The 72089-nt window shown below is 42.0% G+C and overlaps 1 protein-coding gene across 1 annotated transcript; it reads right to left on the bottom strand.

Moving 5' to 3' along the window:
• Window positions 1-13493: 13493 nt before the first annotated feature.
• On the bottom strand, window positions 13494-42874 carry TRIM42 (tripartite motif containing 42). Its single transcript, XM_060149163.1, has 5 exons — window positions 42537-42874; window positions 36796-37493; window positions 31586-32409; window positions 28295-28519; window positions 13494-13580 (listed from the first exon to the last, which is right to left on the bottom strand). Exons 1-5 carry the CDS (start codon window positions 42872-42874, stop codon window positions 13494-13496), a joined length of 2172 nt encoding a protein of 723 aa, XP_060005146.1.
• Window positions 42875-72089: the final 29215 nt, after the last annotated feature.

A 72089-nucleotide genomic window follows, 5' to 3' on the forward strand; every position in this document is an offset into this window, starting at 1 on the left:
GCACACGGATGTATTCACTAGCCCGGAAGCTCCTAGAACCTGTACTTTTGGGATTTTTATGGGGCGTCATCATGAAGGCACGATTGATTGTTAACTCCATTTCCAGACCCTCTCCCCTCTCTGGAGGATGGAAGGTGTGGTGCTGAAAAATTGCAAGCTTCCAGTCATGGTTTGGCCTTTCTGGTGACCAACCCCCATCCAAGAGCCACGTAGGAGCCCACCCAGAGTCACCTCAATAGAACAGAAGATGCTCTCATCCCTTAGGAAATTACAAGGGTTTTAGGAGCTCTGCATCAGAAACTGGGGTCAAAGGCTAAATGTTAGAACAAAAGATTCTCCTAGAGCCCCTATTTACAAGGGTTTTAGAAGTTCTGTATCAGGAACTGAGGGCAGAGACTAATGTATATATTTCTTTTTGTTTTACACTCTTGCATTTGACACACGAGTCCAGCTTCTACCTCCTTCTTTGTGCTGTTCTGCTGCCTACTTCTCGTTTCTCTGCTCCTTTAATTCCCTTCAACTTCTGTGACCCCAGCGATGTTGCGTGCCTTCCATGAAACTTGGTCTGGACACAGAGCCCAGTAGGGGTGGCCTTGACTTTCTCCCACTGCTTCAGCTGTGGAAGCCCATGGAGGGCAGAGCCTGCTCTGTCTGCTCCTCTATTTGGCTGGTGCAGTACTTGGTCAATTTTTATGGAGTGAATTTGTGGTCTACTTTGGTGTTCAGAAAGAAACTTCCTAGGCCTGGTTTTATTAAGATGAAAGACTCCCTTTATCTTGATTTTCTTGGAAGGCAAAAAAAAAAAAAAAAAAAAAAAAATCAAAGAAATAAACCCTGAAACATCTACAGTTTTATATAAAAGGCATTATTTCTGAGCTAAATGATTTTTTTCCTAAAGGAAAATTTAGAAATTGTAGCTCCTGGTGGAATTAAAGGAATGAAAATGTAGTCATGCATAGATTCACAGCAGCTGAAGAACTCTGTTTGGGACTCTATTTTGCTACTTTGTACACTTTGGTAAAAAATTCAAGCTTCTGGGCTCGGTTCAGCTTTGCAGTAGCCCGTGTCCCTTGGGCTTCTCCCCAAATTGCATCTCTTCCTAGATTCAGTCAATTATTTGCCTTGGAGTGCATTAGTTTTTCTGAGAACTTCTACACAAGCTGACTCTTCCGGTTGTTCACTGGCAAAGAAATCCTTTGATTTCAAACCAGAATGTCCTCACAGATCATTTGGAACCCAGGGTGACAGGGAAATGTCCCACCTTATCCCTTCCATCACGTCAGCCCTTGCTTTCCTCCCTGTTCCTTTCCTGTCACAGAGCTGTGCCTCTTTATTTTTTATTGGAGTAGAGTTGATTTACAATGTTGTGTTGGTTTCAGGTGTACAGCAAAATGATTCAGTTCTATGTGTATATATTCTTTTTTCAGATTCTTTTCATTATAGGTTACCACAAGATATTGAATACTGTTCCCTGTGCTATACAGTAGGTCCTTGTTGTTTATCTATTTTATATACAGTAGTGTATATCTGCTAATCCCAAACTCCTAATTTATCCTCACCCCTCGCCAACTTTCCCCTTTGGTCACCATAAATTTGTTTTCTATGTCTGTGAGTCTGTTTGTTTTGTAAATAAGTTCATTTGTATCATTTAAAAAAATACTGTGAATTTAATTTATTTTTTTATACAGCAGGTCCTTATTAGTCATCAATTTTATACACATCAGTGTAAACATGTCAATCCCAATCGCCGAATTATCACACCCCCACCCCCACCACCCCCTCGCCGCTCTCCCTCCTTGGTGTCCATATGTTTGTTCTCTACATCTGTGTCTCAATTTCTGCCCTGCAAACCAGTTCATCTGTACCATTTTTCTAGGTTCCACATATATGTGTTAATATATAATATTTGTTTTTCTCTTTCTGACTTACTTCACTCTGTATGACAGTCTCTACATCCATCCACGTCTCAACAAATGAACCAATTTCGTTCCTTTTTATGGCTGAGTAGTATTCCATGGTATATATGTACCATACCTTTATCCATTCTTCTGTTGATGGGCATGTATGTGGCTTTCATGACCTGGATATTGTAAATAGTGCTGCAATGAATATTGGGGTGCATGTGTCTTTTTGAATTATGGTTTTCTCTGGGTATATGGCCAGTAGTGGGATTGCTGGGTCATATGGTAATTCAATTTTTAGTTTTTTAAGGAACCTCCATACTGTTCTCCATAATGGTTGTATCCATTTACATTCCCACCAACAGTGCAGGAGGGCTCCCTTTTCTCCACACCCTCTCCAGCATTTGTTGTTTGTAGATTTTCTGATGATGCCCATTCTAACTGGTGTGAGGTGATACCTCATTGTAGTTTTGATTTGCATTTCTCTAATAATTAGTGAGGTTGAGCAGCTTTTCATGTGCTTCTTGGCCATCTGTATGTCTTCTTTGGAGAAATGTCTATGTAGGTCTTCTGCCCATTTTTGGATTGCGTTGTTTGTTTTTTTGTTATTGAGCTGCATGAGCTGCTTGTAAATTTTGGAGATTAATCCTTTGTCAGTTGCTTCATTTGCAAATATTTTCTCCCATTCTGAGGGTTGTCTTTTTGTCCTGTTTATGGTTTCCTTTGCTGTGCAAAAGCTTTGAAGTTTCATTAGGTCTCATTTGCTTATTTTTGTTTTTATTTCCATTACTCTAGGAGGTGGATCAAAAAAGATCTTGCTGTGATTTATGTCAAAGCATGTTCTTCTTATGTTTTCCTCTAAGAGTTTTATAGTTTCCAGTCTTACATTTAGGTCTCTAATCCATTTTGAGTTTATTTTTGTGTATGGTGTTAGGCAGTGTTCTAATTTCATTCTTTTACATGCAGCTGTCCAGTTTTCCCAGCACCACTTATTGAAGAGACGGTCTTTTCTCCATTGCATATCCTTGCCTCCTTTGTCATAGATTAGTTGACCATAGGCGTGTGGGTATATCTCTGGGCTTTCTACCTTGTTCCACTGATCTATGTTTCTGTTTTTGTGCCAGTACCATATTGTCTTGATTACTGTAGCTTTGTAGTGTACTCTGAAGTCAGGGAGTCTGATTCCTCCAGCTCCATTTTATTCCCTCAAGACTGCTTTGGCTATTTGGGGTCTTTTGTGTCTCCAAACAAACTTTAAGATTTTTTGTTCTAGTTCCATAAAAAATGCCATTGGTAATTTGATAGGGATTGCACTGAGTTTGTAGATTGCTTTGGATAGTAGAGTCATTTTCACAATATTGATTCTTCCAATCCAAGAACATGGTATACCTCTCCATCTGTTGGTATCATGTTTAATTTCTTTCATCAGTGTCTTATAGTTTTCTGAATACAGGTCTTTTGTCTCCCTAGGTAGGTTTATTCCTAGGTATTTTATTCTTTTTGTTGCAATGGTAAGTGGGAGTGTTTCCTTAATCTCTCTTTCAGATTTTTCATCATTAGTGTATAGGAATGCAAGAGATTTCTGTGCATTAATTTTGTATCCTGCAACTTTACCAAATTCATTGATTAGCTCTAATAGTTTTCTGGTGACATCTTTAGGATTCTCTATGTATAGTATCATGTCATCTGCAAACAGTGACAGTGTTACTTCTTCTTTTCCAATTTGTATTCCTTTTATTTCTTCTTCTTTCCTGATTTCCATGGCTAGGACTTCCAAAACTATGTTGAATAATAGTGGTGAGAGTGGACAACGTTGTCTTTTTCTTGATCTTAGAGAAAATGCTTTCCGTTTTTCACCATTGATAATGATGCTTGCTGTGGGTTTGTTGTATATGGCCTTTATTATGTTGAGGTAGATTCCCTCTATGCCCACTTTCTGGAGAGTTTTTATCATAAATAGGTGTTGAATTTTGTCAAAAGATTTTTCTGCATCTATTGAGCTGATCATATGGCTTTTATTCTTCAATTCGTTAATATGGTGTATCACATTGATTGATTTACGTATATTGAAGAATCCTTGAATCCCTGGGATAAATCCCACTTGATCATGGTGTATGAGCCTTTTAATGTGTTGTTGGATTCTGTTTGCTAGTATTCTGTTGAGGATTTTTGCGTCTATATTCATCAGTGATATTGGTCTGTAATTTTCTTTTTTTGTAGTATCTTTGTCTGGTTTTGGTATCAGGGTGATGGTGGCCTCATAGAATGAGTTTAGGAGTGTTCCTTCCTCTGCAAATTTTTGGAAGCGTTTGAGAAGGATGGGTGTTAGTTCTTCTCTAAATGTTTGATAGAATTCACCTGTGAAGCCATCTGGTCCTGGAATTTTGTTTGTTGGAAGATTTTTAATCACAGTTTCAATTTCATTACTTGTGATTGGTCTGTTCATATTTTCTATTTCCTCCTGGTTCAGTCTTGGAAGGTTATACCTTTCTAAGAATTTGTCCATTTCTTCCAGGTTGTCCATTTTATTGGTGTAGAGTTGCTTGTAGCAGTCTCTTAGGATGCTTTGTATTTCTGTGGTGTCTGTTGTAACTTCTCCTTTTTCATTTCTAATTTTATTGATTTGAGTCCTCTCCCTTTTTTTCTTGATGAGTCTGGATAATGGTTTATCAATTTTGTTTATCTTCTCAAAGAACCAGCTTTTAGTTTTATTGATCCTTGCTATTGTTTTCTTTGTTTCTATTTCATTTATTTCTGCTCTGATCTTTATGATTTCTTTCCTTCTGCTAACTTTGGGTTTTGTTTGTTCTTCTTTCTCTAGTTCCTTTAGGTGTAAGGTTAGATTGTTTATTTGAGATTTTTCTTGTTTCTTGAGGTAGACTTGTATAGCTATAAACTTCCCTCTTAGAACTGCTTTTGCTGCATCCCATAGGTTTTGGATCGTCATTTTTTCATTGTCATGTGTCTGTAGGTATTTTTTGATTTCCTCTTTTATTTCTTCAGTGATCTCTTGGTTATTTAGTAACATATTATTTAGCCTCCATGTGTTTGTGTTTTTTATGTTTTTTCCCTATAATTCATTTCTAGTCTCATGGCCTTGTGGTCATAAATGATGTTTGATATGATTTCAATTTTCTTAAATTTACTGTGGCTTGATTTGTTACCCAAGATGTGATCTATCCTGGAGAATGTTCCATGTGCACTTGAGAAGAAAGTGTAATCTGCTGTTTCTGGATAGAATGTCCTATAAATATCAATTAAATCTATCTGGTCTATTGTGCCATTTAAAGCTTCTTTTTCCTTAAATATTTTCATTTTGGATTATCTGTCTATTGGTGTGAGGTGTTAAAGTCCCCCACTATTACTGTGTTACTGTCAATTTCCTCTTTTATAACTGTTAGCAGTTGCCTTATGTATTGAGGTGCTCCTATGTTGGGTGCATATATATTTATAATTGTTATATCTTCTTCTTGGGTTGATCCCTTGATCATTATGTAGTGTCCTTCTTGTGTCTTGTAACATTCTTTATTTTAAAGTCATTTTATCTGATACAAGTATTGCTATTCCAGCTTTCTTTTGATTTCCATTTGCATGGAATATCTTTTTCCATCCCCTCACTTTCAGTCTGTATGTGTCCCTAGTTCTGAAGTGGGTCTCTTGTAGATAGCATATAGATGGGTGTTGTTTTTGTATCCATTCAGCAAGCCTGTGTCTTTTGACTGGAGCATTTAATCCATTCACGTTTAAGGTAATTATTGATTTGTATGTTCCTATGACCATTTTCTTAATTGTTTTGGGTTTGTTTTTGTAGGTTCTTTTCTTCTCTTGTGTTTCCCACTTAGAGAAGTTCCTTTACCATTTGTTGTAGAGCTGGTTTGGTGGTGCTGAATTCTCTTAGGTTTTGCTTGTCTTTTGATTTCTCCATCGAATCTGAATGAGATCCTTGCTGGGTAGAGTAATCTTGGTTGTAGGTTCTTCCCTTTCATCACTTTAAGTATATCATGCCACTCCCTTCTGGCTTGTACATTTTCTGCTGAGAAATCAGCTGTTAACCTTATGGGAGTTCCCTTGCATGTTATTTGTCTTTTTTCCCTTGTTGCTTTCGATAATTTTTCTTTGTCTTTATTTTTTGCCAATTTGATTACTATGTGTCTCGGCATGTTTCTCCTTGCGCTTATCCTGTATGGGACTCACTGTGCTTCTTGGACTTGGGTGGCTATTTCCTTTCCCATGTTAGGGAAGTTTTTGACTATAATCTCTTCAAATATTTTCTCGGGTCCTTTCTCTCTCTCTTCTCCTTCTGGGACCCCTATAATGCGAATGTTGTTGCGTTTAATATTGTCCCAGAGGTCTCTTAGGCTGTCTTCATTTGTTTTCATTCTTTTTTCTTTATTTTATTCTGCAGCAGTGAATTGCACCATTCTGTCTTCCAGGTCACGTATCCGTTCTTCTGCCTCAATTATTCTGCTATTGATTCCCTCTAGTGTAGTTTTCATTTCAGTTATTGTATTGTTCATCTCTGTTTGTTTGTTCTTTAATTCTTCTAGGTCTTTGTTAAACATTTCTTACATCTTCTCGATCTTTGCCTCCATTCTTTTTCTGAGGTCCTCAATCATCTTCACTATCATTATTCTGAATTCTTTTTCTGGAAGGTTGCCTATCTCCACTTCATTTAGTTGTTTTTCTGGGGTTTTATCTTGTTCCTTCATCTGGTACATAGCCCACTGCCTTTTCATCTTGTCTATCTTTCTGTGAATGTGGTTTTTGTTCCACAGGCTGCAGGATTGTAGCTCTTCTTGCTTCTGCTGTCTGCCCTCTGGTGGATGAGGCTATCTAAGAGGCTTGTGTAAGTTTCCTGATGGGAGGGACTGATGGTGGGTAGAGCTGACTGTTGCTCTGGTGGCAGAGCTCAGTAAAACTTTACTCCACTTGACTGCTGATGGGCGGGGCTGGGTTCCCTCCCTGTTGGTTGTTTGGCCTGAGGCAACCCAACACTGGAGCCTACCTGGGCTCTTTGGTGGGGCTAATGACAAACTCTGGGAGGGCTCATGCCAAGGAGTACTTCCCAGAACTTCTGCTGCCAGTGTCCTTGTCCCTACTGTGAATCACAGCCACCTCCCGCCTCTGCAGGAGATCCTCCAACACTAGCAGGTAGGTCTGGTTCAGTCTCCCCTGAGGTCAATGCTCCTTCCCCTGGGTTCCAATGCACACACTGCTTTGTGTGTGCCCTCCAAGAGTGGAGTCTCTGTTTCCCACAGTCCTGTCGAAGTCCTGCAGTCAAATCCCACTAGGCTTCAAAATCTGATTGTCTAGGAATTCCTCCTCCCTTTGCCGGACCCCCAGGTTGAGAAGCCTGATGTGGGACTGAGAACCTTCACGCCAGTGGGTGGACTTCTGTGGTATAAGTGTTCTCCAGTCTGTGAGTCACCCACCCAGCAGTTATGGGATTTGATTTTACTGTGATTGCGCCCTTTGTACCGTCTCACTGTGGCTTTTCCTTTGTCTTTGGATGTGAGGTATTTTTTTGGTGAGTTCCAGTGTCTTCCTGTTGATGATTGTCCAGCAGCTAGTTGTGATTCTGGTGTTCTCACAGAAGGAGTGAGAGCATGTCCTTCTACTCCACTATTTTGGTTCCTAATCTCTCACTGATTCTTATTGAGGCCTTTCTTATATATTTTGCCACCAGGTGACTCTTAAACTGCTTGTTCCAAGTGGAAGGTAGTGTGGGACTGTCAAATGCGGGTCACGTGCATGATGCCCTGCTTTTCCAGCTTCTAGGGGATGCTCGCATTATGTGTTCTGTGACCCCCTTCCAGGCAATGGTTGTGTCACTCCAACCTCTATCTTCACATCTCCTGCTTCTCCATTTGTATCATTTTTAAAGATTTCACATATAAGTGATATCATGATATTTGTCTTTGTCTGTCTGACTTACTTCACTTAGTACAGTATGATAATCTCTAGGTCCACACTTGTTGATGCAAATGGAATTATTTTGTTCTTTTTTATGGCTGAATAATATTCCATTCCATTAATATTTGATTACATACACGCATATATAGTATATTGTGTGTGTGTGTGTGTGTGTGTGTGTGTGTGTGTGTGTGTAAAATTTCACTGACCTTGGAATGGATGACATGGTTCAGATGCAGTGAATGTGGAGCACTTGTGTGCATATATGTGTGTGCCCATATGTGTGTGCATGAGTGTGAGTATATTAGTGTATATGTGTGTGTGTGTGCATGACACAGCTGAGTGTGTGGGTCTGGGTGCTGCTGAGAGTTTGTACCAGGAAGACATGGCAGTGGGCAGAAACAGGGGTACTTGTGGGTAGCAGTGCTCCTGCCAATTTGGGGTTCATATTATCTCTCCGTTCCCTGCATATACCCCTTTATTTATCTCAGAGCAGAGCAACTGTTGAAATGATATCAATAATTTAAATGATATCAACATTTCCCCACATACCCTGTTTTTCATTATCTCTCAAAGCAAAAAGAGAGACATATAGCACAGGGTAAACTCAGAGTTTAACAACTCAAATCAATGAGCATTTTCTGAGGACCTGTGGTGCCCAGCTCCCCATTCATTCCTGTCTCCCTGCCCTTTTGCAAGCCATCCTTGTGGTGCCCTTTCCTCTGGCCTGTGCCTTGTCCAATTCCTGCCCATTCTTCAAAGGCTAGCTCTGGTCCTACTGCAGCCAGGAACCATCTTCCCACAACTCAGGCCACCATCTAGTGGGTCCCAAATGTTTGCTGGTCTGGGAGAGCGCTGCTCCTCAAGATCACCCAGAGGCTTTTAGGAAACACCAGTGCCCAGGCCCCTGTGCTATATAATCTGATCAGTGGCTCTGGGGCGGGCCCAGGGCATCTGTATTTTTAAAACACTCCATCAGTGATTCCAATGCTCACTTGGGGTGGGGGTAACTCCAGAGACCAAGCAATATGCCCAGTTGCTTTTCAGTTGGCCTTGTGGTTAGGAAGCAACCTGAAGGTGGGAACTAGCTTTATGTCTCTCTGGTCTCTCCTGAAGAGCCTAGCTGAGCTGGGGACAGTTGATGTCATTAGCATTCTAGCAAATCACAGAATCACATTCACTGATGACTCGAGTTTGTGCCCCTAGCCCAGGCCTATCTTTTGGGTCCTAGTCTTACAAAATTGTGCCAATTATTAAGCTCGTGTCTCCCAGCCCCTACCCTGCCTTTCTGGACTCAGTCTCTGATGCTGAGGGTGGGGCTCTGCAGATATAGCTTTTTTTTTTTTTTTTTTTTTTTTTTTTTTTTTGCCAACTGTCTCCTTGTGGTTCTGCTACTAGGGGACACCAGAGGAAGACTGGATGCCTTGAAGGGGGTGAAGGCAAGAGCTCCTTTCTCTCTTGCTCCCTTTTCTGGGTGGCATCACTGCCCTTCCCAGTGATGGTCCTTCCCAGCCTGTGGCAGTTTAGCTGTTACTGTCAGTTTCCAGATCTTTTCCCCACTCTCCTAGAACTGGCCTCCTGGAACTCTCCCAGAGACACCAGCACCAGTCTGGCAGTGACCCTCGCTCAGAGATCTGGGCCCCAGCTCAGCAGGGCTCCTCCTCTGAGCCTCTGGTTCTGATAACCCCATCCTCTTCCCTTCATTTCCCCAGTCCTAGGGGTGACAGTGGCTCCTAGGGGTGATAGTTACCACCTCTGTGTTATCCCAGTGTCCCTTTTCTGTCCTGGGTCCTCCAACATCTATTGAACCAATTCTCATATTCAGTTCTCTCTGTTAAACGGACTGGTGTGTTTTCTGTTTTCCAGACTGAATCAGGCTGATACAATAACCAGCTGCTGCTGTTTGATTCTGCTCACTAGTCCCTCAAGTATCTCCATCCATCCAAGGCAGAACTCTAACATTTCCCCAAACTGAAACTTGTCCATTCTCTCCTGTTTGGATCCATCACCCACCTGGTGCTCAATTCAGAATCTTCGACACCATCCTTGATTACTCTCTCCTGCTCACTCATACACACCCCACTGGTCCGAAAGGGCTCTTGATTCCACCTCGAATCTGTCCCCTCAGCCCAGGTAACCACACTTGTGCTAACAGTCCTCCTGCCTTTTCTCTTGGCTCCCTGCAACTCACTGCCCATACAAAACCAAAAGTAACACTACTGAAATATAAATAGGGTTGTGACATTGCCTGGCTTACAGCTTCCTGAGATGCATGACCTCTGTGATGGCCCACAAGTTCTGCCAAGGCCACTTACCCATCCTTCTCTCCTCCTTGTTTCTTGCAATGCAGCCTCTGGGACTGTGTTCCTGTGTTTCTTCCTGCCACAGGACCTTGGCACCTGCTGCAGCTCTATCAAAAATGCTTTTCTCCTCTGCTTGTCACATGACTGGTTCCTCTCCTTTCTTAAGGAGACAGGTTTAAATTCACCTCTTGGGAGCCCTTCACTGACAGCCTCTGTTTTAGTCCGTTTGGTTGGCTATAACAAAGTATCATAGACTGGGTGTCTTATAACAACAGAAATTTATTTCTCACAGTTTTAGGGGCTGGAAGTCCAAGATAGGGTGCCAGCATAATCAAGTTCTGGCGAGGACCCTCTTCTGGGGTGCGGATGGCTGTCTTCTCATTGTGGTGGAAAGAGAGTGAGCTAACTCTCTGGCTTCATCTTATAAAGGCACTAATCCCATTCTTAAGGGCCCCACTCTCATGGCCTAATTACCTCCCAAGGTAATTAGGAAACACCATCACTTTGGGGTTAGGGTTTCAGCACATGAATTTTGGAGAACACAACATTCAGGCCATTGCACCCTCTTTAGAATCGATACCTCCCAGTTCCATGCTCCTTTCCTCCCTAGCACTTTTCATCATTTCTAGTCATCTATATACTTATAGCTTTATCTGTCTTCCTCATTAGACTATAAAATATGTGGGGCAGGGACCATGCCTGTTGAATTTCCCACTGTGTTCCTTGCACCCAAGTCTCATTACAGGTGTGTTAAATGAATGAATGAATCTAGAGTGAATATAAAAAGAAAAAGAGAAAAAGTAAGAAGAGGAGAGGTGCCAGAAAACTACCATTTTCTTAGCTATCAACTGCACTAATATACTATAAGCTCTTTTCAAGTAGACACTGCACCTAATTATCTGTTCCTATAGCCATACACTGTTGTCTAAAGAAAGACTGATAGAGATGCTGAAATACGTAGATATACAGAGAGATTATGGCTGGACAGAGTGGTGTATATAGATGAATCTCTTTGTTATATTTGGCACATAAATATATATATATATATACACACACAAACATATATGTACTACTGTGTACATGCAGAATTACAAATCACTATATTGTATGCCTGTAACTTACATAATATTGTACATTAACTATACTTAAATTAAAAAACTTTCCTCCTTAACAGTATTTTCCACTTTGTAACATGCTTTCGTGTATATTACTCATTTGAATTTGACAACAATCCGAAGAAGCAGGGAAAGAAACATTATTCTTATTTAATTAAAGATCAGCTCTAAAATACCTAATCAAACCACATCATCATATAGACAAAGAAACTGACATCCAGGGTGAGAGAGGGACTCACTCAAGGCCATGCAACTGGTTAGTAAAGATAAAGTGCTGATATTACACCAGATCCTTGCCTCCCTTTTTATACCACAGGAAGGGTCCTGGGAGGGTACACTCTGTGTGAATCATAACCCCAGGGAACAAATGATGTGCAAGGGTTTCTGCATCATTAAAAAATTTCACCTTGTGTTTGGAAGAACAGCTCCGCTACCGCTTAAATGGGCCTCTCAGAGAATCCCACTAACTTCTTGGTTGCTGAATGCAAGTTTACACATTCTCTAGAGAGGCAAGATCAGGGTGCTGGTGCTTCTCTGATTCTGGCCATCCTACTTGGCTCTGTGAGTAGGTGTGATCATTGTAATGCAAAATTCATATCATTCTTTTTTTTTTTTTAGTTTAATTTCCTTTTAGTTTATCAGTAGTAAGATCCCTGCTGGCATGTCATTTAATTTGCTCCCCGTGCTAATGATGATTTTGAAGGCTTTTACAGAAATGATTATATGGTAATACCAAATCTGATGGTGGATCCAAGCCATCATTTATAGTAATAGGATCGTAACGAAGCTCCCGCGGGTATTCCTTCTTGTAGTGCTGTTTGGGGATGGGGCAGGAATCTGCTTGGCTTCATCTCACATTATTAAAAGATCATCACTAAGGATCCTTCACAGGGAATGGGGCTTTTCTGGCTCTGATGCTGAGTCTCCGGGCAAAATAATGGGTTGCAAAGCCATGGTCCTCCGGGTGAAGCCAGATGAGCTGGCCACACCTGCCACGGGGCAGCTCATGAAAAGGATGGGATTAGAGGAGGTGGAGACCACTGACCACCGGTCCCTTTCCATGCCCACTCCCACTTCTGTGTGTAGACCCTCATGGTGCAAACTGACCTGTCGGGGATGGGTTCACAGGAGGGTGACTCTGTGTGCCTGACTTCCAGCAGTAGTTCTTCTGTCTCTGGTATTAATGTGCAATGTGAGTTTCACTGAGCCAGCCACTGGGACAGAATGAATGAGATGCCATCTCTGTCCTAAAGACTGGGGACCAATGAGAGCTCCTGAGCATCACGGGCTGGAAGAGGTGTCTCTGTGGGGGATGGGGTGGGGGAGTAGGGCTCGGGGTTTAGTGAGAACCCAGGAGAGGAAGGAGGTATCATCCCCACTTAGACCACCTGGAAAATCAGCAAAGACTTCACACAAGTGGTTGAGCTAGGTCTTGAAAGACTGGTGGTATTTTCTAGGCAGCAGTGGGGTGGGGTTCAGGAGTGGGTCGTTCCAGGCAGATGGGGCCTTTTCAAGCTTGGGTACTTCACATTGTCTGAAGGGCCTGGCCAAGTTCAGTGAGGCTGGAGCTGACACACGACTCTGCCATTCTTTCCTGCCATGCTTCAAAGAACCATAGGAGGGTGCCTCCCACCAGCCCTTCTACTGCTCTTCCTTTGTCTGGGGATCAGAAAGAGTGAGAAGAGGGAGTACTCTCCTTCTTATGGCTCTGGGGCAGACCTCAGACCATGGGGTTAAAGTTATGGGAAGGCAAGTTCAGGCTCAATAACGAGGAAGCGCATTCTAACAACGTTGGCCTTTTCATATTAAAATAGTCTGCATAGTGAGGGAATGAGCTCCCCATCAATCAGTGACTTGCCCAAACACCGACAGCTAGTTAGACCAGGGTCAACATGCATACCCAGGGAGCCTGACTTCAAAGAGAGTGCCTTTTTAATTTTTTTCAACCAACGCTACCTCATACAAAACACCACAGAATTCTGAGCCTAGGATTAGATCCGAGCTCATGGAAACGTAGCCACTTGCTGACTTTTGTATCTTAGTTTCTATTTAATGAGCAAACAGCAAGCCATGACATCAGGCATTTCCTTTTATTAGCTCTTAGTAGACTTCTGCTGAAATGGCTCAGATGTCCCGGGAACATGGTCTACAACCTCGTTGAAGAATGTGGGGAGAAAGATACATATACACACGTGTGTGTGTCTACATATGTCTATTCTGTGGTATGTCTCTGAGGTTGCTGCCTGCCCTGTGGGGGGCACTCAGAAGCGTTTCTGGAGGGCAATCCGGATATTCTTCAGCAGGCCCCACTTAGCTCGGCTCTTCCCACGCCCATCCGGTGTTACCACCTGCAATCAGAAGCAGAGAGCCATGGCACCAGCCACAAGGGAAGCAGCAGCTCCCAGGAGCCCGGCCCCGGCTGCGGGCCAGGTGCTACACACATCAGAGCATTAGCTCCTCATGTCGACAGCCACATGAGGCCGGTGCCATGGACCCCATTTTACCAATGAAAAAACGAAGGCACAGAAGAACCAGGTAGCTTTCCTGAAGTCCCGCAGCTAATATGTGGTGGGGTTGGGATTTCACAGACAAGGTCCCACTTTTTAAGGCAGTTCAAGGACTGACTGCTGATTACCGTGTTGTGGTTGTGACCCCAGGTGGGCTTCACCAGAGATTAGCCCCAGGGGTCCTCCCCCCAGTCCCTAGAAATTGCTTCTGTCACAGCTCTTATCATTTGTAAATTTCACTGAATGTGTTTAATTAATTTTCTTACCAGACGGTGAGCACCTTAAATGGGGTGTGGAGGCAATGACAGTCTTTCCTCTCTGTAATCCCAACAGTGGTTATGGTACAGAGAAGTTTCTTAGAAAAGTGAATGAAAGGTGAATAGAACCATTATTTGTACATCTGCCAACTGTTTCTCTTCGCAGCATCATACTATCTCTGATCACAGTGAATAGTCAATGCTCCCTAGAAAAGGCAGCTTACATTGGGTAGCAGAACCCTCCTAGAGGTCTCACCAACTCAGCTTAGATGTGGAGCTCCGTGCCTTACCTTGAAGGCGGTGGACTTCTCCACAACTCTGGTCTGGCATCATTCCTATTCCTTCCTAATACACATTTACTGAGAAGGCATTTAGGGAGTGAGGTTAAGATCCAGGTATGAGAGACAGCCCACAGGATCAATCAGGATTCATGGGGCAGATGGGGCTAGGGGTGCAGTTTGGATGAGGAAGAGCAATGTTTGTACAAAGTATATGCAAAGGCTTTTATGTTTGTTTTCAAAGGGAAAGGGCAAAAAATAGACACCGTTATTATTATGCTCTCTAGTTTTACAAAATTTACTTTTAGTTTTAGAGAAAACAGGGCTTCATGCAAGATAAAGATTATGTTATACCTACGATGTTAGATTATTCATTGCTGGATAAAAATGGACATAACACATAGAGATAATCCTGATAAGGGTGGTATAAATGTGTAAGATATACACACAGAGCTATCAAGGGGCAATGAGGAAGGAATAACAGTGTTATGGTGGGTTGGGAATTGACTCATAAAAATAGGGAATTGAAGTTCTGCCTTAAAGTATAGTCAGGATCTCCGGAGATAAAGACTTGAGTGGGACATGTGAATGGGGCAGTGGGGAATGATGTGTGTCTGTGAATCAGAGGATCAGATGAAACAGGACAGAAGAAACAGAGAACAGAACTTGAGATACTAAAGAAATTGAAATGATAGTTGGCATTCCCTCCCCTGCCCAAAAGGCTCAGATGGTTTTTCAAATGAATTCTACCAAACTTTTAAGAAAGAGTTGTTCTAGAAAATAGAAAAAGAGCAATAGTTTCCTAGTTCATTTTTCAAGCTAGTAAAATATTGATTCCAGAACCAGACAAAAGAAATATAAGCAAAATATTATAGGTCTGGTTCACAAATGATGAGAGATGCAGTACTCCAAAACAAAATATGAGCTAACTAAAACCAAGTATATTAAAAAAATAATACATCATGATCACATAGGGTTTAGTCCATGAATGCAAGTAGAGTTTAACATCAGAAAAATCAGTGTCATTAATTTCATTAATGCCTAAAGGAGAAAAGTCATATGATTATCTCAAATAATACAAAAAATTCACAAAGTTGCACAAGCTCTCAGAAATTTAGAAGTAGAAACAATTTTCCTTAACTTAATAAGGTTTACATATAAAATTTACCACTGAATTATACACTTCAAAAGAGTGAATTTCTTAGTATGTGAACTATATTTTAATAAAACTTTTATAAAAAATGAAAAGTCAGAGCACTGTTAAAAAAAACTAAATCAAAAATCATCATAGCTCAATGGAGAAACATTAAGATCAGGAATAAGACAAGGATATTAACTCTCACAGCCACCATTTTCTGTAGGACCAATAGCCCTGGCCAAAGCTATAAGGAAAGAAAAAGAAATAGTGGTTCAAGACTTGTAAGGAAAGAGGTAAAACTATCATTATTTATAGACGATAGGATCATACGCCTGGAAAAACAAGCAGAATCAACAGAGAGACTCTCAGAATAATGAGATATTATTGATATTGCTGGAATCAAGATTATCCTACAAACACAGTAGTTTTTATTCTAAACCAGCAGTACATTAGAAAGTATAATCATATATAAAAATAACATTAATAATATCAACTAAATCTGTAAAATATCTGGTTTAACCAGGAATATATAGTACCTCTATGGGAAGATTTTAAAACTCCATACTATTCTCCATAGTGGCTGTACCAATTCACATTCCCAACAGTGCAAGAGGGTTCCCTTTTCGCCACACACTCTCCAGCATTTATTGTTTATAGATTTTTTGATGATGGCCATTCTGACTGGTGTGAAATGATATCTCATTGTAGTTTTGATTTGTATTTCTCTAATGATTAATGACGTTGAGCATTCTTTCATGTGTTTGTTGGCAATCTGTATATCTTCTTTGGGGAAATGTCTATTTAGGTCTTCTGCTTATCTTTGGATTGGGCTGTTTGTTATTTTGATATTGAGCTGCATGAGCTGCTTGTAAATTTTGGAGATTAATCCTTTGTCAGTTGCTTCATTTACAAATATTTTCTTCCATTCTGAGGGTTGTCTTTTCATCTTGTTTATGGTTTCTTTTGCTGTGCAAAAGCTTTTAAGTTTCATTAGGTCCCATTTTGTTTATTTTTGTTTTTATTTCCATTTCTCTAGGAGGTAGGTCAAAAAGGATCTTGCTGCGATTTATATCATAGAGTGTTCTACGTATGATTTCCTCTAAGAGTTTTAAAGTGTCTGGCCTTACATTTAGGTATTTAATCCATTTTGAGTTAATTTTTGTGTATGGTGGTAGGGAGTGTTCTAATTTCATTCTTTTACATGTAGCTGTCCAGTTTTCCCAGCACAACTTATTGAAGAGACTGTCTTTTCTCCATTGTATATCCTTGCCTCCTTTATCAAAGATAAGGTGTCCATATGTGTGTGGGTTTATCTCTGGGCTTTCTATCCTGTTCCATTGATCTATATTTCTGTTTTTGTGCCAGTACCATACTCTCTTGACTACTGTAGCTTTGTAGTATAGTCTGAAGACAGGGAGTCTGATTCCTCCAGCTCCGTTTTTCTTTCTCAAGATTGCTTTGGCTATTTGGGGTCTTTTGTGTTTCCATACAAATTGTGAGACTTTTTGTTCTAGTTCTGTGAAAAATGCCAGTGGTAGTTTGATAGGGATTGCACTGAATCTGTAGATTGGTTTGGGTAGTATAGTCATTTTCACAATGTTGATTCTTCCAAGCCAGGAACATGATATACCTTTCCATCTATTTGTATCATCTTTAATTTCTTTCATCAGTGTCTTATAATTTTCCACATACAGGTCTTTTGTCTCCTTAGGTAGGTTTATTCCTAGATATTTTATTCTTTTTGTTGCAATGGTAAATGGGAGTGTTTTCTTAATTTCACTTTCAGATTTTTCATCATTAGTGTATCGGAATGCAAGAGATTTCTGTGCATTAATTTTGTATCCTGCTACTTTACCAAATTCATTGATTAGCTCTAATAGTTTTCTGGTAGCATCTTTCGGATTCTCCATGTATAGTATCATGTCATCTACAAACAGTGGCAACATTACTTCTTTTCCGACTTGGATTCCCTTCATTTCTTTTTCTTCTCTTATTGCTGTGGGTAAACTTCCAAAACTATGCTGAATAATAGTGGTGAGAGTGGGCAACCTTGTCTTGTTCCTGATCTTAGTGGAAATGGTTTCAGTTTTTCACCATTGAGGATGATGTTGGCTGTGGGTCTGTCATATATGGTCTTTATTATGTTGAGGTAAATTTCCTCTTTGCCTACTTTCTGGAGGGTTTTTATCATATATGGGTTTTGAATTTTGTAAAAAGCTTTCTCTGGATCTATTGAGATGATCATATGGTTTTTATACTTCAATTTGTTAATATGGTGTATCACATTGATTGATTTCAGTATACTGAAGAATCCTTGCATTCCTGGGATAAACCCCACTTGATCATGGTGTATGATCCTTTTAATGTGCTGTTAGATTCTGTTTGCTAGTATTTTGTTGAGGATTTTTGCATCTATGTTCATCAGTGATATTGGCCTGTAGTTTTCTTTCTTTGTGACATCTTTGTCTGGTTTTGGTATCAGGGTGATGGTGGCCTTGTAGAATGAATTTGGGAGTGTTCCTCTCTCTGCTATATTTTGGAAGAGTTTGAGAAAGTTAGGTGTTAGCTCTTCTCTAAATGTTTGATAGAATGCACTATGAAGCCATCTGCTCCTTGGCTTTTTTTCTTGGAAGACTTTTAATCGCAGTTTCAATTTCAGTGCTTGTGATTGGTCTGTTCATATTTTCTATTTCTTCCTGGTTCAGTCTTGGAAGGTTGTGCATTTCTAAGAATTTGCCCATTTCTTTCAGGTTGTCCATTTTATTGGCATATAGTTGCTTGTAGTAATCTCTTATGATCCTTTGTATTTCTGCAGTGTCAGTTGTTACTTCTCCTTTTTCATTTCTAATTCTATTGATTTGAGTCTTCTCCCTTTTTTTCTTGATGAGTCTGGCTAATGTTTTATCAATTTTGTATATCTTCTCAAAGAACCAGCTTTTAGTTTTATTGCTCTTTGCTATCATTTCCTTCATTTCTTTTTCATTTACTTCTGATCTGATCTTTATGATTTCCTTCCTTCTGCTAACTTTGGGGTTTTTTTTTGTTGTTGTTCTTCTTTCTCTAATTGTTTTAGCTGTAAGGTTAGGTTGTTTTTTTTGAGATGTTTCTTTTTTTAAGGTAAGATTGTATTGCTATAAACTTCCCTGATAAAACTGCTTTTGCTGCATCCCATAGGTTTTGGGTCATCATGTTTTCATTGTCATTTGTTTCTAGGTATTTTTTGATTTCCTTTGATTTCTTCAGTAATCTCTTGGTTATTAAGTAGTGTATTGTTTAGCCTCTATGTGTTTGTATTTTTTACAGATTTTTTCCTGTAATTGATATCTAGTCTCATAGCGTTGTGGTCGGAAAAGATACTTGATATGATTTCAATTTTCTTAAATTTACCAGGGCTTGATTTATGACCCAAGATATGATCTATCCTGGAGAATGTTCCATAAGTACTTGAGAAGAAAGTGTATTCTGTTGTTTTTGGATGGAATGTCCTATAAATATCAATTAAGTCCATCTTGTTTATTGTATCATTTAAAGCTTGTGTTTCCTTATTTATTTTCATTTTGGATGATCTGTCCATTGGTGAAAGTGGAGTGTTCAAGTCCCCTACTATGATTGTGTTACTGTCGATTTCCCCTTTTATGGCTGTTAGTATTTGCCTTATGTATTGAAGGTGCTCCTATGTTGGGTGCATATATTTTACAATTGTTATATCTTCTTCTTGGATTGATCCCTTGATCATTATATAGTGTCCTTCTTTGTCTCTTGTAATAGTCTTTTTTTAAAGTCTATTTTGTCTGATATGAGAATTGCTACTCCAGCTTTCTTTTGATTTCCATCTGCATGGAATATCTTTCTCCATCCCCTCTCTTTCAGTCTGTATATGTCCCTAGGTCTGAAGTGGGTCTCTTGTAGACAGCATATATATGGGTCTTGTTTTTGTATGCATTCAGGCAGTCTATGTCTTTTGGTTGGAGCATTTAATCCATTTACATTTAAGGAAATTATCAATATGTATGCTCCTATTACCATTTTCTTAATTGTTTTGGGTTTGTTATTGTCTTTTCCTTCTCTTGTGCTTCCTGCCTAGAGAAGTTCCTTTAGCATTTACTATAAAGCTGATTTGGTGGTGCTGAATTCTCTTAGCTTTTGCTTGCCTGTAAAGGTTTTAGTTTCTCTGTCAAATCTGAACGAGATTCTTGCTGGATAGAGTGATCTTGGTTGTAGGTTTTTCTCCTTTATCACTTTAAATATGTCCTGCCACTCCCTTCTGGCTTGCAGAGTTTCTGCTGAAAGGTCAGCTTTAACCGTATGGTGATTCCCTTGTATGTTATTTGTTGTTTTTCCCTTGCTACTTTTAATATTTTTTTCTTTGTATTTAACTTTTGATAGTTTGCTTAATATGTGTCTTGGCGTGTTTCTCCTTGGATTTTCCTGTATGGGACTCTCTGTGCTTCCTGGACTTGATTAACTATTTCCTTTCCCATATTAGGGAAGTTTTCAACTATAATCTCGTCAAATATTTTCTCAGTCCCTTTCTTTTTCTCTTCTTCTTCTGGAACCCCTATAATTCGAATGTTGATGCGTTTAGTGTTGTCCCAGATGTCTCAGAGACTGTCCTCAATTCTTTTCATTTTTTTTTCTTTATTCTGCTCTGCAGTAGTTATTTCCACTATTTTATCTTCCAGGTCACTTATCAGTTCTTCTGCCTCAGTTATTATGCTATTGCTCCCTTCTAGAGAATTTTTAATTTCATTTATTGTGTTGTTCATCACTGTTTGTTTGCTCTTTAGTTCTTCTAGGTCCTTGTTGAACGTTTCTTGTATTTTCTCCATTCTATTTCCAAGATGTGGGATCATCTTTACTATCATTATTCTGAATTCTTTTTCATGTAGACTGCCTATTTCCTCTTCATTTGTTAAGTCTGGTGGGTTTTTACCTTGCTCCTTCATCTGCTGTGTGTTTCTCTGTCTTCTCATTTGGTTAACTTACGGTGTTTGGGGTCTCCCTTTCATAGGCTGCAGGTTCGTAGTTCCCATTGTTTTTAGTGTCTGCCCCCAGCGGCTAAGGTTGGTTCTGTGGGTTGTGTAGGCTTCCTGGTGGAGGGGACTTGTGCCTGTGTTCTGGTGGGTGAGGCTGTATCTTGTCTTTCTGGTGGGCAGGTCCACATCTGGTGGTGTGTCTTAGAGTATTTGTGGGCTTATCATGATTTTAGGCAACCTCTCTGTTAATGGGTGGATTGTGTTCCTGTCTTGCTAGTTGTTTGGCATAGGGTGTCCCGCACTAGAGCTTGCTGGTCATTGAGTGGAGCTGGGTCTTGGCATTGAGATGGAGATCTCTGGGAGATTATTGCCATTTGATATTAAGTGGAGCTGGGAGGTCTCTGGTGGACCAATGTTCTGAACTTGGCTCTCCCACCTCAGAGGCACAGCCCTCACACCTGGCTGGAGCACCAAGAGCCTGTCATCCACATGGCTCAGAATAAAAGGGAGAAAAAGAAAGAAAGAAAGAAAGAAAGAAAGAAGAATATAAAATAAAATAAAGTTATTAAATTAAAAATAATGATTAAAATAATTTTTTAAAGTAATTTTAAAAAAAAAAGAAAGAAAGAAAGAAAGAAGAGAGCAACCAAACCAAAACACAAATCCACCAATGAGAACAAGTGGTAAAAACTATACTAAAAAACAAAACAAAACAGAAAAACCAAATAAACAGAAAAAAGATGGGCAGACAGAACCCTAGGACAAATGGTAAAAGCAAAGCTATACAGACAAAATCACACTAAGAAGCATAAACATACACACTCACAAAAAGAGGAAAAGGGGGAAAAAAAGTATCGTTGCTCCCAAAGTCCACCTCCTCAATTTGGGATGATTTTTTGTCTATTCAGGTATTCCACAGATGCAAGGTACATCAAGTTGATTGTGGAGATTTAATCTGCTGCTACTGAGGCTGCTGGGAGAGATTTTCCTTTCTCTTCTTTGTTCGCACAGCTCCTGGGGTTCAGCTTTGGATTTGGACCCGCCTCTGCGTGTAGGTCGCTGGAGGGCGTCTGTTCTTTGCTCAGACAGGACGGGGTTAAAGTAGCCGCTGATTCGGGGGCTCCGGCTCACTCAGGCCGGGGGTGGGGAGGGGTACGGATGCGGGGCGAGCAGAGGCCGACGTGACATTACAGCAGCATGAGGCCCACCGTGCGTTCTCCCGGGGAAGTTGTCCCTGGATCCCGGGACCCTGGCAGTGGCGGGCTGTACAGCCTCCCTGGAAGGGAGGTGTGGAGAGTGACCTGTGCTTGCACACAGGCTTCTTGGTGGCGGCAGCAGCAGCCTGAGCGTCCCATGCCAGTCTCTGGGTCCGCGCTGATAGCTGCGCCTTGCGCCTGTCCCTGGAGCTCCTTTAAGCAGCACTCTTAATCCCCTCTTCTCGCGCACCAGCAACAAAGAGGCAAGAAAAAGTCTCTTGCCTCTTAGGCAGGTCCAGACTTTTCCCCGGACTCCCTCCCAGCTAGCCGTGGTGCACTAACCCCCTGCAGGCTGTGTTCACGCCGCAAACCCCAGTTCTCTCCCTATGCTCTGACCGAAGCCCGAGCCTCAGCTCCCAGCCCCGGCCGTCCCGGCGGGTGAGCAGACAAGCCTCTCGGGCTGGTGAGTGCTGGTCAGCACTGATCCTCTGTGCGGGAATCTCTCCGCTTTGCCCTCTGCACCCCTGTTGCTGCGCTCTCCTCCACACCTCTGAAGCTTCCCCCCCTCCGCCTCCCGCAGTCTCCGCCCACGAAGGGGCTTCCTAGTGTGTGGAAACCTTTCCTCCTTCACAGCTCCCTCCCACTGGTGCAGGTCCGTCCCTATTCTTTTGTCTCTGTTTTTTCTTTTTTCTTTTGCTCTACCCAGGTACGTGGGGAGTTTCTTGCCTTTTGCGAGGTCTGAAGTCTTCTGCCAGTGTTCAGCAGGTGTTCTGTAGGAGTTGTTCCACATGTAGATGTATTTCTGATGTATTTGTGGGAAGGTGATCTCCACGTCTTACTCTTCCGCCATCTTCAGAAATTCTCCATTTTAAGGATTTTTAAAACAAAACTTCAAAAGGTCAAACCATGAAAAAAATAATTGATGACTTTGATAACATCAAAATTGAAGATTTCTGCTGTTTCATGACATACACGATGAACAAAGTTATAGACAAATGTCAGAATGGAGAAGATATTATCAATGTCTAAAGCCATTATCTAGACTATATAAGGTCATACTACAAATCACCTAGGAAAAGAAAAATGCAATAGGAAAATGGGCAAAAGATATTTAGCAGGCTATTTACAGAAGAGGAAATCCTGAAAACAACCATATGAAATGAAATTTTAAACAATAAGGAGATAGTACTTTATACCTATTGGGCTAGCAAAATAGTAAAAGCTGGATCATGTCAAATGTAGGTGGGGCTTAAGATATGGGGTCCTCATTCATTCCTTATGGAAGAGTACATGCATGCAGTCCAATCAAGTATGCACACACTCTACCCCCCAGCAATTTCACTCATGCTGTACGTCTGATAGGGGCTGAATTGTGTCCTCCCAAAATTCTTGTGTTGAAGTCCTATTCCCAGTACTTCAGAATGTGACTTATTTAGAGATAGTGCCTTTAAAGAGGCGATTAAGTTAAAATGAGGTCATTATGGAGGGTCCTAATCCAATCTGACTGTTATCCTTATAAGGAGAGGAAGTTTGGACACACAGAGACACACCAGAGGTGCACTCACACAAGAAAGGGCCCTGTGAGGGCACAGGGAGAAGGCAGATGTCTGCAAGCCAAGGGGAGAAGCCTCAGAAGAAAGCAGACCCACCAAAACCTTGACCTTAGACTCCTGGCCTCCAGAACTGTGAGAAAATATGTTTCTGTTGTTTATGCCACTGAGTCTGCAGCATTTTGATGTGGCAGCCCTAGCAAACTAATACAATGTCCCAGAGAAAGTCCCACGTCCCTATCCCACCCACAAAATGTCAGGAATGAGGCTGTTTACTGCAGCATTATTGGAGGTCACCTGGGTGTCCATCCTGGCTGAATAGACAGGTAAAACTTGGTGAACAAACACACACTGTAAAGGATGAGGCAGCATTAGGAGTTAGGGACTAAATGTGCCCAGTGACATGGAGGGATCATTAAAAACACAGTGTTCCGGGGAAAACGGTAAGACACAGTAAGTTATGTAACAATACTAGCATTTGTGCAAATTAATAACACATTCAAAACAATACACGCCATGTAAGAACACATAAAGGCAGCAAGATGCACATAAAACATATTAGAATGGATATCTAGGGAGGGTCACAGAAGGAAACAAATACATAAACAAGAAAAGGGCCTTGCATGTACCAGTACTGGTAAAGGACCATGAATTGAGGTGTCTGACTAATTCAACCTTCTGTGTATGAGGTTAAAAATGATAGGTCCAGCTTGAGCCTGAATTAGACTCATTCCAGGGTTCTAACCTATTGGCAGGGCAAGTAGGGAGGGACCAATAGGGTTCTATTTACGTGAACGATCAAGAGGCCTTTGGGAAAAGAATGAATTCTAAGGAGATGACTGCAAACCACTTTGATTTCGTTTCAGGGCATGGAGTCACGGTGAGTATGTGGGTAGGTGAGCGGGTAGTTTTGGGGTAGTTATTCCGAATGTGGACTAGTGTTGGTCACTCAAATTCCTCTAACCCCACCCCCTGAAGATGTGTGTCTCAGCCTAAGGTGGAGTGTCTGCAGTAGGGACAGAAGAGAAACCAGAGGGGGATTTCATGAAACTGAAGTAAGATGCCCAGGAAGGCCAAGCAGCCCTGCTCTGTGGCTGGAGTTCCAGCCTGAGTGTGGCCTGAGCAGGTAGGAAGAAGTACTGCAGTTGCTCAGTTTATCTGGCAGGACCACTTCCTGAGCACACGTGAGGCACTGTTGGGGGGTGGGATCCAGTATAGACTGAGAAGGAATTTGAGAGGGTGGGTGGGGCGAAGGGTGGGTGCCTTTCCTGAAGAGCTATAGGGAAAGACCCAGAACAGTACCAGTGTGTGAGTATTCCGGGGCCTGAATGTTTACCTCCAAGTCAGATGTAACCTGAGATATCTGGTCTACCTCAGATTGTGGTAGGCAGAATAATGGCCCCCCAAGTCCATGTCCTCCTCCCAGGAACCGGTGAACATTTTATGTTACATGGCAAAGGGGGATTAAGGTTGCTAGTCAGCTGGCTTGAAGATAGGGAGATTATCCTGAATCATCAGGTGGATCCAGTATGATCCCAAGAGTCCCTCAAAGTCGAAGAGGAGGCAGAATCGAACCAGAGAGATGATGGTGTGAGAAGGACTCAGCCTAGCGTTATTGGCTTTGGATATGGAAGAAGAGACCATGAGCCAAGGAATGTGGGCAGCTGCGTGAAGCCGGAAAAGGGGAGGAAATGAACTTTCCCCTAGAGCCTCCGGAAAGCACACAGCCCTGCTCACACCTTAGATTTCTGATCTCCGGAATTGTTAAGTTAATAGGTAAAATTGTATTGTGTAAGCTACTAATTTGTTACAGCGGCAACAGGAAACCAGTGCGCATGTGGAAAGTTAGATATTTCATAGGAAGACTTCCTGGAAGTTAGCAGAGATTTGCAGTCAGAGGGAGACATCAAGGTGAGGAGGCTGTTTTCAAAAATGGGGGCCGTGGTCATCAGGTACACTGAGGTTTAGATGAAAAGTAGGAGGAGGAACTGAGGTCACAGGGTATGTGATTTGCCTAAAAACGCATCTCCATTCCTTCAAAAAATATCAACAAGGCACTGGGGCATTAGAAGCTCTCAGCTGGGGACTTGGGAGCCAAGAGAGGTGAGGAAGGCCGGCACGATGTCCTCGCTGAGCTTGCCGCCTAGCAGACTGGGGGCTTGGACCCAGGTACACCCGCCCAAGTCCAAAGATCTTCCCAACGCATGATCTTGCCTCGCAAGAAAAATAAAAGTGCCGCTCTCACGGCTGTTGCTCTGACAACATTCTCCCAGAGAGTGGTGCCAGGTCCCTAAGGCTGAGCCCACTCTGCCTAGACTTTGCTGCATCTGATTATCCGATTATGGTACAGGGGACGAAGAGCTCCTGCCTTAAATGAGACCTAGGTTCCCACTCAACTCCTTTGAGTTACACGAGGCCAGATTCTTTTCCTCTCTGAGCCTCAGTTTCCTCATCTGTAAAATGGAGGCAATAACTCCCTGCCTTCCGAGCGGTTGGGATGATCAGTGATAATGAATATACAGTGTCTGACACAGAGTCAGCCTTCAATAAGTGAGACCTTTAAAAAGCATTAAAGTTAATTTTCATGCTTTGTCTATTAGACTACATATAAAATCCCTTAAAAAAATCAAGCGACAGACTATGAAAATCAAATATAAAAGGTGTTATTTCACTTCCTTTACAAAAGGATGTATGGTGGAAATATTGCATTTTGGATAAGAAATGATTCTGCTGCCTTGTTACAGCATTTTAAATGAAACCTTTCAGGAATACCTGCTTAGAACTGATGCTGAAGGAAAAATACTTCGATTTTATAGGAAGGAGCTAAAGTCATTACTTTTATGAAGCTTTATAAATGTCAGTTAAACACACCATCTTCTTTTCATTTGCTATTGAAGCCTTTACTTATGCAAATCATGACAAATGTGAAGGAAAGCCAAGCTTCCCCTGGAATGCTAATATAATCACAAAGAGGGAGGAAGAATTACTTCTGAAGGAAAAATCTATATTGCAGCTCTGTGAGTCAGATGAAAATGAAGCTTCCAGAAAACCTCATTAGTTAGTGCTCTGCTCATTAAGAAATTGTGTTAAAAAGCAAAGAAACTGGAATGAGTTTCCTTCCCTTATAGGGAGCGCAAATTCATCACATAAACACAATTTCAGGGGGATTGTTATTTCTTGATTGATGGTAAAAAACACTTAACAGCTCTCACGCATCTTATGGTACTTTGTAATTATTAATTTTATTTATTTAGACGTTCGTTCATAGATTCATTTGTTTGGTCACGTTTTCACTCATGTATTAATTCAATAACCATTAAGAACCATTAAGCTATGTGCACAGTGCTGGTAAAGCATTGTGGCAGAAGGAAAGATGAATTAGACGTGAATTTTGTTTTCAAGGGGTTCAAAATTTAAGATGGATGACAAAATATCTACCTGAGAAAGGCTGACACACTCCTGTCTCTCCACCCCCGTCCTTGGCCCTAGCATCTAAAAATGACTTAAGATACACACAAAAAAATATTAGTAACAGCACCGAGTGCGCCCTTCATGAGGAATTTAAAAAAAAATGAGAAGGCAGATGGAATTAGATTGAAGGAAAACTCCATAGTCAAAAGGACCTGCTGTCAAACATGGTAGCAACTGTGGGTGTTCCGTGCTCTGGAGAGAAGAGTATCAACAAGAATTGGTCTATGGGGCAACTGACGGACAGGGTACCTGGCTGGGGTCTAACACGAGGAGTAACCAGGCGACTTTCTCATCCCACGTCCTTCCCGTGTGAGTGTCTGACCTCCGTGGAGGGGGAGGGGATGCACATGGGTGCCAGGCTCCAGAAGCAGAGCATCGGGATGGAGTAGAGAGCCCCCTCCGCCTGCCTCCAGGAGACTTGCTTCTGGTATAATGACCAAGAGCATAATCCTGCCCCACTCTACATCCTGCTTCCCTTTATCACCAGAGGTAGCAACCAATCAGATTCTCTTCTGCAAACATGTGACCAGAGCCCAAGGGCGTGAAGCTAGTCAGATTGTGTTGGTCGCACAGAGCATGGGCCAGGAACCTCCAAAACCACATACAAGCTGCATTTAGGGGAGGAGAAACAATGGGCTAGCTGAAAATGGTGCAGATTTAGAGAGAAGCAGAGATGGAAGGAGGGGCTGTGGGCGACACAGAGGGAGGGAATAGAGAGAGAGGGATTGATTGAGAGACTGAGAATAAACTGATGGCTTTCCAGTTTTTTTGGGTATCAGATGTATGTCCTGGCTGGAAGGGGTCTCATGAGACTCCCTTCTCTCTCGGGCTTTTCAATAGCCGAAATGAATGGATTTATTCTCTTTACTTCTAAAGAATCCCTGATTAAGACTTAATCTACTCTGATTCCTAAGAACACCATCATGGCTGTACAGTAAGATAGCTCTAGGCAGTCTTGACATTTTTCTTCCCTTTCTCCTTTGAATATCAATAAAATTATACCCATGAATGTATTTCCCCTGGGGATATAAAGCAGAATCAACCTTGCATCACAAAAAAGATAGGAATAATCTTGTCCCTTCCATCATTTGGAGTCCATCCTGGCTTACTCACTGGCTATTCCTTAACTTTCAGATAAACAACAAATAAATTTTTTTAGTATTATAAGTATATCCTAAATACTGCATAAGACATACTAACACTAAAAATTTATTCATTGCATGTGATATACTAACACTAAAAATTTATTCACTGCATTGTATAATTATAAATTTATAATTAAATTTAGATTAATTATAATTTATATTGCTTAAATCTGATACCCTATCCTTGCTTTGATTCACCACTGACGCTAATACTTAACTCTTTTTTTGTCCTTCTCACACCACAATTATTTGTTTGCTAGACCCTGAGCTCCGTGAAGGCAAGAATTACGTCTTATTTTCCTCGGAACTCTACATACTAACACAATACCTGGCACAAATGTTTTCTGAATCAAAGCGAACTGACGATTCTCATTTGCAAAGTTGGCTGAGGCCAGAGGCCCTCCCTGTGCCCTTGAGTTAATGAGTTTTCTGGGAGTAGAGAGGGAGGTCATATGGTGGGTTCCATGACCTCATGATCAATCCTAACAAAGCTGCATCCATAGTGGATGAAGAACTTCCAACTGAGAAATAAAGTGCCTGGTACCTTGCAGATGTCACTCCACTGCCCAGGACCGTTATCGTTGACGGCTCTCACTTTAAACAGATACTCGGTGTTGGGGGTCAGGTTGTGCAGCTCCAGGTTCTGCTGTGTTATATCCCGAATTTGTGCACAGAGCTCTGCCTGCACATTGTTAGGAGGGGAATTAATGAGTTCGTAGAATTCCATCTCAAAAGAGTCCACGTCTTCTATTGGGCATGTCCAGTAAACCTAGGAAGAAATGAACATGTCAGTGGGTTACTAGCACACACCATTCAGCTTTCTTTCCCATGAAGATCTGTGTCGTGGACTCTCTGGGGTGAGTTTAAGCTGACTCATCCCCTCTAGCTGCTGAAGACTTTGAATTAGACCTGTGCAACAGTCCTGAAAGGCTTCGTGATGAATCCTGACGTGAGGCTTTCAATGCGTTTCAAGAACAGAAGAATGCTCCTCTGGCTTCTGCTCCTGTCACTGTGGAGGTGAACTTGTCCTCCTGACACCACTAACCAAAGTGGCTACCATTTATTGAACACATATTATGCACCAGATTCTGTGTCAGACATTGCCTGCCTCGTTTAGTCCTCACAGTTCCCTAGGAGGGAGATTTCATTATCCCATTTTACAGTGGAGGCTCAGCAGGCTTACATTCAGTGATTCCAATGGAACCACAGACTACTAAAGTTGAACAGTGTATCTAGTTCAACTCTCTGTTTCATACACAAGGAAGTAGAGTCCCAAAGAGGTGAAGTGACTTATCCAAGTCATGGAGAATATATGTTCACACTCAAAGCATAAAATGTCACCTCTTGGGAAGAGGTATATTAACAAGTGTCAATTAGCAGAGTGTGCCTGGCATATAAATATTTTATAATAATTGCATTTTTAAACAGATATTGCATGGTTTATTTAAATGTTAATAAATTTAAATGTTATTGTGTATAAAGTTAATTTATAATTACTCATAAGTATATAAATTTTAAAATTTGTATTGATTTGTATAATTAATTTATAATTTTTTAATGAATTTACACTTTTAAAACTGTACATGTACGTGACTTGTTAATAAAAATTAACTTATCTTTTCTGATTATCAAAACATACTCATTTAAAATACATACCTGGAAAATACAGAAAAATTATAAGGAAAGAAAGAAAATAAACATCTCTTTTAATCCCACAATTCAGTTAATAATTCATTATATTTCTTTCCAATTTTGGAATATACACAAGCACACAAATACATATAATTTGGATTATTATTGCTCTGATTCCTGCTTTCTTTCACTTATTACATTTTATATATGTCCCTATATCATTAAAAATTCAGCAAAGCACCATTTTAATAACTGCCCTATAAGTGATTTACTCCTTCTATAGCTGAACATTTAGGTTGTTTCTAATTTTACACTCTAATAAGTAATGATGCATTGAACACTTTGGGGCATGAATCTTCATTGAATTTTTAATCACTTCCTTGGGAACGAGTTCTAGAAATAAAGTTGAGTTTTTATGAAAAAACTCTTTAGGATTTTTAAGGTACAGAGTGACAAGTATAAGGCTAACTTAAAGAATATTTCCCATGCCAAAAGAACACTGTTAGTCAACCATCACTTGAGAGAGATGCCAACACAGATTTCGTCTCCTGCATTACTGAGTACTATGATTCCTGTGTGAATTACATCCCGTGATCCTGAAATACGGATCAATGATATTTTTACATCAAATACCACTGTTTGGCAGTAGGTTTAGGTGTCCTATCTTGAGAGTCAATAACTTGACTGGATTTTTTCTGTGTAGGGTCCTTTCTTGAGCTCATCAAGGGACCATTTATAGGTGGCATAGGGTGACCGTTCTCCTAGCCCAAGTACAGAGCAGGTATCACCAGTCCTTCCCCTGCAGAGCAAGATCCCGCCCACCTCCCAAGTGGTCTGAGTTGTGTGAGATGAGACCTAATGCCATCCCTGATATAATATCACATACACTGCAGGTTTTGCTGATCTATGATCATTTGGAAATGTAGGTTCAGCTGCTCCGTTGCGGGCATCTGTTATGTGAAGGGCAGAGATACTTTTGCTGTGTCTGACAGCCTATGGGAGGGTATGTTGTACATGTTCTACCTTGCAACATAAGGTCATTCTTGGGGTCAATTATAAATGCCAAGACATAGATTATAATGTCTCAGGAAAATAGAAAAGTAAGGCTTGGTCAGTGTCTGCCTTTCATTTTCTTGTTTTTAGACCCTTGATACTAAATTGTGGTCTGCAGTCCGGCAGCAATGCCAACATCTGGAAGTTTGTTAGAAGCGTAGAATCTCAGGCCCCACTGAGACCCACTGAAGCAGAATCTGCATTTTAACAAGATCCTCAGGTGCATATTAATGTTTGAGAACCACTAGTTTAGGATTCAAGGATGCTAAAAGTCTTTGTGAGTGTTCTCGGATCATGGAGACAAAGGATGGGCTCTGCCACATGGAAGCAGGCAGTGGGTTGGCTTGGGAGATAACCCTGTAGGACCCCAAGAGGAGGCAAGATATGCTCTGATAGAATATCTTTTTTCCTCCCTGGACTTTAATAAAACATTCTAGAAACAATTCAATTTAGGTTCAGCTGGATTTGAAAGGAATGTTGAGAGATGCGCCATTTGTTCATGTTAGGCCTAGAAGGTCAAAGAATAGCCATGTCCCCTGAAGCTGGGTGATGGTAGCTGTAGAGGTCTGTGAGACATCCACACACCTCCAATGCCACCCCCCACCCCCTTCCCCAAAAAGCTGAATCTCGGGAGATAAGGATTGGAATTCCATTGGGGATTATCCTTCTAATCTTTCCAAATCATGAAGAGTCTGGATAGTTTCTTTAGAAGAAGTAGCAGTTTAGAGGAATCACAGCTGATAGACAACGGAGCCTGCTTTTCTAATTCCAATTTCTGTGCTCCCTCTACTGCTACACGTTCTCCTCTGGAAAATATTACCCTCTCCAAGAAGTCTCTTCAAATTACTTTGTTTCCCAAATTGTGCTCTCTTTCAATAGAGAAGCTGCCTTTGAAGTGGAGTTGGGGCTTTCAGATGTACTTCTGGCTATGAGTTAAATACATTGTTTGGTTTAAAACAATCTTGGGCTACTTAAGATTTCGGGAACTTATCCCTTTTGAATGGACTGACCACAAAGAGTCTAGAGGGACAGATTTGAGTGACCGGACCCTGGAGGTCAAACAAGTAAGTGCAACCTTTCCTGACTACCCCACTCCATTCCATAGCCCACACCCTCCTATCTTCCCTACAGGGCCCAGAGCCTTTCTTACCTTGGCAGCTCTCGGATACACCAGAGTCTGGTAGATAAGAATTGGGCCTGGAGTCTTCAGGGAGCTATCATTGAACGAGTACCAGTTGTGGAAGCTGCTGCTGTCCTGCACAGGCTGGTTTTCTACCCCTGCACTCCAGTAAGTGTAGAGGCCGTCTGTGGGCTTGGCAGGTCCAGCGGACTGGGCTCGCCCGTAGGCCTCCAGACCCATCTCGGTCTTCTCACAGTTGGGGCCATTAAAGGACAATAGGGAGGAGCTCCGCTGGCATATCTGCTGGTTGCTGAAGCTGTGGGTGCTGCAAGTGACCTTCCTGGCAATCATCGTTTCTGAGTGCAGGGGGTAGGGTGATGGCAGGGAGTTCCCCGAGGAGCACACCTTCTTGGGCCCTGCGGGGAAGAGTTCGTGGATGGCATTGGAGAGCTCAGCAAAGTCCAAGGGCATGCAGTTCAAGGAGTGGAACCGGAGCTGTGGGTCTGGCCTGTAGGTATTCTGGATGCCGTCCTCGATCTGGTCCACCAGAATCTTGGCCGACTGCAGGAACGCCACTTGGCCTGTCTCCTTCAGGGCTTCCTTGGAGTAGGCGATCAGGCCACCCATCTCGTTCACTTTCATGGTGGTGACGTACACATAGTGTTCAATCTCCTTCTGCCTGGACACTTCCAGGTTCTCTATCTGCTCCATGATGGTTTTCTCTTTCTCCTGGAGAATGCTACGCAGCTTGAGGAATCCATTTCTGATCTCTTTGCGCTTTACCTCCTTGTCAGCTTTGAAGCTGTTTTTTAAAATGTTGAATTCCATGAGGTCATTATCAATTTCGTATCGGACTGCAAAACAACCAAGTGAGTTACTTCGGTTAAATTTTTCATTTCTCCAGATGTCAAAGCCAGTGGCAAACTGGAGCAAACTAACTTGGGCTCCAAAGATGTGGGTGGAAAGGGAGGGAAACCACTTGTTGCTGGGCTGAAAGATGCTAGCATAGGTTTATAAAATGAATGTGGCCTCTCTCCATACACCCCTCTCTTTCTCCTTGTGTAATACTTCCCTTGGGTAGGACAGCCATCCTTCCCTGGCATACTTCTATCTAGTAATCCCTGCAGCCTTGGGTCTAAAGTTGGGAGTTCAAGGCCACCTTTGATGTTAGTTTTCACCAGACTTCACTTGTCAGCAAGTTTTACTTGAGAAGAGATGATGTCACAAAGTGATGGATTTCCCCTGTGTGAAAACTTAAGTTTTTGCAGGGGTGGGAGAAAGAACTAAATTTCTGATGACTGCTTCTAAATACTGCCTTGCCTTGTTCATCAAAACCCAGCCCTAGACAATGGTGGCAGATCAGCAAAGTTCCCCTTCACTGTGTTTGCTCTTTAACATGTTCCTTTTCTCTGCTGGGGACTTTGACTCCCTTGGGTTCAGCTGGGCTCCCTCTCTTACTTACTCCCCACTTACTTTCCAGAAAGCATCTGCTGTTACACTTCAAGGAAAACCGAGTTTATCCTGCCGCCTCTCACGTGGCATTTGGATTTTAAGTTCACTCAGTCATTCAACAAACATGTGACACCTGTTCCATGTCACATGCTTTTCTAGGCTCTAGGGATACAGATATGAGTGTGAGAGGTCACTGATGTTCCAGGCACGCATAAACCCAACGATACTGCAGTGTGGAAGATGCTGGGGCAGGATGAGCATGTGGGCCACCTCTGTCTGTGAAATGGCAACTTCACAGTTGCCATTTATAGGGTCTTAGGCAATAGGCAGTGGTTTATAGGGTCTTTATAGGCATTAGGCAGTGATTTCAAGACACGTCAACCTTATGTGGCCTATGCTAGAGGTAAGGTCCTCCCCATGAAAGGCTGACTCTGCAGTGATTTGATGGGCTATAATCCTCTCCAAATTTTACTCAGCAGTGGGGGTGACCAAGTCATGTTTCTTAACATAGCCCTGGGTCCACAGTAAGTTGGATCTCTGTGGGTGGTGGCACAGAGATGTGCATTACAATAAGAGAAACCCTCGGGTTCTGGCAGACCATGAGAACAGAACCACAGCTGTCTCAGTTACCACCATGACTAGGATGTGTAGAGGTGCTAGAATGGTGTTTGTTGAGTGAAAGCCATTCTGTCCTGTTTTCTAACATCTTTGGGGTGAACGTCAGCAGTGTTGCTCTCTGGCCTGCTTTCTGAAGCCCCCATTTCCTCTGCTCACCTCCTCCCTCACACTGGCCCAGAAGGGATGGGGAGGCAATACAGATGGGGGCTGAACAGGAGACTGTCAGGATGTGATTGCAGTGGTGCTGAGAAATGCTCCCCGCCCTCTCCACGTGCAAGCCCTGCTGTGACTTAGGGCCCCTGAAATTCCACTTTATACATTAATTCCTTTGACTCTTCAATAGTTACTCACTGTTAGAAGAAATCTGAATAGGAAATTCCTTGCTTTATTAGGGATTAGTTAGGCTCCTTAGAGCTGAGTCTGGAGAGGTAGGATAAAAATGTCTTAGATGAGGGGGAAGATGCCCCTTACAAATAAGGCAGTTTTGCAAGAGCTGGTCTTAGAACAAAGTCAAAGCAAGGTCTCTTTCAGGCACTATATTTAAAACTAGCTACTTTTTTTTTTTTTTTTTTTTTTTTGAGGTACGTGGGCCTCTCACTGTTGCGGCCTCTCCCATTGCGGAGCACAGGCTCCGGACGCGCAGGCTCAGCGGCCATGGCTCACGGGCCCAGCCGCTCCGTGGCACGTGGGATCTTCCCTGACTGGGGCACGAACCCGCGTCCCCTGCATCGGCAGGCAGACTCTCAACCGCTGCACCACCAGGGAAGCCCAAAACTAGCTACTTTTTATTAAATGTTTATATAGATCCAATCCATACATTATCATGTATCACACATATGGATCATATCTGTATATTATCATACATTACATATAACTTCAGAAGAGGAAGATGTTGTTTCCATTTATAGATGAAGACACTAAGGCTCAGAGAGGTTAAGTGACTGCCCAGTGTCACACAGCAAGTAACTAGAAGGACCCAGGTCCTGTCCCTAATTCTATTTGTCTAACTCCAGAGCCTATGTTCTTCATTGCTCCAGTTGCCCTTCTCAGTCTTCTGTGACATCAGAATCACCTGGGGTACTTAAAAATCCAGCCAAGCTCAGGCCACAGGTTCCGCCTTAAGAAAACCCTCTAGGAACCAATGGGGGCTTCCATTGGCCTGGCAACGCGGCTCCTGTAGGCTTTCTTTAATATAGGGGCTTCCCTGGTGCTGTTCCCAAATTGAATAAGTGTCAATTGACAAACAATGTTTCTAGGCATGGAGCAATTGAGAAATCAAGTTATTCCTGAAATATTCATGCTGGTGAGAGGCCCTGGGGGACATATTTAGCAAAGTCTGCCCCGACCCACTTCTATGTCCAGTGGGACCTTCCTGTGCAGCTCAGCGGAAAGCTGCCTCCTTGTCGATCTGTTCAGACCTGTTTGTATGGACACTGACATTTCTGACAGGGGAGAGGCTGGGTTGATCTGGAGCACGCTGGTCATTTGACTCTAGGCCACCACGTAGGGAAACAGACCACAGGTGTGGTGGTGGTTCCCATTGTTTTTCAATCTCTTTATCTTTAGATTCTGGTCACTGTTTAGCAGAATAGGTTGTCAAATGAATGTTGTGGAATTAACATGGACTTCGGAGTCAGAGAGACCGGCTCTGCCATTTACTAGGGGACTTGTGGCAGTTCCTTCTTGGAATCCCAGTTGTCTATCCTGGGGTTGGGGTGGAATATTAGTGCCTGTACTGTAGGATTATGGGGAGGATTAGACATAACTCCTCTAAAAGGCCCCAGTAAAGTAGGCCTCTGTTCAAGGAAGCTATTCCCAGGGGCAAAGAGCCTAAAAGGATCCCTGAGATCCTCATGTCTAACCTGGTGGATATACACCCAGAAATTATTGGGCTCTTTGCCGAACCCTGTGAAATATCACTGTACTGGGTTCCATCACGAAAACCTGAGTCAGTTTCCCTTATAGAAACTATAACTATATTATATGTAGCCAACATAAAATAACCATGAGCAGGCGTGCAGAGGAAAAGTGAGCTGTTGACTACAACATTACTGGCTATTTCTGGGTTTTCCCATTATTATGTATTTGCTATCAGTTCCTTTACTGCGCTGCTTGCAACTTCAAGGGAAATTTAAAACTGAGGTAACTCTCAGCATCGACTTAATTCTTTTCCCCTTTAAATTGGGAAGATACTGAAGAAATCCATCCTCAGGGACAAAACACCTTAGAAAGGCTCACAGAACTTCAGGATACTACAGGATCAATCTCTTCCTTCTCCAAAGGAGGAAATGAGGCCCAAGGTCATGAAAATTATAACCAAGATTATAGAATCTTTATGTACTTATTATGGGCTAGATCGTTTTTTGCATGCTTCAGTTAGAGTATCTCATTTAATCCTCACAACCACCCAATGAGGAAAGAACAAATTGTTCAGGGAAGAACAAATCTGACCTCGTATTAGATCTGTTCCTTTTGCTTTAACCTTTGTGCTTTGTTAACATGTGGTTAGTCCTGCAGGCTCTGCACCTTTTGTAAAAGAATGTTGCCTATAGCCTGAAATATACGGGATAGCCCATTCTCAAGGCTCTCATCTTTAAAAGTCCATTCACATAGAGATAAAAAGTTGCACAACAGAGAATAACATTTGTCTTGTTGGAGGTTTGCAGGAACATCGTGACCTGACCTATGTGGACAGCTGCAAGAACAAAGGATACAGACACCAAGAAGCTTGCAGCAACCAACCTGACCCCTCCCTCACCTTGCTTTTAAAAGTGCCTTGCTGAAACCCCTCCCAGAGCTTGGGGTTTTGGGGGACAGGAGCCACCTGTCTCCTTGCCTGACCCTGCAATAAATCTTTCTCTGGTCCAAACTCCAACCTATTGTCAGTTTGTTTGGCCCCACTGTGTGCCGGGCACACGAACTTGCATTGGGTAACACCATTATCCCCATTTTATAGATGAGAAAACCAAGGCACAGGGAGGTTAAGTGGCTGGCGGTAGTTGCCAGATGTGGATTCCAGGCCACTGACTTGCAGCCTGGCTCAGTGTCTCCCAGGGCTTGGACTGCCCCACCAGGTGGAGGTAAGGCTCTCTCTAAACAGATCCTCCCAAATCACCTTCCCCATCAGTTCCTGAGCTAGGAGTGCTGGAGGGAGAAGAGGGGACCAGGACCTGCTTTGAACTTGGCGATGGCGCTGAAGAGCGCGGCAGCCCTCTCGGAGCAGGCATCGATGAGGCTGATGGTGTCGTGGTCATTGTGTAGGGCAGTCTTGCAGAAGCTGCAGAGCAACGCGTGGTCGTTCCGGCAGTACTCAATGACGCGGCTGGACGGGTGGTGGATGCAGATCTTCTCGTCCTGGTCCTCGGTGCTGGTGTCCACGAACACGTGGTCCTGCATGGCCACGTCCGAGTGGAAGGTCTTGAGGCACTCGTTGCACAGGTTGAGGCGGCAGGTGATGCAGCGCTTGTAGGCGATGCTCTGGCTGCGGCAGACCTGGCAGACGATAGGCCCGCTGGAGCGGTCGAAGCGCCACCTGAGGTAGCCATGCTGCTGCATGTAGCGCTTGGTGAGGCGTCCGCGCAGGTAGTTCTCGGGCAGCAGCATCTTGTGGCTGTAGGGCATGCAGTGCGAGCGGTTGCACACGGGGCAGATGAGGATGAAGAAGTTCTCGGTGACCTCGGCGTGCTTCTGCAGCTGCCGTAGGCACTTCTCGCACAGGCTGTGGTGGCAGGGTAGTATGAAGGAGTGCAGGCGCAGCTGGCTGCAGATGGGGCACAACAGGTGGCTGACCAGGTTGCTTTTCGCGGGCATCATCTTCCCCTTATCCAGTTGCGTGTCGCTGCTCCCGATGCGCAGGGCCATCTTGGAGCTGCAAGGGGAAGCAAACACGGGACCTCAGGAGGAGAGCTCCGTTTCTCCACCTCGGAAGGAACCGGGGTGTCACTGAGCTGCTTTGTGGTGTGATGGGGAGGGGCATGGCTGTGCCGGGGTGGGGTGGGGAGCGGGCGGATGGTGCCTGGGTTCTAAACCCCCCTCCACCATCCTTTAGCTGGGCGACACCAGGTAAGTTAATTAACCTCTCTCTGCCTCTCTCCTCGTTATAAAATTAGTACTCGCCTGATAGAGTTTCTTGAGAAAATTAAAATTGATTTGAATACCTGCATGGCCTTAGAGCGGTCCCTGGAACACAGTAAGTGTGATACAACTGCTTGTTAATTTTTGAGCAAGAGAAAAACAGTCCAGAGGGGCTGGCACTGTCAGCTGGGTCTTGGGGTTCTGTTGGCCCTGGATAATATCACAGAACACCCACAGCAGACAAGGCCATTCTGGGACTGTGATGGAGCAAAACAGAAACCAGACCACTTCTTCATGTTTGAACTCAGACAAAAGCAAGAACATTGTCCAAACCACAAAAATGATCAAACACCCCCTGTCCTGGTTAAGGACAGTGACTGCTGCTTTTTCACCAGTTGCAGCATCAGGCTCAACTCTGTTCTTCCCACCTTCTAGGCAAGATTTATTAAGATACCTAATAGGAGATTTACCCCTGCGTCCTCACCTAACATGCGCCTAAATCCTGTAATAACTTAGTGATGCCTTCTTACGGAGACACCTCACACTTGCTCGTGGTGTATCTCTCAGTTGTTGCACTGGGCCAGTAAATCCAGTCTCCTCTGGGCACTGACATTACTATTGTGTGTGAGATGGAACATAGAAGAAGGTGGGCAAAGTGTTCTTCACAGGACACCAGGAGGTTAGTTGCCCAGCCAAGCCCAGCCCCCGTGTGTTCTGATCACCAGACCTCAACTATGACCTAAGGGGCTAGGTGTTAGGGGCGGGTTGCACATGGTGAAATGCGCTGCTTTAGAGGTGCACTTTTGAGATAAGTTTCTTCACCTCTCTCACCCTCAGTAAATCAAAGCTCACAATACTACTTCCTTCATGAGGATTTTAAAGTCCCCATGAGATAATCCATGATAAGTGCTTAACTCCCTGGACATAGTAAGCATTCAATAAATGGCCACTATAGTGACTCCCCTCTGTTCCTAGCCAGCTCATGTCCACAGCAGGGGAAAACAGTGGTCAAGTCTATGAAAAATATGTGCTTGTACGGTGTGTGTGTGTGTGTGTGTGTGTGTTGAATCTTTCTCTAATATCTGAGGCTGATTTCATATATTGTAAGAACTATGGATGAAGTAAGTGCATACTTGTAAACTTTCAAGTGCATGTTCTAAGAAGCTACAATCAGGGCAAAAGCAGTTTATGAAAATAAATGAATTAGCCATGGGGATGGAGGTATAAAACATACTTATTTGGACCTAGAGTCTGTCATACAGCGTGAAGTAAGTCAGAAAGAGGAAAACAAATACTGTATGTTAACACATATATATGGGATCTAAAAAAAAACAATGGTTCTGAAGAACCTAGGGGCAGGACAGGAATAAAGACACAGATGTAGAGAATGGACTTGAGGACATGGGGAGGGGGAAGGGTAAGCTGGGACGAAGTGAGAGAGTGGCATGGACATATATACACTACCAAATGTAAAATAGATAGCTAGTGGGAAGCAGCTTTGTAGCACAGGGAGATCAGCTCGGTGCTTTGTGACCACCTAGAGGGGTGGGATAGGGAGGGTGGGAGGGAGACGCAAGAGGGAAGGGATGTGGGGATATATGTATATGTATAGCTGATTCACTTTGTTATACAGCAGAAACTAACACACATTGTAAAGCAATTATACTCCAATAAAGATGTTTAAAAAGAAAACATACTGATTTTGTGACTATTCCTATCCCTTCTTCTCTGTTTGTATTAGCGATGTCTAGGGGTTGCGTTTGGCATTCTGCCTGTGTTCTCTTTTGCGTTCTTGCAGTCCCTATAAGCCTCTGGATCCTTCCCCATTCCCTTGGCCAGGGACCCAGGTCTCAGAGCCCAGGCAGTCAAGGGTGATACCCGAACATGTTGGAAGGGAGTGGCACCATGGGGACAGTGCCGGTTATGGAGACGCGGGCACCTGGATAGCTCATCCCTTAGAGATCTGCATGCTGGTGTCCAAGCCTGCCAGACTCAATATTCTCAGCTCTGCTCCTTCTCTGCTTTCCCAGACTCTCTGCTTTCTCCTGCTCCAGCTTTGGAGGGGTCATCTGGAGGGGGGAGGGCAGATGTATACATGAGAGCTGGGTGGATTTCTCTAGTTTCATAAGGTGGGGCTATGAGAATCAGTGTGTAATATAAACGGAGACAGCACGAGAAATCAGAAAGAAGGAGGGAGAGAGGAGGGTGCTGGGGAAAGAGAAAGACAGAACAGGGAGAAGAGACAGGTGTTAATGGCCCAGGGAGTTGGGGTGAAGGTGAAAAAGGAAGTGAGAAAAAGAGATGAGTAAAGGCAAAGGGGGATGAATGAGATTAGACTGAGGCAGGATGAGGAAAATGCTGAGAAGGAAGCAGTGACGAGGAACAGGGGAGGCGGTGGGCCAGACACCAGGAGAGAGGCCAGGTGGAAGATAAGCCTCAGCGGACCCAGCACCAACCCCCTGACACTTGCAATAGCATCTCTGAGCATCATCAAAAATCCTCAGGCTTGGACTTGGGCATTCAGTGGTCATGATTCCACGCCACAACCATCACCAAGCCCAGCAGCCTTGTCTTTTTGTTGAGATAACTGGCCTCTGCTCCTCTGTACCGTGGCAGCCTCCTCCCAAATTTAGGCCTGTTCCCCTTGTACTTGGGTTCCCATATATCACCTGGCAAGTCTCCTGGCTTCCCTTCTTTTTCCCTCCAGGCCATTCTGCACTTTAGCGCCACCTGGGGGCAGGAGAGTTTTTTAAAAATTCTGATGCCCAGCACATACCTGAAGCCAATGAAATCAGAATGTCTGGGGGTGGGGGCCAGGCATCAGTAGTTTTTAAAGATCCCCAGGTGATTCTAATGCAAAACAAGGTTTGGGAGCTACTGGTCTAAGCATCTCCAAAGCACCAGTGTCATCCTTCCGCTGTTGAAATGGGCTTGGTGACTCTTCATTGCTGATGTGCAGGAAATGGGGCAGTTGAGAGGAGAGAGGGGTGTGAGAGTTACTTTCTGCACCTTAGAACTTCTGCACTTGAATCCAGAACCCCTGGGTTCTCTGTTCGTGCAAACACCATGCGAGGTCCATGAACTGAGAGTAATTTTTATTAACCAGCTACAAAGGGCTGAACTGTGAGAGAGATCATATCCTTCCCCTGAATTCACGGAGGTTTTGCTCACAAAATTGTTTTTCCAGCCTCGAAAGGCTTCCAACCTGCCTCTCATCTTTCCGCCTCTCCAAGTGCTGTCATCTTAGAATGCTGAGTTTTGGTCTTTCCCCTCTAAGAAGTCTGCCTCTGCTATTCCAGATGCCCCTCATGTGTGACATGAAGAGACCACCTTGGTCAGGGCAGGAAGAGGCTATGCAGTGCCTGACACAGAGGGTTAATGCCCTAAGTGAGAAATTGCGACCCTCAGTGCCATGACTTCTGGGTAGGAACAAAGAGAAGGCTGGCAGGAGCTCATGGCCACCTGGGGTACTTACACAGGCCATAGGGGTCGAAAGCGGCCTGTGGAAGTTACTCTTTTCCAATGAGTGTTGCAGATATCAAGGGTTCAGAGGAGGAAGGGCAATTTATATTTTTATATCACATAACAGATTTCAAAGCAATATTAAGCCCCTGAATCATCGCAGGTACCATACTGTCTATTTTGCAGGACAGCATTTTAATTTAAGCATACAGACTCTAGGTTCAAATTCTGACTGCATCTTACTAGTTGTGTGATCTTGGGCCACTCAACCTCTCAAATGCTCAGTTTCTTCACTGGTGTGATGGGCATGAGGTAGGGGTTACCTGGGGTCACACACGTGGTTCCCGGCAAGTTGCTTACACACTAAGTATTAGCTATTAGTATTTTGTAGAGGTGAGAGTGGTGGGGTTCAGGAGAGCTCAGCACTCACTCACACAGCTGAGGGAGCTTGGGTTTGGAACTCAGGTCTATACTGATTAGTGACTGTTTAGGACACGTACACTTAATTGCTACAAAGTGTAGTTTTTTTTTTTTCTTGCAGTTGAGGTAAATTTTATTGCTACATTTTGAAACACAAAAAATATTTAAAATAATAGCACCATTGAATATACGTTTTTACTGTTACATCAAGTGCAAAACAGACTTTATAGTATTTTTAGCTCTTTTTTTCTTCTAGTTTTATTGAGATGTAATTGACATATAGCACTGTATAAGTTTAAGGTGTACAACATAATGATTTGATTTACAAATACCACACAGTGATTATCACAGTAAGTTTAATGAACATCTATCAACTCGTACAGATACAAAATTAAAGAAATAGAAAAAAATAAAAAAATTATCTTGGGCTAAGAACTCAGGATTTATTCTCTTAACTTTCATATGTAACTGACAGCAGCGTTCATTATATATATCCTGTGGTACATCACATCCCTAGTAACCTATCTATCATAACTGGAAGTCTGTGCCTTTTGGCTGCCCTCATCCAATGCCCCACCCCTACCCCCTGCCTCTGGTAATCACACATCTGATCTTTTCCTATGAGTTTTTTTGTTTTTGAAGAGTAATTGACCTACAACACTATGTTAGTTCCCGTTACACAACGTGTAGTGAGTTGCTATTTCTATACATTTCAAAAAGAATATCGCGATGTCTAGTTACCAACTCTCACCATACAATGACTGTGTGATATATTTGCACCAAGACATATTGTAACGAGAGTTAATTGCTCCCAAGTTCCTGGCCTCCCTTTTTCAGATAAAGAGGTGGAATTGGGGCGGGGCTGCTGACCTGCCCTGTCCCCACAGCTGGCAGGGGCCCCCCACCCCCAGTTTTCCTGAGCCCCGGCGGCCCGCGTCGGGCGCGCGGCACTTACAAGGTACGGATGCTGGGGAGGCGGCTTCTGCGGAACGTGATGGCGGCATAGCGGCAGCAGCGGCTCTCATAGTACTGGCACTTGCGGTTGCTGCTGGTTGTACAGCAACACTTACAGTCGGGGTCATTGGCCCAGGAGCAGCAGCAGAAGTGGCAGTTGGGGCTCTCGGAGAAGGTGCAGTGGCAGCATTGGCAGTCGCGCTCATCCTTGTAAGGACAGGGAAAGCAGGTGCAGTTCCGCTCCGAGGTGAAGAGGAACTTGAAGCACAGACAGGAGCATAAGCGGGGACACCTCTGCCATGTGAAACATGGAGCGCAAAGACACGTGGCAGTCTCCATGGCGCCTACACGATTGCCACCCGCTCCCTGGAGCTCTTGGTGCCTCCTCTACCAGGATCCTGCTGTCCGTTCTCCCGTGGAGGGGTCCCTCCTCCCCTGGATGAGGCAGTCAGCTTGGAGGTTTCAAGAGGTTGGCTGTTGTGAGGCCTTCACAGGCGGTGTCCCTGCTAGGAATCTCACGGGCTGGCATTTACATAGATCAGTTCCAGGCCATTTGCTTATGTCACAATCCCTGTCTCCCCACCATATCTCACCACACAGGATAGGAGGGAGGGTGGGATCTGGGGGGTAGTGGCAGGTGGGCTGACAGATACTCCCTGTTTCCAGAGGACCAGCTCCAGAGGAGTGTCAATGAAGAGAGCATCCTGTCCTGTATCACACTTTGGGTTATTGGCTGGATTTCCGAAGCTATTTCTCTTTGCTTGGTCCTTTTCCTGCAACTTGGGCAAGTTGACTTCAGGGTATGTCTTCATGGGCTGAAAGCCTGGGTATGATGCATTGGAAAATACAGACTGACATGATATTCCTCTCCTTGGGCTTTTTTTTGTATTGATAGAACTCTTTATTTGATGAACAAAGTGCAGTGTTTACAAACAATAATACCACATATAAAGGGAATCACCATTTGGAGAAAGAATTAAAGGAAAAACAGATATAGGTTCTTTAAAGCACTTCTGTCAGTAGTGATTGAGTTTGTCAGTTGCTGCATAGTCACTGCTGATTTTTATGAGGCTTCAGGCGTTAGTCACTGTGAATATTTCTTGGCATTTTTTGCAGCCTCATGGGGTTAGACTGAGACTCAAGCTCTGTTTCCTACGCCCCTGCACTCTTCCCCAGTTCTATCTCACTGTATCCCTTTTATTAAGAGGCTGGAACTCTACATGAGACTCTTTATCTCTTCTTTTAGTATATGCTCAGCATCTCTAGAAATGACCTTCTATTTTAGGAGAGAATTTTGCTTTCCACTTTATGCAGCTTGCAAAGATCGAAAGAGCAGAAATTTCATTATCATACCATATATATAATATGAACACTGTCTTATTTTTTCCAGAAAGAAGCAGAGGTGGGAGCTGAATTTGGCTGTAGGAATTTATTGCATAATATATTCTCTCTTCCTATGATTATCAACTTTATAATAAGAAAGAACATTCACTGAGTGCTAACTGTTCCAGCCACACTTTGATTTTAGATTCCTACAGATGAGAATTTTGGATCATAGGCTATATACTTTATTTATGTATTTATTTATAATTACTAAATTGCTTACTTAAATGAATGTGACAGTTCATACTGACAGCAGTGGTGTATGAGAGACACTTTTTCCACACATGCTTTCTCAAACAGAGTTTTATCAATATTCCTATCTGTTCTCTAGACACAGAGGTTTGAGTTTCACTCCTGAATTTATTTTCATCATTGGTCTGTGCAAGACTTCCTCTTTTTAAAAGAAAAATAAAATTTTTATTAAGATATAATTCACTATTTAAAAAAATTATTTATTTTAATTAATTAATTTTTAAAATTTTGGCTGTGTTGGGTCTTTGTTGCTGCGCGAGAGCTTTTCTCTAGTTGCAGCGAGCAGGGGTACTCTTCGTTGCGGTGCGCAGGCTTCTCATTGCGGTGGCTTCTCTTGTTGCAGAGCTTGTGGGCTTGTGGGCTTCAGTAGCTGTGGCTCTCGGGCTCTAGAGCACAGGCTCAGTAGCTGTGGCACACGGGCTTAGCTGCTCTGCGGTATGTGGGATCTTCCTGCACCAGGGCTCGAACCCGTGTCCCCTGCATTGGCAGGTGGATTCTTAACCACTGCACCACCAGGGAAGTCCCATAATTCATTGACTATTAAACCCACTGTTTTAAAGTGAACAGTTCAATGGTTTTTAATATATTATATAATATATTATAATATTAATTATAATATATTATTAATATATTATATATATTATATTTTAATATAATATATTATATATAAAATATATTGTGAATATATTTTAATATATTCACAATTCACAAATTGTGTAACTATCACCAAGATTTATTTCCAGAACATTTTCATCACCCCAAAAGGACACACTGTACTCATTAGCTATCATTCTCTATACAGAGACTGTGCCCCATCCCCACAGTCTCTGGCAGATATTAATCTATTTTCTGTGTCTATAGATTTGTCTATTCTGGACATTTCATATAAATGGAATCATATAATATGTGGTCGTTTAAATCTGGTTTCTTTCATTTAACTTAATGTTTTCAAGGTTCACGCATGTATCGATATTTCCCTTTTTTATGACTGAATAATACCTTTATAATAATACATTTGGATTGTTTCCACTTTTTGGCCAATATGAATAATGTTACTGTGAACATTTGTGTACAAGTTTTTGTATGAACATGTGTTTTCATTTCTCTTGAGTGTATACCTAGCAGTGGAATTGCTGGGTTATATGGTAACTCTATGTTTAACTTTTTGAGGAAATTCCAAACTGTTTCCAAAACAGCTGCACCATCTTACATTTTTACATTCCCACCAACAATATTATGAGGGTTACAATTCCTCTACATCCTTACCAAAACTTGTTATCATTTTTTAAAAATAATAATTATTATAGCCATCATGGTGGGTATGAAGTGGAATCTCATTGTGGTTTAGACTTGAATTTCCCTGATGACTAATGATGTTGAGAACATTTTGATGTGCTTATTGGCCATTTGTATATCTTCTTTGGAGAAATGTCTACTCAAATCCTTTGTCCATTTTATTTTATTTATTTTTTAAATTAATTAATTAATTAATTTTTGGCTGCATTGGGTCTTCGTTGCTGCACATGGGCTTTCTCTAGTTGCGGTGAGTGGGCTCTAGTTCGTTGCAGTGCGTGGGCTTCTCATTGCAGTGGCTTCTCTTGTTGTGGAGCATGGGCTCTAGGCACATGGGCTTCAGTAGTTGTGGCTCGTGGGCTCTAGGGCACAGGCTCCATAGTTGTGGTGCATGGGCTTATTTGCTCCGCGGCACGTGGGATCTTCCTTGACCAGGACTCGAACCTGTGTCCCCTGCACAGGCAGGCAGATTCTTAACCACTTTGCCACGAGGGAAGTCCCCCTTTGCCTATTTCAAAATTGAGTTGTCTTTTTTATTGTTGAGTTGTAACAGAGTTCTTTGAATAATATAGATACTACACCATTACCAGATATATGATTTGTAAATATTTTTTTCCATTCTGTTTTTAGTCTTTTCACTTTTTTTCACAGTGTCCTTTTTAAAAATTGTTTTCTTTTTTTGCGGTACGCAGGCCTCTCACTGTTGTGGCCTCTTCCGTTGCAGAGGACAGGCTCTGGACGCGCAGGCTTGGTGGCCATGGCTCACAGGCCCAGCTGCTCCACGGCATGTGGGATCCTCCCAGACCGGGGCACGAACCCATGTCCCCTGCATTGGCAGGTGGACTCCCAACCACCGCACCACCAGGGAAGCCAAAAAAAATTTTTATTGGAGTATAGTTGATTTACAATATTGTGTTAGTTTCAGGTGTACAGCAAGTTCATAGTGTCCTTTGAAGGACAAAAGCTTTAATTTTGATGAAGTCTAATTTATCTATATTTTTGTTGTTATTGCTTGCTCTTTTGGTGTCATTTACGAAACCTTTGCCTAATGCAAGATCATGAAGATTTATACCTATGTTCTCTCTTAACACTTTATAGTTTGAGCTATTACACTTAGATCTTTGATCCATTTTGAATTAATTTTTAAATTTGATTTGAGAAAATCCATTGACCACAGATGTACAGTTTACTACTGGACTCTATTCTATTCCTTTGATCTATATGTCTATCCTTATGTTGACCACACTGTTTTGACATTGCAGCTTTGTAGTAGGTTTTAAAATTGGGAAATGTGAGCTCTCCACATTCTTTTTTCTTGTAAAGATTATCTTGGATCTTCTGAACCTCATGTATTTCAGTATAAATTTTAGGATCAGCTTTTCTATTTTTTCACAAGAGGCCATTAGAATCTTGACAGGGATTGCATTTAATCTTTAGATGACTCTGGGGAGTACTGCCATCTTAACAATATTAAGTTTTCCAATCCTTGAACACAGGATGCTCTTCCATTTATTTAGGTCTTTTAAGATTTCTGTCAACAATGTTTTTTAGTTTTCAGTGTACAAATCTGGCACTTATATGGTTAAGTTTATTCCTAAATATCTTTTTTGGATACTACTGTAAATGAAATTGTTTCTTAATTTTATTTTTGTACCGTTCATTGTTAGTGCATAGAAATATAACTGATTTTTCTATATTGGTCTTGTATCCCGCAATGTTGATGAATTCATTATTAGCTCTAATCTTTAAAAACATTTTTTTAATTTTTTTAAACTTCATGCCATCTGTGAATAGAGATACTTTTAAATGATGTTTTTGAATATGACACCAAAAGCATAGGCAACAAAAGCACAAATAGATGAGTGGGACTACATCAAACTAAAAACTTCTGCACAGCAAAGGGAATAATCAATAGCATGAAGAGGCAACCTATGAAATGGGAGAAAATATTTGCAAACCATATATTTGATAAGGGGTTAATTTCTAAAATATATGAAGAACTCATACAACTCAAGAACAAAAAAAAGACCCAGATCGTCCAACTAAAAAGTGGGCAAAAGACCCTAATGAACGTTCTTTTTCCAAAGAAGACATACAGACAGTCAACAGGTACATAAAAAGGTGCTCAACATCATTGATCGTCAGGTAAATGCCAATTAAATCCACAATGAGATATCACCTCAGGAAGTGGAGAAAAGGGAAGCCTTGTGCACTGTTGGTGGGACTGTGAAATGTTACAGCCACTGTCGAAACAGTATGGCAGTTTCTCAAAAAATTAAAAATAGAACTAACATATGATCCAGAAATCCCACTTCTGGTTATATAGCTAAAGGAAAAGAAATCAGTATCTTGAAGAGATGTCTGCCCTCCTATGTTCATTGCAGCATTAGTCACAATAGTCAAGATATGGAAAAAACTTAAGTGTTCACTGAAAAAAGTGGAAAAAGAAAATGTGATCCGCACACACACACTCGTACTGGAATATTCAGTCATAAAAAAGGAAATCCTGCCATTTGTGCGACAACATGGGTGAGCCTGCAGGATATTATGCTATGTGAAATAAGTCAGGCAGAGAAAGACAATTATTGCATTATCTCACTTATATGTGGATTCTGAAAAAAGAAGTCAAACTCATAGAAACAGAGAGTAGAATGGTGGTTTCCATGGGGGTTGGGGGATATGGACAGATGTTGGTTAGGGAGTACAACCTCCATTTATAAGGTGTATAAGTTCTAGGGATCTTACGTACAGCATGGTGAATAGAGTTAATATTATAGACTTGAAATTCGCTAAAAGAGTAGATCTTAAGCATTCTCACCATACCAAAGGTTATGGCTGTATTAATTAACTTGATTGTAGTAATCGTTTCACAGTTTATATGTATATCGTCATCAAGTTGTATACTTTAAATATATACAATTTTACCTCTTAATTATTCCTCATGTAAAGCTGGGGAAAAAAAAATCAACATACAAAAATCAATGACCAAATGTCATGAAGAACCTAGGGGTAAGACAGGAATAAAGACACAGACTTACTGGAGAATGGACTTGAGGATGTGGGGAGGGGGAAGGGTGAACTGTGATGAAGCAAGAGAGAGGCATGGACATATATACACTACCAAACGTAAAATAGATAGCTAGTGGGAATCAGCTGCATAGCACAGGGATATCAGCTCGGTGCTTTGTGACCGCCTGGAGGGGTGGGATAGGGAAGGTGGGAGGGAGGGAGACACAAGAGGGAAGAGATTTGGGAACATATGTATATGTATAACTGATTCACTTTGTTATAAAGCAGAAACTAACACACCATTGTAAAGCAATTATACCCCAATAAAGATGTTAAAAAAAAATCAATGACCTTCATATACACAAACAAAAACAGAAGATGTAAAAGGAAGAAATACCCATTTACATTCACAAACAAAACAAAAGCAAAAACCAAAGTATATAGGTATAAACTTGACCAGAAAAGTTCAAAATCTATATCAGGAAAGCTCTAAAACACCCTTGAAAGACTTAAATGTAGACTTGAGCAAATGGAAATATGTACCATATTTATGGATAGGAAAACTCAACATCTTAAAGATGTCAGTCTCCCTAAATTAACACATTCAATGCAATTCTGATAAAAATAGAATTTTTTTCTGATGCTAGAAATGTTGATTACAATGTTTACTTAAAGAACAAATAAGCAAGAATAGTCAGGAAAATTCTGATGGAGAATAGAAATAAGGGGTGTACTTATACTAAATATTTTTTAAAAATTTAATGCCTCTATAATTAAACAGCATTGGTGTTGGTGAAGAAATAGACTGACACTGAAAGATAAATAGAAAAATACAAATAGACCAAATTGCATATGGAAATTTAATATGTATATAAAGGCAGCATCTCAGGTCAATGGGGAAAAAACAAGGTACTTAAGCTATGTGGTTAGGAGGATTAGATAGTCTTCTGTAAAAAAATAAAATTTAATCCATTCTTCACACCAAGATAAATGCTGAGTGGATAAGAGATTTAAATGTGGTGAAAAACTAAATCATACAAATAATAAAAGGAAACATGGATTAACGGCTTTGTAACTTGGGAGTGGGGAAAACCTTCCTAATTATGACAAAAATGCAAAAGCAATAAAGGAGAAGATTGATAAATTTGATTATGTAAATAAAAATATTTTAAAGGACTGAAACAAAACACAAACAAAAAAGTGAAACAAAACCCTCACAAAAGTACCCAACCCACCCACCATTAACAAAGTAGAAAGACAATGAAAAATTGAAAGCAATGTGTAAACTATGGGCAAAGATTTGATATCTTTAACATCTAAGGAGCTTCTAAATATTGTAGATGGAAAAGATCAGGTTTCCTTCAGAAAAATGAGCTAAAAATATGAATTTAGAGTAAAAATGTTATTAGCCTTTAATCAATATAAAGGTTCTTACCTTTGTTCATCATAAGTGAAATGCAAAATAAATCAACACTGAGATACCATTTTCCACCCATCGGATTACCAAAATTGCAAAAAATTGAGAACATACTCTCTTGGCAAAGCTCTAGATGAACAGAAGTTCTCATATATTATTGGTGAGAATGTTACAAATGGCACAAACACTAGGGAGGGGAATTTGACATAATTCTCGAAATCTCATCTACCTGTTAACTCAGCAATTCCAGTTCTAAGACTTTCTCCCAAAGATATACTGACAAAAATACAGTAAAGATTCATTCATGGTGTTATTTATTACAGCACTATTTGTAATAGCACAAGACTAGAAACAATCCAAATGTCCATCATCGAGGAATTGATAAACTGAAGTACATCCACACAGTGGTATCTAATGCAGTTATATAAAAGAATGAGAAAAGACCTCTGTTGATTGTTTGAAAATGATTTCCAAAGTATTCTTCTCAATGCAAAAGGTGTAGAAATGTGCGTATAATATCCTACCATTCATCTCAGAAAAGGTCTTAAGTCATTGGTTTATCCTGACATATGAGATAGAAGGATAAACCAAAAATTTAGATTTATGAGGGAGTGCAAGAACAAGGTTGAGGGGAAAATATATCTTAATTTATAGAATTGATTTAGAAACCACTTAAATATTTTAAATAATTATAGCACAAAATTAAACTAAAAAGAGCAATCCTAATACTAAAAGCAAAATGAAAAAATGAGCCTGTGACTTGAGTTGGTGGCATAGCCATACAAAGAGGAATTATCTTGTTAGTTTATTTTTTTATTAAAATTTTTTTAACATATTTATTGGAGTATAATTGCTTTACAACGGTGTGTTAGTTTCTGCTTTCTAACAAAGTGAATCAGTTATACATAAACATACATCCCCGTATCTCCTCCCTCTTGCGTCTCCCTCCCTCCCACCCTTCCTATCCCTCCCCTCTTGGTGGTCACAGAGCACTGAGCTGATCTCCCTGTGCTATGCGGCTGCTTCCCTGTGCTATACTAGCTATCTATTTTACATTTGGTAGTATATATAAGTCCATGCCACTCTCTCACTTTGTCCCAGCTTATCCTTCCTCCTCCTCGTGTCCTCAAGTCCATTCTCTAAGTTAGTTTAAAACACGGTAATTTGATTGTACATTCCCAGTGGGGTTTATCCCTAAGTAGAAGCAAAACAAAGCAAAGAGAAATCTTATGTTCCTTCAGTAATCATATTGTTAATGGTAGTGTTGGTATTGTTATTCTGAAAGGGTTGTGTGTGTATTTTTCAATAAAATAAATGAGAAATTTTGTTGATGTCAATGAGAATCACAATTTTTGGCATGGGAGAAAACATACAGATGGGTGACTGCTGAAGTTAAGAAAATCAGTAGTCCTGATTTCAATTAAAAATACCAATATCAACTCACGATGTATTTTACCTGAAAAAAAAATTTCTTAACTCTGGCCACTGAAAAGGTCAAGAAACCACAACTTATCCACTAATAATGAACCCCCTTGTGGTCTCTGAATTTCAGCAACACGAACCAGGGCTCTTTGGAGAAATGGATGATCCCAGGTCTGGGGCAGGAAATGTACAAGACAAATGTGGGTTTAGATCTACATTTTACAAAATTCCACAGGTCCCTTTTGGCACTAGTTCTTTTAGCTTTGCTAGAGAATATAGGACAAGAAGAACAGCAGGCCAGCAGGGCAGGGGAAGGAGTGACAGCTCAGGTATAAAGGAATGAGACCAAATGAGTGGGTATAGTGATGCTGTGGTGCACCGTCCAGGTATCCTTGTTAAGTCTGAGATACTCACTCCTCTTGTTGTCCGGAGTGTTGGCTGCTCGCAGCGCACACCTGAATCTTTCTCTGGAAATTGCTTGCAGTGGAGGAGAGCTGCCTTGCTAAAGATTACACCCCTATTCAGGGAGCAGTCCTGCCTAAATTGGGACCACTTTAAAGGGCCATCCCAGCTACTGAGGAAGACCTATTAGAATGGCTGAGGAGTCCAGTTGTAACTATATTACAGTTTAGCTCTTCCCGCTGCACAATCCTGTTTTCTTCACTCCCTAAGAACCCTCCCCAGTAAACCTCTTGTGTATAAATCTTCATCTAGTAGTTTGTTTCTTGGGGAACCTGGCCCAAGAGATGGGTATGGGAGCCATTCTGGCTTATAAGCCCCACTCCCATATAAGCCGATATGTTTTGTTTCCTCCCAGGGGAATAACTTCCAGGGGTCCTAGCAAGGGGCATGCACAGTTACAAGAACGCATTGCATTCAGAGAAGCTCAAACTATGGATTTCCCCTAGGTATTTATTTATAGTTAATTCATAGTCCTCCAGGCAAGGTGTAGTTTACTAACTAGAAGTCATTTCGTAAGCAAGGTTGCCTGGTAACATAGATGACTTCCACCTTTATTATGTTTCCAGGGGAACAGAGCTAGGAAGTTAACTCAAGGTCATTTTTTTCATAGAGAAAGAGAAAGAGTTTGTTAACCCTTCATTCACATTTAAAAACCTATGAATTCATAAAGATAACCAAAATAAAATAAAAATCCCAACGATCCTCTCTTAGAGGATACTAGGAAACTAACTTGTTACTTTGAAACCTTGTAATAAAGGGAGAGAATTTATTTAAACTCTGTTGTATGAACTATGCTTCAGGATAATGAGTTGATAAAGGGAATTTTCTCTTTATAGAAGTATCCTGGCTAATAAATGAAGAGGGATGGAATTGAATTATCATCCATTGCAACTCCTACTGAAAGATGAATCTAGACAATATCACCAGGGACTGCTAATAGATGACTATATTAAACAGTAAATGTAGGGACTTCCCTGGTGGCACAGTGTTTAAAATTCCCCCTGCCAATGCAGGGGACACGGGTTCTAGCCCTGGTTCGGGAAGATCCCACATGCCACGGAGCAACAAAGCCCGTGCGCCACAACTACCGAGCCCGTGTGTCACAACTACTGAAGCCCACGCACCTAGAGCCCATGCTCTGCAACAAAAGGCACTGCAATGAGATGCCCGCGAAATGCAATGAAGAGTAGCCCCTGCCCGCCGCAAATAGAGAAAGCCCTTGCACAGCAACAGAGACCCAACGACCCAGGAACTACTAATAGAGCCAAACCAGAGACCACCAGACATTGTTGGGTCGTTATTTAAAAAAAAAAAACCTCATTATTTAAAAAAAAAAAGACAAAAACTCTACCTGTGCATTTTTGTGTACTATGTGTATATGAGAGGGAGACCAGAGGGGTGTTGACATGGGTTCCTTGGGGTCAGGGGAGTGGGAAAGTGTTTGGGTGGATGCTGGAGAGATGAGGCTGCTGAAAAACGCTGGTAAAAATATGAGGAAGCTATGACGTGGCCCCTGTCCCTGGCAGGTGGGCTCTATAGCACGAGCATGGGTTGTGGGATCAGGCTGCGTTCCGGTTCAGCTTTGCCCCTTACCAGGGGTGTCAACGTGGAGAGTTCAACAGTGTTCATGGAGCACTTCCTGTGTGCCTGGCTGGCCTAAGAGCTGGTGATACAGCAGTAAAGATGCAGTTCCTGTCCCTTGGAAGCTGCCATGCTAATGAGGGAAGGAGAAAGGTCGACATGTATAAGTTGCACAGGGTGCAATGGGCATATTGCTTAACTTTTATGAACCTCAGTTTCCTTATCCATAAAATGAGTTACGACATCTGCTTCACAGGGTAACTATGAGGTTTAAATAGCTGCAACATGAGTCTCACTGCACCATCTTGGGCCACAGTCTTCTGCAACCTGCTGGTATTTCCTCCAGGGGCGGGAAGATGAGCACTGAGAGTGGGTAAGGTGGGGCAGGGGCTTCGGTCAGGGAAAGTCAGTCTGAGAGCTAAGACAGAAGAGTGAGGTAGAACTGTATGATGGTTTCTTGAGAACACAGAAAAAAAGAGCCAAATGAGTGCATTTATCCTTCACTTGAAAGCATTCACTTCATGCTTACTACCTTATACAGCAGTGAACACAATAGACCAAGATCTGTGCCCCTTCAGAGGTAATAATCCAAAAAGCGGAGACAGATGATAGGCATTAAAAGGAATAAATGAGTAAATTCTGTGATACATTAAAGTTCTATGGGAAAGAGGAAAAGCAGAGCAGGGGAAGTGTATTAGTTAGCTAGGGCTGCTGAACAAAATATCACAGACTGGGTGGCATAAACAGCAGAAAAGTATTGTCTCACAGGTCTGGGGGCTGGAGGTCTGGGATCGAGACCAGGCTCCCCTGCAGGCTCTAGGGGAGGATTTGTACCAGGCACCTCTCCTAGCTTCTGGTAGTTCCCTGGTAGTTCCTGTGGCATCTTAACTTCAGTCTTCACGTGACATTCTCCCTCTCTGCATGTGTGTCTCAATGTCCAAATTTTACCTTTTTATAAGGAGACCAGTCATATTATACTGGAGACCACCCTACTCCAGGATGACCTCATCTTAACTAATTACACTGACAATGACCCTATTTCCAAATAAGGTCAGATTTGGAGTTATTGGGGGTTGGGACTTTAACATGGATTTACAGAACAGGAAGGGAGATTGAAGTGTCCAAGGGGTTGAGCAGCCTGCAGTGTTAAATAGGGAACCTTGTTGAGAAGGGGACACTGGAGAGAAGGTTTGCAGGAGGTAGGAAGTGAGCCCTGTAGATATCTGGAGAAAAGAAGGGTGTCCCAAGTAGAGGGGACAACCAGTGCAAAGGCACCTTGGCAGGAAGGTGCTTGAGATTTTCCAGGAGCAGCAGGAAGGCAGCATGGCTGCAGCAGAGAGTATGTGGAGTGAACCAGCAGCTGAAGTCAGATGGGATCAGGCCCAGATCATGCAGCCCTTGGAGGCCCGTGAAGGACTTTGGCTTTTATCAGGTATCAGTGGTTCTGGGCAGAGTGGCTATGTTGATAGGACACTGTGGATGGGTGGGGAAGTGGTTAGGAAGTCGTGGCTGTGACCCAGGTGGGAGATGACTGAGATAAGACTGGCATCCTCTACACCCACCCCACTGTTCTCCATTCCCCATCACTCATCTTAATCTCTAGCGGTTCTTTAATCCTTGAAGAATGTGAGCTGGTAGTGGCTTAAAGAAATGTTTTGATGGTTGTCCAATGAATCCTAGGTTTTGGAGGCAGTGCCTTGGGGCCATGTGAGGGTGCAGGAAATCCTAAATGGAGGAACTCCCAGGTATTCCCACCCATTCCCCCTGCCTCTGCTTCATTGCCCATTTTATCCAGAAAATTCAATATCTATGGTTTGTATAGAGGGGCTCATTAAAGAGTTTTAGTTAAAAGCAAGAAGATTCCTGCTTCTTAAAAATTACCCATTGTCTTACAGCATTTCTCCTGTCTGAGATATTTTAAAGCCCTCTAACTCCAAAGAAATGAATCTCTAACGGTGGAATTTTAGACAATGGTTCTGCTTGTTTTGCTACAAATAGAATTTTTTACTTCATCAAATAATAATGATGATGACAACGATAACTAATATTAATTGAGGGCTAAACTTGCCCATGTTTAGGATCCTGCCTAGGATTATAAAGAATGAAGCTATTCATAGTCATAGATTCGTGAAGTCATTCATGTTGGAGCCTGGAGAGCTTGTAACAATATTCTAGTTTCAACAGTCTCATTTTATTTACAAATAACTGAGAGAAATGTTGACTTGGTCGAGGTCATCCAAGAACAGCTGGGTCTAGAATCCAAGCGACCTATATCCCAGATCCCCAATTTTCCCATTACATCCTGCTGGAAGGCAGGTGTCCTCAGACTAGGATAAGGAGTGCCATATCACAGCTGTTGAAACAAAGGGTAGACAGGAAATGAGTGCTGAAGACATTTGATGTGACATTTACCGTCCCTGGGAGTTCAGGTTTATAAGCTCCACCACATTTAAGAGCCTTTTAAAATCTCTAATTGCTCATTTATCTGATGTTACAAAAACAGTCTCCACAGATACAAACTGGTAGGTAAACAGCTTGTTGAGAATTTATTTAAAGTGATAAACTAACATAATGCATCTTCTCTTCAGAGAATTGTCAAAAGCACAGGATTGTACCACAGTTTGTAGTAATATTTCTTCTGGAATCATTATTGGCTGTGGCCTCCTAATTATCTGGGAGAATATTTCATTTCTTGATCCACGAGCTACTGCACTGTAAATAAACCTGCCAGTTCCCATGGGGACAGGTGGATCAGAGTAACCTGGTGAAGAGTAAAGAGGATAATTTGGGGGTTGGCCAGATCTGGGTGTGAGTTCTGTCTGCCCCTTAGATCTGTCTTACTTGGGGTAAGCACTTTAGTTCTCAATGCCTCATTTTTCTCTTTGGTTAAATGGGAATTATAATATCTACCTCACAGGCCGGTTGTGGGAATTAAGGGAGTAAAGGTTATAGGGCATCCTCTGCCATGCCTGGCTCTAGTAGGTGCTCAATAGTGATCCACTCTATTGGGAGGCAGAATAGAGATGTGACTTGAAGGCCAAGTGTAGTCCTTGGACCAGCAGCCTCAGCACACTCCAGTTGGGGGCTTTGGAGTCAGTCTGGTTGGGTTCAAGTTCCAGTGTGGTTACTAATTAGCTATGTGGCTTCGGATAAAATCACTTTCTCAAAGTTGCTGTTTGTTCATCTGTGAAATGGGAAGGATACCATAGGAGGACCCAATTTATGGGTCATTTTTATATATCAGTGAGATGCTGCAGAGTCTCTCGCCATGTCTGTCATGTGAGAAATCACTTTTAGGATTCTCTAGAGCCTGCCGTCCATAAGCAGCAAGGCTGTGGTAAATAAAAGTAATATGACAGTTTGGGATAAGGAAAGCTATTTCCATGCACCTGCTTCCAACCAAGGTATTAGATGTCCAGACCACAACCTACCACCTGTTTGTCTCAGTACTAAATCTTATTAGCGGTTAGCACACTTTGGGAGCAGAAGAGGGGAGGGGAGAAGAGGGCTGGCAGCCGGCTCGAGCATCTGATAAGAGGGTCATACCAGCAGGATTGGAACAGACCTGACGGTCATCTGCTCCAGCCACTGTTGATACAGCAACACTCCACCAGCAACCTCGACTCAGGCACCCTCAGCCTTTCCTCGTACTTCTCTGGTGTTGGGAAGCTTCTTCCTTCTGTCTGAGGAAGCCCATTTCAGTTCAATTTGGGAGATCTCTAGTTCTTGGGAAGCTCTAGAGTCAATATGCAGTAAGACTCAAGGAAACAGAGTCAGTTTGGAAGTGCTCTAGACTGAATATTTGTGTGCCCGCCAGAGTTCATGTGTGGAAACCTAATCTCCAGTGGGATGGTATTTGGAAATGGGGTCTTTGGGAGGTGATTAGATCATGAGAGTGGAGCTCTCATGAGTGGGATTAGTGGCCTTAAAAAAGAGACGCAGGGCTTCCCTGGTGGCACAGTGGTTGAGAGTCCGCCTGCCGATGCAGGGGACACGGGTTCGTGCCGCGGTCCGGGAAGATCCCACATGCCGCGGAGCGGCTGGGCCCGTGAGCCATGGCCGCTGGGCCTGTGCGTCCCGAGCCTGTGCTCCGCAACGGGAGAGGCCACAACAGTGAGAGGCCCGTGTACCGCAAAAAGAGACCCAAAGATTTCTTTGCCCCTTCTGCCATGTGGGGACCCAGCAAGAAGACTTCCATCGATAAACCAGGAATGAGTCCTCACCAGATCCCAAATCTGTACCTTGATTTTGAACTTCCCAGCCTCCAGAACTGTGACAAGATAAATTTTTTTTGTTTAAGCCACTCTGCCAGTGGCAGTGTGAATGGACTAAGACAGGAGCTATATCTCAGGGTTGGGAACAAGGTTCTTCAACATATTACTTTCTTCTTATGAAATCATTTTGGTTGATTTTTATTCATTAACCAATTTGGGGGACATTTATACTCCCAAATGGTAGACACATTTTTTTTTCTATGACATATTCACATGTTTAATTCACAGTAAAAGATTTTTGAATTCCACAGGAAAATAAGTAGTTTCCTGATTGGATTAAGTAAACAACCTATTTAATTTGTATTAGCTCCAAGCTACATTCAAAACCTCATAGGTCTCTTGTGCTAATTATATGACAGGGAACATTAGCCTTATTATTCAGAACTCTCATTTTATGACTGCCCTGAGTTAGCTTAACAGTAACTGGTCAATGTCATCTACTTGAACAATCTGAATCCTTGCCCCCCCGTTGAATCCTGTCTTCACTGGGTAGAAAGGGTTCAGTAGTTGGGTTCCAGCCATCAACACTCCCTGTAGCAACCAAATTTCCCCTCAATAGTTAGGATTAATCATCCCAGGCAGAAGAGTAATCCACTTCTTTGCTTGTTGGATCACTAGTACGCAGAGTCCAACTTGACCAGCTCTCAATCTTGACTTTCAATTCAAAGGACTTCCAGTGGCAAGTCATCCAGTGGCAAGACTTCCCTCTTGGATCTAAGACTTGTAAAACTAGTAGAGCCCAAAGGTATAGAGACATCAAGTAAAAATTCTGCAAGTGGATTGTCAGGTGTAATCATGAGAAGGGCTACTCCTATTTTCACCTTGTGATTCTCAGACACATGTACACTAGCTCTAGGGAAAACTACCATATATTGGATACAGGTTCAAAAACATCCTTTAGGAGGGTACCCCAATCTTGCAAGGTATTTCTTCCCAACTGGCTCTGTGCTGAGTCCTCAGAAGGCTGTTCTCTGATTCTATGAGTCCAGTTGCTTCTAGGTGATGGGGTAGGTGGTAGGACGGGTTGGAATTCCATGCGTGTGAGCCGGTGCTGTACTTCTTTTGCCGTGAAAATGAGTTATTTGGTCAGAAGCAGTGTTGTGAGGGGTAATGAGACAGTGAATAAACATTTAAGTTCACGGATGGCTGTGCGCTCAGTAGGGCTGATCCATATTCAGTAGAAGGACCTATTTCAGTGAAGTCAGACCGTTGCTCCTCTAGGATGGAAGGGCGGCACGGTAATCACTGTACCACCAGGTGACTGGATGGCTCCCCAGGGAGTGGTGCCAGGTTGGGCTTCCAGCATTGATCTCTGCTATTGGCAGGTCACCACTCAGCAGTGGTTAGGCGGGTTAGAATTGGTGGGGGAGGTCCATTTTGAGCTCACGTATAGTCTCCATCCCTGTCGCTACATTCAGGAGCTCGTTGAGCAAGCACTGTGGTGACTGGGGCAAGAGGTTGACTGACATCAACAGATTCTATTTTGTCCCCCTGATAATAACAATCTCCTTTGAATGAGCAATCAGATAGATACACATATCCAGATGTTATGTCCATTTTTAGAGGTCCATCCACACACTTTCCCTCCAGACTTCCTGGTCACCAATTCTTTTCTTTCAAAACACTGACCTTTAGCCACTGTCTCTGAATCAATGTAGGCTCTAACCTTCTGTGAGTTGATTCATCATGCTTCATCCTGCCCAATCTAGAGTACTTGCAGCTATCTAGATACATTAATTCTTCAGTAAGTTGTCAACCTTTTTCAGTCCGAGGCATGCTGTGATCAATTATCCATTGCCCAAAGTCCCATGGAGTCAAAACTTTGATAGCGACCGTATCTAAGTTTCCCAGCATGCTGGTTACACCAGCCTTGTTCCTGGTGATTAATTTCTACCACCTGGTCTCTCTGCTATTTCCAGATCCCATTATTTCCATTAAAATAATGGAGCCATTAAAATGGTGATGGTATTGCACATCTTATGTTAACTTTATTCCTGAAAGAATAAGTTTGTTGACTGCACTGTAACTGAAAATTTAAATTTCATTTTCCATTTGTTTTCTGCTGAACTTGATTTTAGTGTATTGAATTCGTATGCTATGAACTTTCTAAATTCACTTATTAATCCTAATAATTTCATTGTAGATTTCTTAAGATTTTCTACACCATCATGTCATCTGTGCATAAATACTTTACTTTTTCCTTTCCATATTTTTTCTTACTTATTGTAATGGCTGGGAATTCCAGTTCAATGCTGAACAGAGGCGGTGATAGTGGACATGCTTGCTTTGTTCCCAATCATAGGGGAAAAGTATTCTATCTTTTACCCTTGAGAGTGATGTTGACTGTAGTTTTATTGATATTGATTGTAGTTTTAAAATTATATTCCTTTTATAAATTCCTTCTGTTCATAGTTTTAAAATTATTAATGGATGTTACTTTATCAAATAATTTTCTGCTTTTATTGAGACAATCAAATGGTATTTTAAAAAATGTTCTTAATTCACAAATGAGACCATCTATCCTTTGAGTTTTCAATGCAGGAAATTTTTTTTTTTAATACAGATTCAATGTCTCTGATAGTTACAGGGCTATCTATATTATATATTAAGTCTTGTCAGTTTTGGTAGGTTGTGTTTCTAAAGGAACTTATCTATGTTTTTAACTTGTTGAATATATTGGCATAATATTCATAATCTCTTATTATTTAGTATTTACAAGATTTGTGGTGATGTTTGCGCTTCAATTTCTGAAATTGGCATTTTGTATTTGTTTCTATTTTTTCTTGTCATTCTTACTAGGGATTTTTAAATTTATTAATAAAAAAACCTTGGTTTTATTGATGTTACTTACTATTTGTTTTCAATTTTATTCATTTCTATTCTTATTTTTTATTGTATGGTAGTCAAGAATGTACTCTGTAAGATTTCAATTTTTTGAAATGTCTTAAGCCTTATATGATCCAACATAAGGTCTAGATTGGAGAACATCCCATGTTCATTCTTCAGTTGTCTATAAATATTAATTAGTCCAAGGCACTTGATAATGTTCTTATCATCTGCATTTTTAGTGATTTTTTTGACTAGTTCTTCTATAAATTACTCAGAGAGGTGTGTTGAAAATTTCCAACTATGTTTGTGGTTTTATCTATTTATTTCTTTAGTTCTGTCAGATTTTGCTTTATTTTGGAATCTCAGATATTAGGCACATACACATATATTAGTACCTAATGAATTGGTTCTTTTAGCTCTCTTTTTTCTGTAATAGGTATATTTATTTACTTATTTTTATTTTTGGCTGTGTTGGGTCTTTGTTGCTGCATGTGGGCTTTCTCTAGCTGCGCGGTGAGCAGGGGCTACTCTTTGTTGTGGTGCGCGGCCTTCTCATTGCAGTGGCTTCTCTTGCTGCTGAGCACAGGCTCTAGGCACGCGAGCTTCAGTAGTTGCAACCTGTGGGCTCATTGGTTGTGGCTCACAGGCTTAGTTGCTCTGCGGCACGTGCGATCTTCCCGGACCAGGGCTCAAACCTGTGTCCCTTGCATTGGCAGGCGAATTCTTAACCAGTGCGCCACCAGGGAGGTCCCTGTAATAGGTATTTTTAAAAATATGATTCCGTTATATTAACTAACCACCAATTTTTAAATATTCAGTATTTGATGTCTTTTTCAGGTCAGTATTCAGTATTTGAGTATTTTTTTGCTTTTAACTTATTTTTCCTTTATATTTAAAGTTCATCTCATGTTGACAGCATATAGTTGGTTCTTGCTTTTTTATTCAGTCTGACAACCTCTGGCTTTTTAAAAATTGAGGTATAGTTGATGTTTAATGTTATATAAGTTACAGGCATACAATATAGTGATTCACAATTTTAAAGGTTATACTCCATTTATAGTTATTATAAAATATTTGCTATATTCCCTGTGCTGTACAATATATCCTTGTAGCTTATTTTATACCTAATAGTTAGTACCTCTTAATCCTCTACCCCTATATAACCCCTCCCCCCTTCCCTTTCCCACTGGTAACCACTAGTTTGTTCTCTGTATTTTTGAGGCTGCTTCTTTTTTGTTATATTCACTAGTTTGTTGTATTTTCTTAGTCCATTTATATTTAATGCAATTATTGAAGTTGGATTTAATTGTTGTATCTTATTGTTTTCTATTTGCCCCATCTGTTGTTTTTATCCTTTGTTCTCTCTTTCTTATCTTTTTTTGGGTTAATCAAATAGTTTTTAGTATTATACTTAAGTTCTTTAGTAAGATTATTATAACAGTTTTGTTCTATTTTATCCCCAGTCCTTTGTGCTATTCTTTTTTTTTTTTTTTTTTTTTTTTTTGTGGTACACGGGCCTCTCTCTGTTGTGGCCTCTCCCGTTGCAGAGCACAGGCTCCGGATGCGCAGGCTCAGCGGCCATGGCTCACGGGCCCAGCCGCTCCGCGGCATGTGGGATCTTCCCGGACTGGGGCACAAACCCATGTCCCCTGCATCGGCAGGTGGACTCTCAACCACTGCGCCACCAGGGAAGCCCTATTCTTATATATTATATTTACATATGTTAAAAGCCTGGAAAACAGTGTTATATTTTTGGTTTTAGTCATGTGTCTTTTAAAGGAATTAAGATTTGTATAATATCTTGTATTTACACACATCTTTATTTCAGTTCTCTTCAGCCTTTCTGTGTAGATTTGAATTTCTATCTGATATCAGTTCCTTTTAGTCAGAAGAACTTCATTTAGCATTTCTTGAAGTATTATTCTTATGACAGCAAATGTTCTCAATCTTAGTTTATCTAAAATTGTCTTTATTCACTTTTATTTTGGGGGGGAATATTTTCCACAGGCTATAGAATTTTGAGTTTTTCCTTTCAGCACTTTAAAGATACCACTTTTTTGTACTTTGATCTTGGTTGTTTTTAAAGAGAATTGGCCATTATTCATACATTTTCCCCCTTAATCTAGTGTGTTGTTTTCTGTGACTGCTTTTGAGATTTTCACCTATCTTTGGAATTCAGCAGTTTGACCATGGCATGCCTAGCTCTGATTTTCTTAGTATTTGTTTTGTTTTGGTTTCTCTGAGCCTCAGGATCTATAAATTGATGTTAACCAAATTTCAAAAAAAAGTTCTGCCATCATTTTTTCAAATGTCCTTTTCTTCCCCATTGTGCCTCTCCTCTCCTTCTGGGACTGCAGTTGCTTGTTATTGTCCCATAGGACACTGTGACCCTTTCATTAAAAAAAATTCCTTGTTCTCCATGCTCTTCACATTGGAAAACTGATACTGATCTCTTTCAAGTTCAATGACTCTTTCTTCTGCTATTCCCAATTTGCCGTTAAGCCTATCCAGAAAAGTTTCATGTCAGATATTATACTTTTTAGTTTTTAATTTTCTATTTGGTTCTTTTACATAGTTTCCATTTCTCTGCAGAGGATCCTCCTCTGTCCATCTATTTTTATATTTACCTTTAAGTGTTTGAAAATATAATAATGGCTTTAAAGTCCTTAACTGGTAATTCCAGGGTCATCTCAGAGTCAGATGATATTGACTGATTTTTTTTTCTTAGCTATGGTTCACATTTTCCTGTTTCCTCATGTTGTCTGGTAAGATATAATTGTATACTGAACATTATGGATGACACATGATTGAAACTCTAGATTTTCTTATTTTCCTCCAAAGATTAGTGATTTTCATTTTAGGAAGGAGTTTTCTTGGTTGCACTCAAACTCCAAACTCTGTCTCTTCTATGATGGGCAACAGCTGAAATATGCATTCAGCTCTTTCTGCCTTTTTTTTTTTTTTTTTTTTTTGCGGTACGCGGGCCTCTCACTGTTGTGGCCTCTCCTGTTGCAGAGCACAGGCTCCGGACGCGCAGGCTCAGTGGCCATGGCTCACGGGCCTAGCTGCTCCGCGGCATGTGGGATCTTCCCGGACCGGGGCACGAACCCGTGTCCCCTGCATTGGCAGGTGGACTCTCAACCACTGTGCCACCAGGGGAGCCCCTCTTTCTGCCTTTTGATGGTTGCTTTCTGCCAAGGCTCCAGGTATTTTCTTCCATGTGTGTGTAATTCACGGGTCAGCTGAGGATTTGGGTTGGCTTTACATGCAGATTGTAGGCTTTACCTCTGTAGCCCCCTGAGTCTCCAGCCACCCCGGCAGCCATGTAGTCCATCCTCTGAGTCCTTAAAGCTGCAGAACTGTGGATGTTTGCTTGACTTCCAGCCCCACTTTGTATGGATTGGGGAAAGCCTGCTGATGAAAATCTGCATGAACTAATATCCAGCGCTGCCCCCTTTTATCAAGCTCCTCCAGTGTCTACCTGGTTTTGATTGCTCTTTAATGCTTCCAGGTAGATTAGATTTTCCCCAAGTTTGTCCAGAGTTTATAACTGATACCTGTGGGAACGTTTATCTGATATAAGCTACTCTTGTTACAGAAGCAGAATTCCTGTACCTTAAACTTTTAATTTTACCATAAAATATATACTTGCACACAAATTCACCAAGTTTTTCAGTACGGCCATGCCATTTTTCTTCGAGTATGTATCTTTTTTTGAGTACGTATGTCCACAGTTTCTAATTTGGATTTCTTCAAGAGGAGTAGAACAAGAACTTAAAGACACTTGTGAAGGACAAAGCCTGTCTTGGTGGTCTTAGGCTCAAACGGACAATTATACTCACCCGACTTCAGCAGGTACAGTTGACTTCAGCTTCAACCAGAAGGATATAGGGCAGTAAATACAGCAAGACAGCATCAGGTATACTTTTTCTGTGGTGTTCTCATAACAGTCAAAAGCCTATTTTTTAGAGCTTTGAAGGACAGCTCAGATACTATGAAGGAGACCAGAATTGTGGGTATGAAAGTGAGACTGTATTTTCTAATTATGGACATGACAATATCTCCCATCCTATATGCTCTCCTTAAAATGTGAAACTGTGAGTTCTTTCACCTGGTGGTAGAGCGTTTATCCCCTTCCTTTGGACCTATTTTAGAACAATTTTGAAAAAAAATGAGGATTATCTGCCCCTCAAATATTTGCTAGAATTCATTAGTAAAATCATCCGGCTGTAGTATTTTGGGCAGATGTGAGATCTTGATGGGGTAGCTCTTTGACATATTTTTTAGTTTCTACCATGGTTTTCTCCTTAATTTGGCAGTTTTGGTAATTTATATTTTCTTTTAAAAATCATATATTCCAGGCTTCCCTGGTGGCGCAGTTGTTGAGAGTCCGCCTGCTGATGCAGGGGACAGGGGTTCGTGCCCCGGTCTGGGAGGATCCCACATGCCGCGGAGCGGCTGGGCCCGTGAGCCATGGCCGCTGAGTCTGTGCATCTGGAGCCTGTGCTCCGCAACGGGAGAGGCCACAGCAGTGAGAGGCCCGCGTACCGCAAAAAATAAAAAATAAAAAAATCATATATTCCATTCGCATTTTCAAAGTTACTAATACGGTGTTGGGCAAAATGTTTCTTATATATCTTTGAATTTTTCAGGCATATTTGTTTTCTTTATTCATTTATAACTTTGCACTTTCTTTCATTCTTGATTAGGCTACCTAATAACGTATTAGTTGTGTTGATTTTTTTCTCTAAAGAACCTGATCTTAAAATCTTTAATTCTATTAATTTTTGATCACAAGTTCATTGTTTTTCCTTGAACTTCTTTTTTTTTCTTTCCCTTTTAACTTTCTATGTTGAATGCTTATTTAATTTATATTCATTCTTGTTTATTTTTGTGTTTAAGTGTTTATAGTTATGAATCTCCCTGTGGGTACAATTAGAATGTATCCCAGTTCCAATTTGTGATGCTATTATTTTATTTTTTAGATATTTGACAATTGCAATTTATCTATTATCTTTGACCTAATAGTTAACTGAGTGATGTTTTCCCCCTAATTTCCAAGTGTTTGGCATTTCTATGTTTCTGCTCGCTATTTATTTATTGTTTTATTGTATTGCAATCTTAGAATATAGTTTGCATTATAACAGCTTCTTGGAATTTATGCCTAAAAGATGGTAATTTTTATAAATGCACCATAGCAACTTGGAAAAACTTAAATTTAATTATATAGTTCATATATTTTATATCCTTATTTATCTTCATATACTCGATCTTTGGAGATCTAAAGAGGTATATTAAAACCTTCTATTAGTCTTATATTTTTGTCAGTTTCTCTCTGTATTTCCTGTGGTTTTACTTTACAAATGTTGATGCTTTGTTATTTGATTCCCAGAGGCTCATGACAGTATTATCTGCACTGTGGATTGTAGCCTTCATCATTATGAAGTGACTGCTTCTGCCCTCACACAATGCTTTTGACCTTGAATTCAACTTTGTCTAATAGCAGAGTCACAATTTCTGCCTTTTCTCCATTCAGGCTTCTGCCCCAGGTTAGGAAGCTGGTTTGGAGACAGGAGAAGTGGTGTGGCTGCCCGTCTCTCTCTGTCTACCTGCCTGTATTGTTTCTCTCTATGGTGGAAGAACAGCCTCCCACAGAGGGCCCTGTTTCTCCTCTGGCTCACCCAAGCGCAATGTCTCCATCTCTCCTGGGTGAGAGCTCTTCAGGTCCCTCTCCCTGATCTTTTCAAGTTTCCTAAGCACTGGAGGTTCACTGGTGAATAAGACACAGACCCTGGGTCTTAAGGCCTCTCACTCTAGTGGAGACATTCAGAGGGAAAAGTCACACTGGAGAATAGCAAGGGTTACAATTGATGCAGCCTCTGCTCTATGTGGGTGGATGCTGTAGGACTCAGACACCCCAATCCAGTCCTCCTGAGGAGGTCACACAGGTGACATAGAGCCTACATAGAAGATAGCCAGGCAAATGGCAAAGAATATGTGGGCATTCAAGACAGAGAGGATGCAATGATCAAAGGCATGGACATGGGTATTTATATACATACATCACAAAGAAGGTGGTTGAGTTTCAAAGGAGTGAAATAATTAGCCCAAGGTAACAGATAGTAGGTAATAGAATCAAGATTTTGAACCAGGTCTTTCTGACTCCAAAGTCTGTGCTCCGCCCACTCCCTTGTGCCACTTGCCCAAATGCCATTTTGCCCTCAGTGATGTCCCATTTCCTCATCCTCTTCATGTATTTATGTTATTAATTATCCCACTTTCGGGGAATTCCCTGGCGGTCCAGTGGGTAGGACTCTGTGCTCTCACTGCCGGTTGGGAAACTAAGATCCCGCAAGAAGCGTGGCACGGCCAAAAAAAAAAAAAAAAAGAAAAAAGACTAATTACTAATTATCGTACTTTCTAGTGACAAAGTGACAAAGCTTTCACAAAGAAGAGCAAATGGCTGACAACGGTTTAAAGTCTGAGCTATTTTCTCTCCAAAGAGATCTGTATTTTAAGTCAGAAGCTAAAAGAATGCAACTCCAGCAGTGGAATTCATTCCTTGTTTAGAGAAGGGAGTCTTTCAGAGCCTGAGAACTTTCACCTCTGGAGCTGAACCAAAGGCTGAACTCACTCTCAGCATCCCTCTTTTCTTTGGTTTTCTATTTTGTTTTCCTTTGTTCACATGAATTCCCAATTCTTTTGTACAGGGGAGTCCTAACCCATCGCTTCTGTGATTGAATCCACACAAGAGCCCTGGACCTCTGGGAGGAAAGTGTTAAGAGGAGACACAGGCTTCAGTGGGTGAGAGCCAAACTTTGCTCAGTTTACAGTTTTCTAAAGCTGTCCCGTCTTATGTATAGGTTCTTCCCTCATTTCCAGGTCTTGTGAGCACTCCTCTTTCTTGGAGTCCAGGGCCTTCTTAGTCTGAAAGGTGTTTTGAGTTGTCAAGGATGCTTAACTCACCAGTGACAGGAGGAAGCCAACTTCTTCCTGAACCGACCTCAGGCTCTGCATGAGTTTCTTCCATAAATTCATGCTTCCCCTTTTATCCCACACCCTCACACCCCTTTGAGGTGGGAGGCACTCTGAGGCCTTGAATCTGATTGTTCCCTGCTCTAGGGGTGCATCTGCAATGGGGAGGTGGGAGTGATACCTACCAGGGTTTTTGGCTTTCAATAGAGATTGATAAGAAGCCAGATAAGAAATTCAGGCAAGTCTCTTTTGGGGCTTCTGTGGCTGCAGAAGGGAGTGAAAACAAGTAACAGGTTCCCCTGATTGATCCCCAAGCAGGGCGAGCTGTTTCCTCATATGGGTGAGGGTGGGGGTGTGTCCATGGGTTGGGCTGGAGGCGTGGCTTAGGTGGTTTGCCCACCCCTTTGGTGGTGTTGAGTGCAAGGGGCATGGGCAGTACACTGCTTTTGCTTCTGACACCCTGTTTTTGCTTCCAGCTCTTCAGAAGTGGCAGTGGGATTTTTTGGTCTTTTTGTATCTTCTTGTCCATAATTTGTCCCAACTGTCCCATGCAGTTATTTTTAGTCCCTTATAGTTTCTTTGTATTTTGTTCCTCGAGGAGACATTTGTCCAGCTGCAAGCACTGCAGTAAAGGGTCCCAGGTCCCAGGTCCCAGCCTGTCTCAGGACGGGAGGGCCTTCCCTTAAGCTTTGTCTCTTCTCTCTTTAGGGACACAGGTGGCCTTGTCAAGTGTCTGGCCAGTGAGAGCCTTCTTGCTCACAGGCATGTCATTCTGTGGCTCAGCCTTTCCTGAGCTCTGCTCTTTCAACATTGATAGGCAGTTGCATATTTACACTGGAGATTCCAAATGCCAGCGGTTGCTGTTTTGAAACCCAAGGATTTCCTAACACTTGACATCAATTATTCTTGACCTTCCTTCAGTGTCCCTTCATTCAATCAGTCCAACAGACACCACACACACTATCTTGGGAAGTTAGAGTATGGCCAGGATGTGCTAGCTACTCTAGGATATGTAGAAATGCAGGCTGTTTGTCTCTCACTCAGTTTACACTTTTACCTTCACTGAATGTATTTTTCAAACTTAAAATCAGGGTACATGGTGGGGCACTCAGGATTTTTTGTTTGGTTTGGTTTTGAAGTAACAGAATACCCAATCAAAACCTGCTTAAGCAGAAAAGAGGAAATTTTGGCTCATTTAACTGAACCATCCAGAATTATAGATGCTTTCAGGCACAGCTGGATTTAAAGATTCAAACAGTCTTATATCAGGACTCAATTTCTCTCCACATCTCATCTCTGCCTTTCTGTCTTGGCTACATTCTCAGGTGCCATATGGTAACATGATGGTGGCAACAGGTCTCAAACTCTTTCCTCCTTACAGTTTAAATCCAGAAATGAAGACACTTGTCTCTCTCCCAGAAGCCACAGCAACATCTTATTGGCTCTGGTTGGGTCATGTGACCATGCCTACGCCAATTGCTGTGGCCAGGGAAATGCAGTGTGCTTAGATCCAAGTTATCTGTTCACCCCTGGAGTTGGGCATGGGCTGAACCCATCAGGAGCACATGGACTGAGTGTGGGAGGGGGTGGTTCCCCAGAGAAAGACAAGGAATAGTTAACAGCATGGCAAACGGATGGTAGGGAGCAAAAACTAGATATTCACCACACCTGCTCTGGCCAAGAATTTTTGAACTTCCAGACATAAAATCAGTTTGAGAGAAGTAATATGATGCCAGTGTATTGTCATTTCTGGGACATATTTTTTGTGCAAAGACAAACTTGTCACAGAATATCAGTGATTTATGGTCACTGAACTGTTACCTCAATCCCTATGGTCTTTATAATTATTTGGTAATATCTCCCAGGGGAAACCAACAAAGAGAAAACAGTGTGTCTCACCCAGTCTAGATATTGTTGGCAGTTTTAATAGAGATCGTTTTGAAAATCTATTATATGTGCCGAGAACCTATAAATTGCTCTCAACGTTTTCCAGAGAAGTGTGAAGTGCTGTGAAGGCTGCCAACAAAATGTCAAGTCGGCCAGAGAAACCTTTGGAAAAGATGTTATTTTTTCCCATTAGCTTTCATTCCACCTGAATCTGAGCAGTTGACCTGAGGAAGGAAATAGGAGAGAATAAAGGTATGAAATGCTGAGTAAGCCCTTTACTAATGATTTCAGTGGGAGAGATGCCACCTTTATCATTGTAATTATAAGGGAAACACCCATAGTTTCAAAGACATTGGAGTGTCTCTGCTTGCAGAGCAGAACATTATAGTGTGAAAAAGAGACCTCAGCACAATTTCTGGTGGGGGGCATCTTTTATAAGTAAACTCAAGCTAACCAAGTGATTCCCCAAAGTTCATCAGGTTTTCAAGAAGGCAACCAAAATTATTAATCATTGCACGTATCTTAGAATGAGCACAGAACAACGAATTTATTCCAGGATGGTGACCTCAGAGTGGTGGGGACACAGAACCATGCTGCATAGACCAGAAAGCAGGGCAGTGGAGGACTGGATACAGGTGAGTGGAAGCCATTCAATTCAGGAGTCTCCCTGAGAAACTTCCATTCCACTAGAGGAATGGTCTCCCTGCCGGCGAGGGGAAGAATTTGGGCAAACTCATTAAAGACAAAACCATGGTAAGTTCCTAGAGAATGGTAGGCCCGTAAACTTTGAGGGGCTTGTCTCTTGGGGCCTTGAGTGGTAAAATCCCTAGGCTGGAAGGTTTTTATTTTTCATTTTGTTTTTATAAATTAAATTAACATGATGTATTACTTTTTGGAAGGATTTTGTGCCAAAAGGCCAGTGGTCTTTCCTATGGTCCTGAGGTCTTCTAAAGGATGACCTTAGGGACTTAGATGGCCAAGAAAAAAAGTTAAAAGCAGAAGATGCTAGTGGCCTTATGTAATCTAGAGCTGTAAGGCCCGATGTGCTAGTTAAGTTTTCTCTCTCCTTTCCCCCTTCTCTCATGTCTCATGTGCTTATATGTAAAGGTCAGCGCACCTTCTGCCTGGAAAGGGCCTCATCTAGAAAAGGCCTGGATGGTAACCTGAGAAGGTCAGCTCTACACTTGGTGTTAGAAATTCCTTTCCAGCTATTTTTGGGGTGCCTTCCTTTGAGAATACCTTTCCTCCTCTTTGGAGAGGTGAGACCTTAAAAGGAAGTATCTCAGATGGCTTGGGTTACAGCTGCCTGTCACTCAGGTATTGGAAGCCCTCTACATGGTCCAGCCTAGCTTACAGAATGGAATTTGGGGCCACAAGCTCATGGTAACACATAAGGTGTCTCTGCAGGAAGTTGTTCCTGGGATATATGACTCCTGGGATATACGAGGCAAGGAGGGGGAGCTGAGACAGATGGCCATGCAGAAATGGATCCTGAATATTTGGTGCCCTCGTTCCAGACACGCTCAGCCTCTTTGCATCATTCATAACCACCCAAGGTGGAATTTAAACCCACGTCAGTCCGAAGCCACACCCATGCCCTTTTCCCTAAACTTTTGCTACCGAGGAGTAGGGCCATGAAGTACAGGTAAAATTTGGAAAGGCAGAGGGATGGGGAAGGAGGATCTGACAGAGGACAGAGGAGAAAGAAAAGACACAAGAATGAGAAGGCACTAGGTGTACTAGGGGTGGAAGGAGGCAGGGTGATTGACTTGAGGCCCATGGGACCTGAGGCCCATGGAGTAGTGGGAATGAAAAGTCATGGTGGAGAATTGGTGACCAGGAAGGGGCTCTATCTTTGGGAACCAGATGGAGAGTCTGGGAGGTTTGAGCAGTCATGGGACATGATGGCAGCCAAGTATCAGGGGTAGGAGCCTGCTGGCCACTGTGGTTATCAGTGGCTGAGCTCCCCAGACTCTTTTATAGACAGGAAGCCCATCCACCGGGCTCCGTTTCCATTACTGCCACAGAAAAGGCTGTGCCGTTGGCTCTTCTTGCTGCCTTGGGGACTTGTGGGCCCGTGACTGAGGAGGTGTGGCTCCCAGCCTGCCCTCGGCACTGTCAGTTAGAGGAGGCTGAGTCCCAAGGCTCTTGGTGGATGTTCCAGAGTCCCCACAAGCAAGCTATGGCTAGATTTAGACGAGTCACAAGTGTGGAAGAGATACTGGAAGTAGAAGAAGATGGGCTTAGAAAGAAAAAAGTGGCTCCTTATTAGCTGGTCTACGTCACAGATGCACAAAGACAGCTCTTGGAGGGAGGGCAGCGTGCTGGGTAAAAAAATGGGGATGAGAGTTTCCAAGAAATAAGCTACCTCCACCCCGCTTCTTATTTATCTTTAGCACTTTGGAACCAGTGTGGCGGAGATGCATTTAGTTTCCAAGAAATGGGGAAAAAAACCAACTGGCTTAAACAAATAATGACTTGCATGACTAAAATGCCCATAGGTAGAAATTGCCTCCTTCAGGCTCAGTTTGACCAGGACGCTGCTCCATTGCTCCAGCATTCTTTCTGCTCTGCTGTTGGTCAGCTGCATTCCCAGACTGGCTTGCCTTAGAATTCAGGATGGCTGCAGCAATTCTAGGCTTCACATCCACACACCACTCCATCCAGAGCAAGAGAGCTGCTCTTTTTTCTTTCTTTTTTTAACATCTTTATTGGGGTATAATTGCTTTACAATGGTGTGTTAGTTTCTGCTTTATAACAAAGTGAATCA

Source organism: Lagenorhynchus albirostris, chromosome 5 (assembly GCF_949774975.1).
Source record: "Lagenorhynchus albirostris chromosome 5, mLagAlb1.1, whole genome shotgun sequence".
Classification (NCBI taxonomy): Eukaryota; Metazoa; Chordata; class Mammalia; order Artiodactyla; family Delphinidae; genus Lagenorhynchus; species Lagenorhynchus albirostris.

What these genes read in the sequence shown, in the direction of transcription:
- TRIM42 (XM_060149163.1), bottom strand. Translation starts at nt 42,874, where the DNA reads ATGGAGACTGCCACGTGTCTTTGCGCTCCATGTTTCACATGGCAGAGG. An exon ending in TGTATCCGAGAGCTGCCAAG is followed by an intron (nt 28,520 to 31,585) that starts GTAAGAAAGGCT and finishes ATTTCTTCCTAG; the next exon opens with GTTTACTGGACATGCCCAAT. An exon ending in AGTGGAGTGACATCTGCAAG is followed by an intron (nt 13,581 to 28,294) that starts GTACCAGGCACT and finishes TTCTGATTGCAG; the next exon opens with GTGGTAACACCGGATGGGCG.